This window comes from Ischnura elegans, unplaced genomic scaffold, assembly GCF_921293095.1.
Source record: "Ischnura elegans unplaced genomic scaffold, ioIscEleg1.1, whole genome shotgun sequence".
NCBI lineage: Eukaryota > Metazoa > Arthropoda > Insecta > Odonata > Coenagrionidae > Ischnura > Ischnura elegans.
Genome location: NW_025791691.1, coordinates 50,864 through 118,543, shown reverse-complemented (window position 1 = coordinate 118,543; position 67,680 = coordinate 50,864). Strand labels below are relative to the sequence as shown.

The 67,680-nt window shown below is 39.2% G+C and overlaps 1 protein-coding gene across 1 annotated transcript; it reads left to right on the top strand.

The window, feature by feature from the left end:
* Nucleotides 1-8,017: 8,017 nt before the first annotated feature.
* On the top strand, nucleotides 8,018-47,673 carry LOC124173511 (transmembrane protease serine 9-like). Its single transcript, XM_046552959.1, has 14 exons — nucleotides 8,018-8,185; nucleotides 8,876-8,966; nucleotides 11,246-11,402; nucleotides 14,149-14,315; nucleotides 15,596-15,685; nucleotides 17,550-17,686; nucleotides 18,058-18,210; nucleotides 34,965-35,072; nucleotides 38,463-38,553; nucleotides 39,735-39,891; nucleotides 42,062-42,228; nucleotides 43,795-43,884; nucleotides 46,954-47,090; nucleotides 47,433-47,673. Exons 1-14 carry the CDS (start codon nucleotides 8,135-8,137, stop codon nucleotides 47,592-47,594), a joined length of 1,758 nt encoding a protein of 585 aa, XP_046408915.1. The 5' UTR covers nucleotides 8,018-8,134; the 3' UTR covers nucleotides 47,595-47,673.
* The last annotated feature ends 20,007 nt before the right edge of the window (nucleotides 47,674-67,680 follow it).

Genomic DNA, 67,680 nt, shown 5'->3' with positions numbered 1-67,680 from the left:
TAACACCACCAGCATTTGAACCCGAGCCCACATGTTGGGAAGCCAACACTTTAGCCTCCACACGAACACGATCCCCCTTCGCCACAGCTATGTCTGTATTTTCGTTTTTTGTAGTTTGCGAAAACTTGGAAGGTTGGCACATAAAGCGACTTGCACCCTTTGCCCTCACGGCACCAAGAGCCGACGAAGACTATCGTGGACGCGACTGATCAACCGCAGTTGTAGTCAAACTTTTGGAGCATTGGAAGCCCAATTGGAATTAAGATTTGCGAATAGAATGAACTGAGGTGACTCACGTCCACGCACACGTTGGGCATTCGGAGTGTTTTCTTTCGGGCTCCATGACGAGGTTTTTCTCGTCTGTAGATTCTTATTTGGACACACCGATTATATTTGAAAAATACGTGGCTCCTTCGCCGAGCATGTCTATGCGCGGTATTTCCTGTGAACATCTAGGATGCTTCGAGTCGGAAGTAATCTCAATATCTTTCATTTTTAAAAGAGACATTCTTGCTCTCAATATTATCTTTGCATATAAATCAAGAAAAAGTTAATATTGAATTTTTTTTAAAGACTAAAGTCATTAAAATGATGTCTCTATCTACACATTTATTTCTGAACAGATCCATTCACGGAAAAAAATAAGCAGGGAAGGTGGCAGTAGTTGTACTTAGGCACAGCAAAATCTCCGAATTCAAGACACATCGCACCAACTGGAGTAAGAAATTGACATCGTAGACTAATTAAACATCGGAAATATCTCACAAAGCAGTGATCAACTCTTTTTATCTTATTCGCGGGCTGCCGAGTATCATATAGCGTTTTCGGAGCCTCATTTGTTTAATGCAAAGAAACCAGGAATATAATTGGTCGAGGCGCCTAGCCTCGCGTGCAGGTGCCACTTTCGTACCGACAAAAGCATTACGTCACGAAGTTGTCGGTTGCACCGACGATTGTCGGTAGAGGCGTTTTGTGAATTGCATTTCTATCGGTACAACCAACGATCGTCGGTATCCGTGTACAGAATTCCGCCCCAGGACAAGGTAGGTTGGCAAGATGAACAGTTTAACTAGAATATTTTATCAGATTAGAGCCCTCAGGTCAATGTGTTTTAATTAATTTTAACCTAACAAATACAGCGCATAATTATTTTCTAACGGATTATCCATTACGAAACATTAAATAGCCCTTCATGATTCCGTTGCTTTAGCTCTTTATTAGTCTTGTCGATTAAAGATAATAGAAATTTAAAAAAATACTTCTCATTTTACAGTCAATTAAATGATTTATGTTTAAAAAATGAAGTGAACGGAAGTAAATAGAGCAATCATGAAAATAATAACTATCCTACTTGATTTTAAGTGCTTGTATCATTTAAAGATCGTCCTTTCTTTCCAACCAAGTAGGCTCTGGCATTTAGTTTTCAACAGATTAGAAAACTTTTCTTGCTGCTTGAAATTATAAAAATCGTTATCGCTCTCGGGCATGAAAGACAATTTTTGAGACAACCCCTTGGTGGTTGCACTTAAAATTTAAATCAATTGCAAAATTCTTTCTAACAAAACTAAAAGGTCTAAAATAATATTTTATTGAAGTATAAAAATTAAATTTAAATAACATATAAATAAATATATTTAAGTATAAAAATAATATTTTATAAAATCCCACGTTTTAACAAAAAGAAGAAAATAACTGCCATCGGCCCCTTAAATTATTGAAAATTTCAAATACGATTGGTGAGGAAGAAAAATAAGTTTTAGAAGACCTTTCCAGGTATCAGCAACGAAAAACGTGGTGCGCATGTAAGATTACATTCGCTTTCACTTGGAGACAAATCTGGTACATATTGACTAGTAATTATTAATTTTATAATCTCAAATGCGCACCACGTTTTTCGCTTTTGATACTTGAAAAGTTCTTCTATGCCTTATTTTTCTTTCTCATCAATAGGGTGGTTTCCTATTATTCTTTTTATTGCCTAAATCGAAAGATTATTATTCCTGGAGTACATATTTCACGCTTTTAGATTTTTAAATGACGATATCTATTTTTCGCGATTAAATGAAAAGTGAAAAATTTCAAGCGCGCGAAAACGCGACGCGTAAGTAGGAATGATGGGAAAAAATCCGTGCGACGCATTTCTGGTTCCCCCTCCCGCCTCGTGAGGTGACCTTGATCGAGGTTCTGAGCGCTGATAGGACGCAGGATGCTAGCGGGTAGCTGAGTACCTTGCTGGCTGGTAGCGTTTGGCTTAAAAAAGGTTTATTAATACCTTATCAAACGAAGAAAACTTTCCGACCTTAGTCAGTTTTAATAGGTGATTATTAAGACATGTTTCCCTGAGCTCTGTGCCTCATGCATGCATTGGTTACCTCAGACGATGAATAACTCCTATCCTCTCGTGTAGAAACTAGGTCCCTGTGACGTCACGTGGAGTAGAATCGCATGGGCGCCAATTTGGCCTTTTTCAAATGAGGATAAAATTTGACCCTTGCCATTCGTCTCAACCGGTATTTCAAAAACCAAATAATTTGTGTATTATGAATAGTTATTCCGATTAGTTCGATGGCAGTTATTTTCTTCTTTTTGACAAAACGTGGGATTTTATAAAATTTTAATTTTACACTTTAATGTTATTTTATAATTTTTATTTGTACTGCTGTTGCTTGTTATTGTTCCTTATTACGACACTGTTGTTACTGTTGTATTGCTATTGTTACTAATCCATTTCATAGATATATTTTAGGTTGCAAGCCGTTTTGAAATCGAAAATGTATTCTGGATGGTTCTTGATTGGTACTCCCACGGTTTAACGTTGCTTGTAAATTAAATAAAATTACTATTAGCACCATGCCGGCTATACGAGCGGAGGAAGAAACACAGCTGTTCATATCTTAGAATTACTTCCTGCCAACGTGATCGTAATGAAAGGATTTGCAGCGATGTTTACCAAGTGGTTCCTCTTCATTCCGCTGAGCTGCCTTCCGATCGCGAGTTTTTGAGTCACTGGCAGTGATGGGCAAAGTGATGTGTGAAAGTATCAGTGATGGTGATCGCCGGTCACCATTCACTTGAGTGAGTCAATAGCGAATAGCTGACCGTTGGTGACTTTATTGATCGCCGTACGTCATGACTAGAGATACGTGAAAACATAGACCTTGAATATAGCAGGCAGAGAGTCCATCAATGAAATAGTACGAAACTGGTACCTTCCAGCTTCCATTCAAGCATGTGGCCATGAAGACCAGAGCTTCCTTTGCCACAGGTAATTCGTCATCATCTAAATTGGTACCATAATCAATGTAGCGACTGAAATTCGAGCCATCCCACTCCTTGTGCTTCCGTATCGCCATTTCGTCAAACATTAAGCCACAGTATATCTTCTTACCTTCAGACCTTGCCTCATCTGCTTTCATTTTCAGCATACTTAATGCCTCTGAGGTCATGCCAGGTGCACCATCTACCACACTGTACCATTTCCTCAGAGTAGCTGGATGAGGGAGACCAAGGCTGAAAGTACTCGTAACATAATTTATTTTAATTAAATTTAATTTAATTTAAATAATAATCATTTAGGCACAGAAAAGTATATAGTATATGGACCTTGAAACGATATTATCTCACCTGTGAAAAGATATTCCATTTCCTTTTAAAAATCTTTCTTTGCAACCGTAGGCACAACATGAGTGAACCATGTTTCAACGTGCGGAGTTAAGGAAAATCCGCCACATAGCACGTGACCAAGCTCCGCCTCATCCCTCCCCCATGTTCGTGACGTCATGCTCCATCTAGCTATATTCGAGGTCTATGCGTGAAAATCGCACTTTCATTTTTATTTTATCGCACTCTCATTTGGCATTTAACAGCATTTAGTTGCGTCTATTTTTTATTTTCATAATGAGGTAGATGACGATAAAATGTAGTGAAACACAGTTATATGACAAAGTACAGAATATTTTAAATAATTACATTGTAGACCAATAATAAATTAAGGAATAAGACATGTAGTGGCTGAGGTGTAGCTTGCCCGCGCCCACTTGTAGTCCGCGGCCACGTAGAGTCCCAGCCAGCTAGCAGCTGACCGGTAGCTCACATGCTAAGCGGTGAGTGTCGGCGGAGCATTTAAACTGCGCTCGGCACAAATGTACGAATTATGCCGTGGAAAAGGCAAATTTGGGCAAAAATATCATAAAAACCCAGTCATCGCATCTATGTCGCATTTATTTGCGCACATCACATCTATATCGCTTTTATCGCGTTTGCGATTTTCGCGCATCTCTAGTCATGACCGATATCGATCACAACTCAATCATGACCAAAGTCATTCGCAACGAATATAACTTCATTGCGCCAACTTACGCAGAATAATAAAGCTGCTGAAGAATAAACATGAAAAAAAAGTTATAACATTCTTCGATCATCTTATGGTGTTAATAATGTTAGCTGGAAGGGTTATAAATTGGAAAATCACCAGCTTAACCCATTATTTTTAATATTTAACGAAATTAATAAATGGTGGCAAAAGTTCAGATGGTTGATATATGAATAATGATGTGTTAATGAATTGATAAATTAATCCTCTAACTGTACGTTGTTTCGTTTTCCTTTGGTGGAATCATTCCAGATCCCTCGGAAGTGTATTGACGGCTCAGCGGATGAGAAGATTTTTAATATTAAAATTCATATTAAGCAGAGTTTAAGCTAATCATATTATTGTAAACGTTTTTGCCAAGTGGATTTCTTGAATGTGCGTTGCCTACGCAAATATCTAATAGACTCGGAATTAATGATTAATAAGATATCATAATTGCTATAAAATCTAAACCTTTCTTCTTATATATAATTATATGATTGCTGTGGAATCGCACCTCATCAACACCGAAATATCCACAATAGAAATAAATTAGCCCCCATTGCAGAAATTAATCCCTATTGCAGAAATTCAAGGTTTGAGGCAGCGCGCTTTCGCAGAGAAAATATAGGTAATCCGAAATAATAAGGTGTTGCTTCCGGCACAATGACAATAACAGTTTTCATCTCATTGCGCCATGACGCGTAATTTTCGAGAATGAGTAGTTTTACAAACTATTTACGAGCCTTCGGAGTAGCCAATGAATGCGAAGAATGAAAATAAGATGATAGATAAAATTTAGAAACTTATTTAACTTTAAGAAAAAATCTTTGGGCCACATTGTGCTAAGTTTCATTTTTGTCAAACTCTTCGCTTTGACGTTACTCTCAACGCCAAAACTAGTGCTGTATTAAATAAATTGTCAATAGAAAAAATATCTAAATGATGATATGCTTAACGTTAAATTGCAATGCACAGTCTCAGAGTTATACAAGATTCACGGCTACAAGAGTTTGCCGTGGAACACACCAATTCAAGAAATCCACCTGGTAAAGTGGATCTCTATATAATTAATATAAAACTTGCATACTAGGAACTTTAGTAATCTACTCAACTAAGTGCTTATGAAGCAAGTAAAATAAGGTCAGCGGTTGATACCCTTGCGAGGGATCTGGAAGGATTCCTCAAAAGGCTACCGGAAGGTGAAGAAATGCCTTTCTTTTACCGTTTTATGCCAAGAAATTACTAGGTGTCTTCTGGTATTTATTTATCGGAATGAAAGCTGCTTCGTAGCTCACGAAAAGTAATTTCGCTATGTCTCACTTTTAAAGGAGTAGTTAGGAAAGTTATTAACACATCCACTGATATGAATATTCTGGCCTGCATAAGTTTTGGCTGGCACTATAGACAGAGAAGAAAACAGGCACGAAAGAAGACAGTCGATAGCTGCTTTCCAATAGTGAATTAGTAGCAGGAGAATGTGATTAAATATTAAGTTTACCTTAAAACCTTTTTTTTTCATTCCTACTCTCTACAGTGAAGAAGCGTAATTTTTTATGTGAGTCGATGGTATGTAATTTAACGATTATAGACTTCGTATTTGTATTATCCATTTCTAATTTTTTTAGATTAACGTTCTTCTAGTCCATTGGTTAAAACAAATCTCTTCCGTAAACCTGGGGCGATGGATAAAAAACTCCGTATACATGATGTCCGCATGCAATTGTTTTAATGGTAATTCTTATTCTTATTTCAATTCAAACTGAGACGAGCTCATATACACATTAAACCGTTAATTTTTACCGATTAATATCATTATTTGACTGCTTCACAACTAATTTATAATGGAGAAAATTATTTAAGGATTTCATTAGAATGACAAACTAGTTTTTGATACATATGACCATAAGGAGTGCAGAAAAGACTGCCTAAGGCATGCCAACAGGCGGCATCAAACGCAACAGCAGAAGGGTTCTGCAATGAGATAGATTTGTACACCAGGGAAAATAAGAGTATTTCCTTATGTAAAAGCACAACTTGAGTATTATTCATTAAAGGTTACATTACTGAAGATGTTGTAATGCAAGTTACATCAACATTTTCATTATGTTGCGCGAACGTTGAAGTGTGGATCGCTATAACACCGCTGTGCAGGTTTTAGCGAAGTTATCATTGCGTTGCAAGAACGCTTAAGGAGGACCTTTGGAAGCTCTCACGACGTTGCCATGGTGTTGCAGCTGCTCCATTAAGGTTGCCGTAAAGCGTTTCAATGACGTATTGGCAAAATATATGGTTTACAGGGAAGTAAGAATTCAATTTAGCATTACAACCGGTTAAGGAGCCCCAACAGTTGGGCCAACACCCTACCACTATGCGAAGTAAGTGAGAAGCGATAAGATAATGAAAGGAAAGAAAGGGCATAGCCGGATAAAGAGGGTGAAAAGTCCCCCCTCCGGGATTTTTCCCGTACTTGGGGTATGCGATTTGGGATCAAATTGGACATACCTCCCAAAATTTCCAGACCGCTAGAGGCCCACCAGGGACCTAGATCGAAAATACGATTTTCACTCTTTTTTTATTTTACCGTAATAAACGCACCATGAGAATTTATTGAACTTCCTCCATGTCCTCCTTATCAGATATAAATTCATTGAAATTGATTGCAAGATACGGACAAAATGATGGACGCCGAGGACACAAGCCACTCACCAAATACCCTTTTTTTCTCTTTTGGCTTCTGCTTGGAAAGAAGGAAATAAGGTTCAGTGAGCTAGAGACAGTGTTCGGTACTGGGCAATTTACGACTGCCCGATACTGGGTAGACGAGGTGGGGTGATGTTTTAACTTTGCCCTCGCAAACTAATGTTTATAATGAAATATCAATTACTTCAATGCATTTTCTATGTAAGTAGCATTAGCACAAACTATAAGAAAATAAAATCCACTGACCAGGCATCACAGTTTTGAAGCTTAAAAATAAGGTCGGGAAAAGCACATACCTGCTGACTGGCAAGAAATGGCTACCTCCTGCGAAGTGACTTTGGGTGGCATAGTGCTAGATAATTTTGCAATTCTTACATTCATAATTTATAACAATGAAAATTCCTTAATCCATTGCGAGTGCGTTCATACTTTTACCAAATGATAAATTGGATTAATATTATTATCTTAAAGGAAGCTGATTGATCAGCTATAACCTCAAATACAATGGCAATCGATGGTATCAGATAGACATTTTAATTCCAGAGAAGTAATCCCCTAAATAAGTTTAGCAAAATGTAATCTTCGAACTCCTGATTACAGACTCTCAAGATACGGTTTGGCGTTTCGCAATTTTTTATAGCTAAAATTTGCAAATACGAAGCACTCAAGAAAAACTGAATTGATTAATTCTGAACAAAAAAATTCATACGGCTACCCAAAGTCTTTTCCAGTACGACCATATTTTTTACCAAATGTGACAATGTATTAATCTTATTATCATGATGAAGATGGATTTGGTTAATTAGTTATATCTCAATGACAATGGGAGCCATGAAAATCAGATAAACAATTTACTTAAAGAGAATTAATTCGTGAAACGTCTCCACCGAAATGCAACCTTCGGTCGATAGATTACTGAATTTCAAGATACCGTTCGATGGAGGTGATGAGAAGGAGTTATGCAATTTCTCTGGATGGTTATCTCGGAAAATTTTCGTACACATATATTTAAATACTTTTTCTTACTCCTCATTCCTTATTCTCATTTCGTGAACTCACAGCGATAGTTCTACTTCAGACATGAAAACCTTTTTAGTAGCTCTTGTCTTGATCATCTGTGCCCATGTACAGGTATGTACCTCATTTTCTTACTCCTTATAATAGCCTTTATTGAATTTTATGTCAAAATATTTTGACAGAAACGGACGATTTTAATTTCGACCTATTAAATCAATCTAAATAATTAATTAATTTTAATTTAACTGGAATTAAAACCGAATTTTAATCCCAGGTAAATCCTTAGCTGATACTAACAAGGAAAATAAATTTTCATAATCGAATTTGCAAGCAACGATAATTCTACCATCTATTTTCTCCAATTACTGATAGATCGAGTCAACTTTCAGTCTTTGTCAGCAAATGGTCAATGCTAAGCATCTGCAGCTAGTCACAAGTTCCCCTTTGTGTTTGGTGGACCAACAAATGGAGAAAAATTTGCACACAGCAGAAGATTCGATATAAACTGAAAAGAAAATCCATCATATAAATTTTTTATGTGAAAAACTAACATTCTTTTACAATTAATTTAATTTATTAACGACGCTATTTGTTTTCTAACTTAACATAGTCAATACTTGAATAATGCAACAATATGTGTGAAACGTTAAATAAAAGCGGAGGAAAATTTTGTCGACGCCTTATCATAACAACTATAAGAATATTCATCATATTGTGCCTCCAAGCTAACATTATTTGCAACTCCAAAAATTTCCATGCAACATATATCAGCGTCTAAAAAATTATGTGGTATTCTCTTCACAGGCATTTGACGTACGACGACTTCATTCCATCGACAGCCAATCGCAAGCAGTTCCCGCAAAGAAAAGCATCCGGTTGAGGGCATTACAGGATGGTAAAACCTACATTATAATTTTATATTTCATCCCCCAATACTACCTCAAAAACATTTCATTGATCACGCTGAAATGTACATGTTAATTCTGATAAAAACCTTCATTACTAAATTGGAGAGTGAATAACTTTTAAAGCTATTTATTTATTAAAACGATAGGTAACATAGGGCACGAATTTTTATGAAGCAAGGCTGGATTCATACCTAGTATCGCATTCCAAATATTGGTGAACACCAAACCTTACTATCCCAAGTTAGTTATCATATCTCCCTGAGGTAATCGTATCCTTCTTGATCTGTCCTATATACTTGTCCCTTGATCTTCCTTTGCGGACTTGGACATGAACGTCTTCTTCCCTTACGTTTCCCACGTAACTGCTGCGTCTCATTACGTGGCCAATACGCCATGTTCTTCTTTGGCGTACAGTGATCGATAATAACCTCTATGAAATCCCTCGTTTCTCTCTACCTGTCCGTCCATTCTATCTTCAACATCCTCCTCCAGTACTATATATATAGGCCTCTATTCTTTCCTGAACACCTTTTCCAATGGCCCAATCTCATGAACCAAAGAGTGCCACTGCCCACACCAACGAAACGCCTTCACTTACTCTTTCCTGGTCTCCAGTCTTATGCAAATCGAGCATACTTGTGGCTTATTTGTCATGAACGGGCTCCTCGATGACTGTCGTGATTATGCCTTCGTAATAAAGGGCGTATCCATGAATTACGTGAGGTGTTTATGGGGGTAGTGGGGTCAAGCCGATTCTCCCCCGATCTCACGTGGTGGAGAAGGGGGGTCCTGGCAAGTATCATGCAATTTTTTTCCGCTATAAACAATGTAAAATTGCGATCTTAGTATGCTTAAATACTAGTTTTAACTAATCTTAAATTAAAATAATTAAAGAAATTGTTATTTTTTAAATAAATACTACGCAATGAAGCGTACGTTAACGTATATACACTGAAAATAAGCACTTTGAACAATCTTTTGGGATATCCATAATAAAAACTTCAAATGGTACTTTCCGCACTTTAATACAGCACTCAACTACCAACAATTGTTTCGACATATTACGTCATTTTCAAGTCAAATATGTCATTTTAGACCTTGAAAATGACATAATATGTTGAAACCATGGTCAGTTATTGGGTGTTGCATTCAAGTGTGGAAATTACCATTTGAAGTTTTGATCATGGATATATCGAACATCCACCAAATCAAGCCTGTTACGATTTCGTATAATCTCTCGTAAGATTAAGGGCCAAATTTTTCTAAATCTCAGTAAGGGGGAAGGAGGGGAGGAATCGCCTTGCGTAATTAATGGACGTCCCCTAAAGGTGCTCCCAAGGTAGGTGAATGAATTGCAAGTGAATAAATTATAGTGGAACTAGCTAATTTTTACTCTTTTCTGACAGCCTTGTTCTTATGATGTCGCTCATCGCTTCCTCCACGTGCTTATTTTGATAAGTGCTCGTGATAGGCAAGACTACAGCTAAGTTGCTTGGGGCTGGTTTCGTCTAAGGAGAGAGTTCATCCGAAAGGCCATCATTTCCGATAAAAATTTGGTGAGGATAAATAATTTTGATGAAATAGATATCTCGGAATTTCTCTCGACATTTGTTGCACTTCATACGGGGTGAGAGTGCCCATTTGTATACTTTTATCGTATCGTTGTTGGGTCTTCATATTGGTTTGCGCCGATTTTCGGCCTCGAATGACTTCATAGTTTTCAGCATTGGCCCCCCGTGTCAGTCAGCGCGAACCCGGTATTTCTATTGCAATACTGTCATTTCAACTGTAGATACAAATATTTTTGAAATAGACTACATTCATAAATTCTATTTGCAGATATTCTCCAACTCGGACCGCCAGTTTAAATTTTTTAATTTTTTTAAAAATATTCTAGACGGATGTTATAAATAATTTTGGGAAAGAAACCACGCATATAATATTGTTATGGATTGGCTACTTTTAGCCGGGTATCATAATTCGCTCTGAGAATAAGAATGAAAACACAGGGTACCGCATTCATTTGTTATTAATGTATGTTTGCCTTGCTTGTAACTCCCTCATCCAGTTAATTTGCTCGGCAGAATATTTAAGCACTTGCAGGCCTATTTTAGCACTTCCGTCAGGTCTTGACGTTTCGTCAGGTCGTCAGCACGCCTGGCTAAAATCAACGTGGGGTACCAACCATTAGTATATGTAAATACACATTGATTATAAAATGTCCCTTGGTTGCCAGCATTCTAATATGAGTATTATCATATTTCAGGGTACGAATCAGCCCAGCCGAAGATTTCTGGTGGTTTTACAGCTAACCTGGGACAAATTCCATTCCAGGTTTCTATAGACTCCGATACATCTAAATTCTGTGGAGGCGTAATCATTAATCCTTCATATGTGCTAACAGCGGCTCATTGTGTATCAGGGTGAGTCAAATTCTATGAGATATAGATCCAGCGATAGCTTTTCGTGGTGCGAAGAAATGATTGCTCGACCTATCAAATTTCTGAATCACACGCTCCCAACCACCGTCCGTCGCTTTTGGCACCATTTCCGATCTCACGGCTCGTTGTGGCACGACCTTCATCTCGAAATGTCTATTTGCGCGGTTGATTTGATGTAATTCAAATTTGGGGGCGTCACTATGGGTGATGGGTGATTTTGGTTCCATCAGCAGATATATTGGACAACAATCATCGGCAACGAAATGAAAACCAGCGTCGTAGACAATGGTCGAGAGAATAGCTACAAAGAAGAGATACTGGCCAAGGACTCATTTATTTAGTGCACAGGGAAGTAAGATATTTTCCTATACAACAAATATAAATATTCAAACTGAGGAGCTAAGTGGATAGCAGAAAATGAGAGATTATAACTCTCCACGTAAGTGGGCCACGGAAATTTCAATTTTCACTTTTGCCAAAGAGGCTGTGTACTTGAGAGGCTGAAAGAGATTTGTTTTTAAACCTTGAGTTTCTATAAATACAGTTATGATGTCCCATACGTAATTCTCGTAGAATGGGAGACGCTAGGTCATATAGGAACTTCCTGAGAATGGACGAAGGCACCGAGGTTCTGGCCAAAGTGTCACCGATAACAGAGTAGAAAAATACAGTGATGCGACAATGAATTTCTATGAAGGCTAAAAATTAAATGCCAATGCCATCTCAAAGCATATGCTTCCATATTCCCGTTACCGAAAATAAGTCCGCAAGGCTTCGAATGCTCTCAAAATATGGATATCTTATGGAAAATTACACGTAATTACAGTTAAAGGATTGTAAGAACCAAAATTAGTCACCACAAACAGTTCTGCAGTGTTCTTAAACATAAATGCAGGGTAAGAAAATGAATAGTGACATCCATAGGCTAGGTTAAGGAGTTTGCCCCCTGACTTATGGAAGTTACGCGATATTGTGGTGATTGATACGGGCCAACATGATGCAACGGCTCGTTTTCGTTAAAATGTGTTCTCCGCTCAAACTGAGATTTTGCTATTTATTGGGACTTTCACCCCAAACTTTGCGTTCAAACAATATTATGACGTTAAATAATAGAAATTAAACAAAATATCGTTGCACTTTTGAATACAAACTACGTTTTCACTCAATGAAAATCCCCTATGGTTTTTCCAAATGACCCACTCAAGAGATTTAATGTGTGTGAATTTACGTTCTGTCAAAGAACGTATTTTAATCATTTGAGCCATAATCTGTGTTATGTGCTTCCAAAGTCGTCATGTATGATCTTATAATTCCAAGGTGGCGGCAATTGACAAGAGGGACGCCGCGTTTTGGTTTCAGCTGCAGAAAAATAGTCATGTCGAATAATGGAAAAAATGATGGATAGCCCATCCCTCGATCAATCGCGTGAAATTATCGCGAGAAACGGCCATTTATTTCGCCATCGCTGAAGCGGTCGCTGGAGTTGTAGCTCCAAAGGGAGGGAAAACATGATCGCGTCATTCAGGCTTACAAGGGGGGTGTACGAAAATCGGGTCTCGGATTTCAATCGAACTTTGCAGTGTTGTTGTTCATCAGGAGATGTCCACGAATAACCCCCCATATGGGGTTATATAACCAATAGTTTAAACAAAAAATGTAATTAAACATTTACACGTGTAGTATATTTCCTTATAAATGGGCGAGAGAAGAGCCTTGGAACGGTGGTCACGAAGTTCGACCCCAGTCTGGAGGTCCTGGAATCCATTCCCGTATTCCCGCGGTTTCTTTCATATTTTCTTTCTGCTTTTCATTTTACAAAAGCCAGCTAGTCATCATTATTTCCATGATTTTCACTAAAAATTTCATTTTTCTACGTGAAAATCTTTTTCTGCAATCTAGGAGCGTCATGTGTTTTCCCATTTTCTTCACACGAAAGCCTACTTTCAATTTATGTGCTTTCGGTGTCGAAAAATAAGCGTCTTCGCGATAGTCTAAATTTTAATCATTCGACTGTAACCGAAACATAATTACTCGAGGAATCGTAAATATTTTCCAATACTAGACTTTTAAAAAGTTGAAAGCCAATATAGGCTCGTGTAGCAATGACCAACACTCATAGATAGCAATTCCAAGACAGAGGACATACGAAATAAAAATGAATCTTAACAACAGATTGTGTCTAACCCAACACGAGTTTCAGAGAAGCACATGATTTTGAAGGAAATTCGATTTTATTACTTCCTTCAATGAGGGGGGTAACAAAGTATAGCCGTGCAGCAACTCAAGGCACTTGGGAGGAAGCTTTTGCTAAAAACGATACAAAAAGTGAATAGCAGTAACTTCACCCTTTTTTATCGTTTCAACAGAAGCTTGCGATACATATCAAAGGTGGAAGGAGGAAGAATTTAATATAAATCATCTATTTCGAGAAAAGAGAGTATAGATATAAAGTTACATTATTGCTTGCTTGCTTAGTAATATTTTTGGGGAAGTAGCTTGCGTTGGTGGAGTACCAAGTAATATCCTTTGTCCATGAGACGCTAGCCGATATTTGGGCACATTTGTGAGCTTAAATAAGCGCGCCTTATGGGGCGGGAAATACGGTATTTATTTATTACTAGTTGGCCACCCGGCGTTTCTTGGGAAGGATAGTACGCAGTTTCTATAAATTATGAATTCATGACAGCTATTTCATTTTAAAATTTTACTTCATTTGTGGATTTTTCAGGGGGAAGCTGTTCACCATCTACGCGGGAGTTATAAAGATTCACGGGGATGAGGACTCGCGAGTTATTGTACAATCTGTAGAGCCCATTATTCACCATGGATACGATCATAACGAATTTATGAATGACATTGCCTTGCTGAAGCTGTCAGATCAACTCCTCTTTAATGGTATGTATGAGTAGTAGATGACTACGAATACTGAAAAACTAATATACCCACACGACGTGATCCGAAAGAAATGCAATTTAATTTTCTGCGCCACTCCTATCTGTCCGAATGGGATCAAAACACTTGGAGTAGGTGGGGTCAACTCTAAGCTTTACCACGATACCAGTCTAAGCTATGGAAGTGGCAGGACGTCAGTTATTGTAAACCTCTGCGCGCCGACCGTGTCACGAAAAAAATGGAATCGATTATCAAGCAAAGTTTAAGTTTTGTGCTTAAATGTGAAAACCTCTCGAGGAGAGAAACAAAATTATTCGCGAGGTTTACGGGTACTCTGCTCTGTCCTACCCTCAAGTTTTGAAGAAGTTAAAGGCCTTTAAGAAGGGCCGGGAAGAGGTGAATACCGAAATTTGCAAAAATGAGCTAACAAAATGTGAAATCAGTGTTCTTTGTCTTTTTAGACAAAAAAGGAGTGGTCTATGAGGATTTTTTCTCAAAAATAGGCAGTCGATGCTCCATATTACATCTACGTGCTGAAAATACTCCGAAAGAGGGTCATCACGACGAGAAAATACACTCCATTACCAGGAAAATCCATCTCGACAACGCGCCTTTCAACAGCGCGCTACGAGTCCTCGAGTTCCCGGCAAAAGACGAGAATCAAACGCTGCCCCAAGCCCCTTCGTCAAGACATCGTCTCTGTAGACTTCTTTTCATGGCCTCAGATTAAGGCAGCCCTGAAATGAACCCATTTTTCGTCCTCAGAAGAGAAACAATCAGTCGTGACGTGGGCTTTGCGAGATGTTCCCGGAAAGCCTTCCTGGGCACGTACCGGAAAAAAATATGTAGAACCCTAAGGAAAGGACTTCGAAGAATTTAAAATGTTTTCGCCAATATTTTCGATGAATTTCCTTTTAAAAAATAATTGCATTACTTTCGGAGCGCACCCTGTATATCAAAGGTATGATTTCCGAAGTACGGGCTTTGCTGTGGCTAATCAAATTAACACTTACCATATGCAATTACCTATCACAAAGGTACCTCCAGTTTAAAGACAATCAATTTAAAGTTGTGAGCCATTTAAATAGGTATTATGCTCTCTTTAATGCTGACACGTATTTACTGTTGACGCATAAATGCGTCCAAACTAGTTTACCTGTGTTTTTCGTCGCAAAATTCGTTATATGCTAAAAACACATGGTAAAGAACGTTGTCGCAAAATAGTTTTCAACCGATACTTGAGAAAGGACCTTTACCATTCTACAACTTTCATCTCTTTCCAGATTACATTTCACCGGCCTTTCTTCCATCAAATGACGATACATATGTCAACGATCCAGCGTGGGTTAGTGGATGGGGGTCTTCTTATATCGGTAAGTCTACTCCGCGTTCTATATAAGGTTAATTACGTTAGATGGGAGAATTATTCAGGAATTAGAGCCAGCTTTCATAACTAAGAATGCATTAAATTTTGAACATAAAAACTGTTACTAAATCTCAGCTTTCATGGGAAATATCCACAAAAATAAAGTAACTCTATTTCTCAAGGGAGTAGATATAACATGGCGGAGTAACGGACATATTACGCGACAAATAGTTTCGGCAGCAGTGAGACTAACAATAAGTTAAAAATTGCCAGTCAGCCACGCTAATCAGTAATAAATAATGCGGCATTAGGGGATACTGGGGTAATGGCGGTCACATAAGGAAAAATGAGTATAAGTTTGCCGGTCCCGGGGGCGGCGGGGTAAAGTCCTCGCCAGCCAAACAGGAGGTGGCGGGTTGGAATCCCGCCTGGGTAAGTCACCCCTATCCAAGGGATGGTTGTTTATATACGTTAAAATTGTTAATATGTTAATAACCCAATGTAAAAGGCCGTGTAGAGCTGTTTTCAGTAGTATGAAAAAAAATAAAACTTCATTTTATTTAAAATGTAGAACGCAATCATGTGCAGTCGCTTACATAAAGTATGTTTTTCGTATCTCAGATCTTAATTGAGCCCTAATTAAGCTTACCTATTGATATTATAAAAAATATTGCAAAATCAGCTTTGACCGGTACGACCCCGACCCTGGGATATTGACAGTCGGTAATGTCATGTTCTACTAAATGGTTGTAAAATAAGAAATATAGGAAGTTTCAATGACATAAACACGCTTAACTGAAATATTTATGTTCATTTCATTAAATTATTCCGCATTTAAGAAATTACAAAAAATTGATTGAAAGTAATGACAAAATATGAAGTCAATTATTTAAAAAAACATCTTTCCATGGGAAAAAGGGGCTGGAAACATAAAGGGTACCCCCAATATTTTTTTTGCCATTTTTGTTTCTTTATCAAACATATGGCTTAATTTGTTTTTTTTTCCTGCATATTCAAAAGCACTTTTTCTTAATATCAGTGCAGTGATACCGTGGAAAACCTTCGATGAAGTTTTACAAGGTCTCCTAGAGCTGCTACGGGTGCTGGAGGGAAGACACACTTCCTATGCTTGGATCAGAATCAGTTCCACTCTTCAATTTGTCTGTAAATGTATTGAATGGTATTTGAAATTGATCTGCAGCCATTCTAAACGATAATCCCCCAGTAATTGCTGCTTTCCTTTTTTTCAAGTCTTCTGCACTCAATTTAGCTTTACCTGTTTTCCTTATGTATTTTCTGGGCATCTGAAGCCTAGAATTAAAATTTTTGAGTACTAATGGGGTAATGTCGGTTAGTTGCCAAAGCAAATGTCATTCTCCCAACCGTATGTTTTCATTCAACAGCTGAAAAAATAAATATCAGTGCTTAAAACCTTACTTAAACGCTATGTGATAGAACAATATGGTTTAACTTGTTATTGTGAGATCAGTCTAGTCCCATGAAAAATAAACAGTAAGAGCTGATAGTGGATTAAACTATTGTCTTTTTTGTAAGGCGAAGCGTCAAAACAGTATTTCTTATACACCAGGCAATTTACGACTGGCAAGATTGCGAGCACTGCAGTAGTTTATCCGTAAACTGTCATCAGTTGGCAGGGCAAATCAGTTTTACTTAGCGTTATCCTCTTTGAAAGAAGTCATAGCGACCGCCATTACCTCAGTATCCCTTACAACCATCGAAGTAGTCCTTCATTTTTAAGCAAAGCGAATTCATCTAAAATGCCCCCTGATTTCCTCCAAGGTTAACGAATGAGAAGAAACGGCATCAAAACATTCAGATTTAACGCAGAGTCATTGAATTATATATTTCAGGTGGGCCATTATCTGATGTACTTCAATATGCTCCTGTAACTGTGATATCCAATGAAGAGTGCAGGGATGTCTACGGAAGCGGAATTACAGACGGCAAGATTTGCACACGCAGTGCACCGGGTGTAGGAGGATGCCATGTAAGAACCTCAATTTTACTACCTTCGAAATTTTCCAATAGAAAAGAAATAATAATTGTACTGGAGCCTAAGTTATTTGAAAAATAAAAATTTTTAACTTAACATGGTACGAAAGTCTTAGAAAGCTCTCCTTCGAAACTATTTTTTCGTTTTTATATCATTTAAAAATTTTCAAACGAGAACATTATTTCACTTTGGCTTTTACAAATAAATATATGAGAAAATTTAATTTTTTATGTGAGCGTAATATGGGCATACAAATGAAGAATAATGAAAAAGTTTTTTATTTAATTTTTGGGCTTTATCTCCAACTTAGCACTTTGGCAATATTTTTCCATCTCAGTCAGAAACTATTTTCCTTTGTACTTCAGGACGATAGCGGTGGACCACTTTTTAAGGATTTCAACAGAGGGAGTTCAAATCTCCTGATTGGAATATACTCATTTCATAACGGGGGAGGTTGCGGAGTTGGACCAGATGGGTTCGCGAGAGTAAGTTACTACAGAGATTGGATACTTAGCTACGTGAACTGAATAACTGAAAGGTTTCAGGCACCGTATGCAAAAAACTGTATGATTAAGTGAAATAAACAAGCTTTGTAAATTCCACAGACTTATCACTCTTGGTATTTTTCAACCCTTACGCGTGATTTCACATATATTGCCTTGGAAGATTTCCAATGACCAAGAGTCGAACCACAGGCTTTCGATTTACCGGGCCACAACGCAAACCACTACGCAACCCATAAGTTCCTTAATTCCCACAGCAATTTTAGCGAGATACACGATTCTAAATGTCAGGCCTTTACGGTCCGTCAAGAATGGTGACGGGAAGGGTAACGAATGTAACGAAAATGGGCCTCCAAGAAGCCATAATCCAAAAATCAAAAGTCAATGGTTCGATTCCCGGTACAGGGAAATTTTCGTCCATGACAATCAATGTCAACCTAATCAGTATTTAGAATCTGAGTTTTTCCCGGCGTATGCTCCTTTTTTCTATACAGGCTATATCTACTACAGGCCGCACCATAGAAAAAAGGCTGACGGAACACGAACGATGCATACGCTTGTTCTACCCACTGAAATCAGCGGTGGCAGAGCGTTGCCTGGACCTCGGTCACCGAGTAGATTTTAAAAGTACCAAAGTGCTATGCCGCACAGACTACTACTGGGATCGAATTGTCAAAGAAGCCATACAAATCAACATACACCAAAACAACCTAAACAGAGACAAAGGCTTCCAGTTAAGTAATACGTGGAAGTCAGTGATCAATCACTATAAATCACCCCAATTCAGAAAGGACCAATCAGGGCCCACTTGAACGGCCCTCATGAGTATAAATACCGCAGAAAAACTTGGCTCAACATTAACCCCTGATGACGATGACGGACTTAAGTCATGGAAACGTTGGGAACTACAACCCGATACGACACCCGGTGGGAAACCCGAGAAATATTCCTGCTAATCAGTATTTATTTATGAGTTCGTGAAAATAGAAACTATGCATATCTAGTCGTCAAATGTGTACGCGAATACGATAGCCTTCATGCCTTTCGAATGGCGGCCTCGGTAACGGCGGGGTGAAGTCCTCGCCTGACAGGCCAAAGGTCAAGGGTTCGAGTCCAGGGTAAGTTACCCTTATCCTGGGTATTTATTTATTTATTTATTTATCACAACCCCCGTAAACAGCACATAACGGCCTTTTACAACGAGGGATTTCAATATTAACAGAGTACAACACAAACATCCATGCCCTGGAGAGGGATCACCTACCCAGGCGGGATTCGAACCCGCGACCTACGGTTTGGCAGGCGAGGACTTTACCCCGCCGCCACCGAGGCCGGCAGGGATGGATGCCGAGGCCGGTATGGATGTTTGTGTGCGTTTGATTGTCGTACATTATCTAAAACCCCGATGTGAAGGCCGAATAGTGCTGCTTTCGGTGGTGTGGAAATAAATAAACTCTATTACTACAGCTCGCGATGTTATGTCTTTATAAAAACAATGAACATACTATCGGCACTTATCTCACTCACCAATACCAAGAACTCCCACTTCATATCTGCGGTTGTCACTCAGGTTATGAGGATATTTTACCGAATCCTCGGCGGGGAAATGAACACTGAGAGGCGACCAAATCATTCTCGAAATTCACTCAAATACCAACTCAAATAACTCTCCCATTTCAAAGCGCTGGTCATTTTTTCCGGCGGTCCGCAGACACAATTTTAGCAAAGTTTACAAAATCGTTAATGCTTAACGAAAAAGCACGGTTCGAAGACGTATTCTATCGTAAAAGAAGCGGAAATACGATGCAAGCGTTCATTATTTGTGGCGTTCCCTAATTTCAGAATTAAAAACTGCTGTCAGAGCAGTCATTTTTTGGGAGGGAGCGCCCTGCTCTGAATGCCGAGGGCACAGGTCAGCGAGGGTAGGCTATTCGAGGTAAGGTTGCTAATTACAGTCCGCCCACTGAGAGTTGTCCGTTGATAGCTAGATAGGGTAGGGGGCAAGGTTTCCTGGTAAGAAAGTGAAACGCCCCCATCACATATAAACAAAAGGGTTCCGTGAAGAAAGGAGCCAGAAGGGGCGACGAGCATGAAGAATCCAAAGGAAGAATTCTTTGTTTTGGCGATTCGCAGAAAGGGCTTGTTTTGGTGGTTCAGGCTTGTTTCAGTGCTTTATATGCATGTGACAACGTTGCATGACTAGGCGAGGGTGTGAGGTGCGTTTGGGGGACAGCGATTGGCTGCAAACCGTTTTGGCGAAGGGTTCCCCACCCCTCCTTTTAAAGTGCCATCGGACAACTCTCGCCGGTTGGACTGTAGCAACCCTTCCGAAGGTGGGCCATACACAACTCGGAACTACCTGAGAAACGGCATATGGCCCCAATTATAGCACTTCAAGTCACTCAAAACGTTAATCTGGAGAAGAGAGTGAGCAAAATACGTTGTATACTCAATTACTCAAGTCTTAACCCTCTATAACCCAATGTTGCTCCTAATCAACATCAAAAATGCTTAAACTTTCAGCTCTACCCAGGATATATCTTAACTACCTATTATTTTGTAGAGTAAATTTCAATGACGAAATATTTAGCAGTCAGGATAATTATCATTGAGTGTAAAATTTTCAAGATTTCAAAATGAAAAATCTTGAAATTTGATTTTTCCCAGAATCAGCTCTGGGTTAGAAAGGGTTAAATCAATGATGTCTGTGTCGTATCGCAAAGCGTTCCTTCTCATAGCAGCAAAAAAAGTCAAATACCCATCCTGATGGATGCTTTGCTACGAATTGGTGATATCCGTCAAAAAAAATATCAATGACAACATCTAGTTTTACCCAGGTAAACATGAGAGGTCACACGGACAGTCACAGTCGGAAATATAGAAAAAGTAGCTTCAAGCGTCACCCAATAAAGCTCCGAAATTGACAACACGATAAACATTTTTTTTATTTACATGGATATGATGGACGGAGCAAGAAAGAAATACACAGTAGAATAGCGCAGGCGAAGAGGGCTTTCTACAAAAAAAAAGAATCTTCTTACAGCTGAAAATACCAGCATAGAAGTAAGGAAACAATTCATCAGATGCTACATATGGAGTATGTTTCTCTATGGAAGCGAGGCTTGGACGTTGACAGCAGCAGAGAAGTCAAGAGTGGAAGCATTCGAAATGTGGTGCTACCGAAGAATGATGAAGATAAAATGGATTGACCGTGTGAGTAACCAGGAAGTGCTAAGGAGAGTGGGAGAAAAGAGAAGCCTCCTAAAAACATTAAGCAGAAGAAGGGACAACTTAGTTGGCTACATTTTGAGGCACGATGGTCTGATGAAGACAATCGTTGAAGGACAAGTGGAAGGGAAAAAGGGCAAGGAACGGCCCCGAATGAGTTATATAGGACAGGTTATAAAGGATGTAAAAGAATAAATATGTAGCTATGAAGAGATTAGCGGATAGGAGAGAGAAATGGAGAGCTGCGTCAAACCAATCTTAGGATTGTTGACTAATGATGATTTTATCTCTATCTAAATATTGTTGATACTGTTCACTATGTGATCTTTTACTATTTTGCAAGTATAAACTAAATGTTACTGTCGTATCAGTTGTACCAGTTACCTACAGTATTATCTGTTGGTATGCCAATTTGCCTCTTTTATTATTTTATTGTCTATTAAGGTGGTTGTTGATCCTAATTAAGACATTTGTCACTATCGAGTGTTCTTGTTACAGTCCATTCTACTGATATCTCTAACACGCCGTTTTGAAATCGAAAATGTGTCATGGATGATTCTGAAACTTTACTTCATTGGTTGTTAAAAAATAAAATGTTCAATCGCACCATGTCGGCCGAGCATCGCTGTGCGCAGGGAGAAGAAAACATGGTTGTGGAAATCTTTGAATTATTTCCTCCGTATGTGATCATAATAAATGCATTTTCAGTTATTTTAACCAAGTAGTTCCTCTTCATCCCACTGAGCTACGTTCCGATCGTTTTTTTTTACTCACTGGCATTGATGAGCGAAGTCGATCACCGTTCACCATTCACTTAAATGAATCGATCGCTATCTGTCTATCGACGGTCAGCACAGTGATTGACAAAGGACGGACTGACAACGACCGTGATTAATCTAAAGCTTCGTGTACACTGGAGACTGAAAGTCTCCTGTGTGAGGCTCGAGAATCAAGTCTTTAAGTGTGAGTGGGAGTAAGACAACGTGCGATAAGTCTCGGAAACTTCCATTGTTGCCAGTGATGTCGATCACCATTCACCCTTTCAATATCCTTAATAGTTGGAGGTAGGAATGAATTTTTAAATCTCTCTGTTTTGTTGGCTCTTTCCTTCTCGTGATCCCGCCTAACATAGTAAAACGGTAATCGAGGGATATTTTTCCAGTCATCTGAGAAAAAATATTCTACTCAATAAATGTAACCTATACGCTCATGTACAGATCTTTACTGTTACAAGGGTGCCGTTCGGTGCGGTGAGAAGAGGAGATATTCTTCGCACATTGCGTGCCGTGTTAGTTCCTGAAGTTCGTATATCAATTGTTCCGAGTCCTAGCACCTTCTCATCACCGCAAACTGATCATTTCAAGCTATGGGTTACCACTGTTGGTGCTTTTCTCAAACACCCTCGAAAACGGAAAACGGATAGATTTTTCGTTGGAACCGTGATGTATAATTATTCAAATACGAGAATTCACTTCATAGTCTAAAATTCAGTTTGAAATACCGCCGCATTGAACGGTAACAATTATTGCGCATTAATTTTTAAAAGTCCATTTCCTCTCCATAACTATTCGTATCCAAAATTGATTGTTCGCAATGTCTACACCGATAGTTGTCTCAAGCATGTACTAATGAATCATCAGTTACTCTGCCGAGTAGGCGAACAAGTCGATACCTCCACTGCACAAACGCTCAGCAATGAATCAAATCCGCTCATCTAGTAGCCCAACAATACGAATGCGCTCAGATGGCAGTGTCCTGAGCACAAACGCTCACCTCCAAAGCTTGGAGAAGCATATCCAAGCTTTAATCCATGCATGTTTTTCCTGAATATAATTGAAAATTTCATTTAATGAATTCACTAAACTCCTAGTAATGTTTTTATTTTATTTATCAACATTTTAATTTACTAGCTGACCCAGCGAACTACATACCGCCTAATAATCAATGAGTAGTTTAGTTACACCATTTAAAAATTAAGTGCGGCTGTAGTGATTTTAATAAGTTTTGACTTATTATGATGAAATAAGAAAAAAAATCAGTAAAACTACAAAATAAGTATAACAATGTCTTGTTAGAAAGACATTTTCTTTATTCAATCTACATAGGGTAGAGCGGGGCACGTATGCGTAAATTTTTTCAATGAATTTTCTAATTTTTAGATTTTAACTTAGGAAATTTGAGACACTATCTGTTTAGAGTTAGGTAAACTAAGTGTTTATATCTTTATACATGGATAAAAAGACTTGCCTCTTCGTGGGTCAAGTTTTATTCCAGACCGATGCTTGACTGACACTTAAAATCTCATGGCAATAGCCCTTAGGAGCAGCATTTATATGTCATGACGTGTGGGGCGCTAGATATAACTCGGTTCGGAAAAGTGCATTTCGTAAACGCCTTTATTCTCTTGAGCTAAGTACCTTCCGATATTTACAGTTTTTGTATTGTTATTAGGCGCAATAACGAATAAAGCGTATGGTATACCAACACGTGAACATGCCACACACATTTGACCATAAGAAAATCATGGGTTTTCTAGATTAAGATCACATACACTCACCTTGTCGCTCATTAAAGTTTAGGGCCTAAATCGTTTTCGGCCATTATTAATACTATAATACTCAGTGTGTGCAAAATATTTGGGGAACGTTGTCAATTAAAACTGAAATATATGCGTATTTCATTATTGTGAAGGTACCAACGAAGCTATAAATTGTCCAGTAGAGTTTTTGAACTCTTTGGATTTGCCAGGCATGCCATCGCACCATTTACATATGAATGTTGGATCTCCAGTTATTTTACTTCGTAAATTTTACCCAGCAAGGCAGAAAAATGACACGCGATCATTCAATAAACAATTGATGAAAAAAGTTGCAATTTCGAATGGCAAGTTCCAAGTAGGAGATGTATTACTGCCACGATTGAACTAGGTAAAACGGGGGACCCGGGTTCGAGTCCCGTTCAAACTTTTACCTAGTTTTTAAGAGACAAAGTACCGACATTATCCATTTCCTAAAATTTTCCGATGAGGGTCACCGCAACCCCCAGGAAAGGGGCCACATTATAAGCCCCAGCCGAGGGCCCCCAATCACCCCAGACCGCCCCTGAGCGTGCAGCAGGCGAGAGGATCCTGAACATGAACGCCACGCAGTCTTAAAAATATTACGCATGATAGCAATAAATACGTAAACATGCGAAGACAAAACTTGCCGACGCGACGGTTAGTAATTCCAATAGCAAATCCATGCAAGTTTAAAACAATGGAAAAATATAAAAATGTTGGAAACGTTGCACTTTTTATCGTAACAACTCATCACGAATCTGGCCGTTCTGCATTGTGCTCTATTCATTTCTTACTTGATATTCATACTTTATTAAGGTGAGATAAATCGAGGTAAACCCAATTTATTACAAAATACTATAAATGCGATCATGGTGCATAACATGCCCTCCGTTTTTTTCGCACAGTATTTCAATTTATTTTGACGGGAATGGTATCGCACCACTTCAAACTATTCAACCTATTAAGGTAGGTTTTAATGGAGCATTTACGAGCCATTCCGGCCCCGTCCCCTCATGGACTTCCCTCCTCAAATCACACTAGGGCCTACTCCCTTTCATTCTATTTAAGAATCCTATTATTTTCCTTCCTCTCCCTCGTTTACTCAATATTTTGCCCTACAACACTGTTTTCAACATCCCCAACACGCTAAGTAAAATCTCCATCCATAACTTCTGTCTTCTCCGTATATCATCAAAAAGCTGCCTCTCCCCACCCATCATGTCAGAGAGTTAGAACGAGTGTCAAGAAGAGCTGCCACGTACGTTAAAAGTCGCTACGATAGTCTTGTTAGTGTAACTGACCTGTTAGATAAACTCAGGGGGGAATCTCTGCCAGACCGTAGATTGAAAAATAGACTAAACCTTTTCGATAAATTCAAGAGCAGTGTCTTTTCTAATGAAGTTAACCACGAACGCCAACATACTACGGTAGATCAAATCATATAAATAAAATAAGAGAGATAGACTGTAGAGCAGACGGATTCAGAATGTCTTTTTTTCACGATCAACAAGAGATCATAACGGCAACGTTAGAATTCACAAATAGATCAAACGACTTTGTGGCGTAGCCTACTAACTTATGTATAGTTTAATGCATATTTCTCAATTGTATTATTATTTCTAACAGCATGTGGTAGTATGATTTGTCAGTATGCGTAACATTTTATGTCCGTGATGTGTGCACGTGGGAATCCAATTGCATGCTGCATGCAGGGGATTGATCACCCCCTGCCAAACACCTTAGAGATGGGTCGTGTAGATGTCTCCTCACCCAGCGCTTCGTCGTTCCTCATTAACGTCCGTCCACTTCACCTTCTCCGTTCTTCGCCGCTTCCACATCTCGAATGCCTCGAGTCTTCTCTCGTTCTCCTTAATGTTTCCGCACCGAAAAGCGCTACACTCCAGATCAAGTTCTTCACTAACCTTATCTTTAAACTCTTGTATGATGATCCTTTGATAAGCTCCTGCCTGTTTATGAACGCCTCCTTTGCTAACGCAATTCTATTCCTGACGTCTTTAGTGCTGTATCCGTTTTCCTCTAATGGCCTGCCCTAATAGTTAAATTGCTCTACCTGCTCAAGGTTTTCCCCTCTTACTTCTTCCGTGAGTCTCGAATTCCTAGATCACTTATTTAAACATCATTCCCCCAACTTTTATTCCAGCATCCAATTCATCACACGTCTCTCTTACTATCTCCTCCGCGTATACTTTAGGAAGCAATTATATGGACAGCCTTACCTCACTACTAGGCCTATGTTTGCCCACCCACATTCTCCACCCACTTGAAAAGTCTGGTCCATATACAGATTACGAGTGAGCTCTAAGATATATGTACAAATATAATAGACAAACATACCTATTCATTAATAAAAAATGATGAAATGAGATTTCACATCCATATATGAAACAACGTAAGTAGAAATTATGGTTATCTTTACGAACAAATTGTCAAAGTCAATGCACGAGCACCGAGCACGGACTGTTTTCTATCTAAATTGTCTTTCTTTATATTGGCTAGGTCAATGCAACTATATTTATAGTTAATGTTCCGCATAGGTCGGCATAGGGGTGAGCAGAGCCGTCTACAGACTTCTTGTGGCCCGGGGTAGAGTTTGGGTGTGAGGACCCCTACCTTGAAAAAAAATGGCATTTGAACTTTTACTAATCTAAATAATCGGCCCCTTATCTTTGTGGGCCGTGGCAGCCTCCCCTCCCCCTCCGTGGGTGCCCTGGGGGTGAGGGAAGAATGTAATTTCTATTAGAATGAGGGAGTGAAAACATGAATGTGTGTCTGGTGTTCACATCGGGGACATTGAGAGGAATCAGACCAACCAGCTGGCTGAAGTATATGTCTCCATGCAATAGACTGTGAAAAAAGTTATGTCCAGGTGTAATCGGCAGGTAGTCAAGGGTAACACATTAAGATGGAATAATGTTAAGTCATAGAAAATAGGATGAATGTTAAATCCATAAGAAAATATAGCCTAATGAAACTACGTTGGACAGCTTGTGTGCGAAAACTACAGAATGGGGACCATACAATTAAATTATACATGATAAAAAGTCGGATTAAAGAATAATACAATATAAGATTATCTAAATATAATAAAAATCCCCGGATAGCCTGAAAATGAAACCCATTGTTTTTGTGGCATATACGATAGTTGATTGAATATGGCACTGAAATGTCAGGGAGGAGTTAAATGCTACATCCAAGTCGCTAAAATATGGTGTAAACAATTTTTAACGCGAATAAATTAATAATAATAATAGCCCTAGATATTGTAGCAATTAAGAAATAATTATATATAATAAGACTAGGATTAAGACTAGACAAGATTTAAGACTCCATTTATTAAAATCAATGACATTACATTTTATTGTGTTTAATACCAATCTTCAAATTTGTAGAGCCAATTTTGCAATCTTTTACAATCCTCAAGAGATGAAGTGAAATAATAATTTTTAAATCATCAGCATATGGGTAGTGAGAATTTAAATGGACGTAAAAAAATCTGATGTCATTAATATATCTTAGGAACAGAAGTGGTTCCAAATGAGACCCTTGTGGTGAACCAGAATTGCCGGTGAAGGCAGAGGACAGACCTTCTTTCACTTTAACATACATGTTCCTATCGCGTAAGTAACTTTCACTCCAGGCCAGACGTTGACCATTTATAGCAATGCTTTTAGTTTAGCAATTAAATTTTATGATTAATTTTATCAAATGCTTTTGAAAAATCCATGTAAATAGAATCAACCTGGTAATGCTGAGGTGTGGAATGATTTATGTATTATTGGTATGATAGGAGGTTAGTTAAATTGGAATGACCTGTCCGAAACCCTTGCTGCTCATCCTAAACAGTGGATTTAAGTCAGGAGATATTTTTTCTAACATTATGCTCTCAAGAACTTTGGCTATTACAGAATACATTAAAATTGGTCTGTAGTGGGTCACATTAGTTATTTTGGAAGATGGGTACAACATAATCAGTCTTAAGTCCACTTGGGACCGTACCACTTTCTAAGGATTTGTAAAACAATATGGAAAAAAGGATTTGCTAAGGAATGACAAAGACTTGTTAGACAGTCGCTGGAATATTGTCTGGACTAGTGCCCTTTGCTCTATCTAGAGAAGATAGTTAAGCAATGATATATTTACAAGAAATGTAAAGCTTGCTAAGGTTGAACATAACTTGAAAGTTAGCTATAACTAAGTCATCAGGCTGTAGATAACTTTAACCTTTGACAAAAAAGAAGCAAATAGGTCAGCTATTTCTTAGTCATTTCAAAATAAATTTTCAGCAATCAAATTGTCATAAGTAGGGTGGTGCGGTAATTTGTCCATCTGTTTCGAAATTACCACAAAAGTCCAGAAAATGTTACCTTGTGTAAGTGATTGCCGATATTTTTAATATTTCACGTTGCAGCTTTTTATGAAAAATTAAATATCTTAGTTCAGCTGAGGGCCGTTTTGGAAACATTACTTTTGATATCAATAATTGGAGTGTATTGTTGGATAGTATTATGAAGGACGCTGTGAAAAAGTTGGTCACGCCATCAATGTGTTAATTATTGAGTATTTGGGGCCAATCAATATTAACCAAGTAATTATCAAAGCTTACAAAATCACACGCTTTGAAATCAAATCATTAAAATCAATACTCAATCACCTCAAGAAGGTTGTTCAAGCACACATAAAAGTGAATCAAGCACAAATCTCAAAGCTGAAGTCTGGAATCCATTAAAACTTTGCAACGGAAAGCAGGCAGGGTTGCACGTTATATGCAACATTTTTCCGATCAGTGCCTGGAGTGCTGAGAAGATCCCCACGGAGTCGGAGTAAAAGAGACCGAGCCGACTACTCATCAAGTTGGATTTATGAGTGTGGTAGTTCTTTCTATAGTTTTTAAATATCCTTAAACAGGAGGATAATTATTAAGAACATTCGGGTTCCTACTCAAAGGATAGTTGTAGTCTTTCAAAACGTAGCGGGACGCAGTTGAAATTTTTCTTTGGTTGCAGTGTTTGTAGTAATATTTAATACAGATTGGTAAATATCACTCTCGAGTTGAATACAATACCGAAAATGGTCGGTTCAGAGGATAGACCAATTTGCACCATACGGTCTGACCCGATAATGTGTGAGAGAAATAAACGTCGGACGATGATCATGAGTGTGATTTTTTTTCAAATGTTATGTTAATATCATTCTGGAGTTGCAGAATAATTATTATGAACGCTCCAAATTGATGCTCATTAAAGGTCTTCTGGTAGTGGATGATGTATATTCAATTTAAGTCCAAACTAGAACGGCTGATACCAAAAGTTCCACCACCATGCGCTTCCTATGAATAAACTGTGAACCTTCTTAGAGCACGATTCGGCCAAGGGTAGAGCAAGATGAATATCCTACGAAGCAACTTTGAACTTTCTAACAGCACGATCTGGCAAAGGGCAGTGCAAGATGAATACCCAATGAACATCCTTTGCACTACTACAGGAGAATGTACTTTGAACTCGGATAGTGCGCCATTAGTTGATACTTTGGACGTTCATAAAGGACATTCTTTGCACTAAAGATGCTGCGCTAGGGAATATTCTTTACATATCTTTTGAACAAACTTTTCCCCACTGGACGTCAACTCTAACTCTACTAACTGTTCTAATTCCTTCCTACGACCGTAAGAGCACAACGGAGTTCTTTGACCATCCTAAGCTACAAGGGCGTACCCACGATCAAAACTAAGGGTGCTAGCCGTGATCGTTCAAGTTGTAACAGAGAAAAGGTTAAGAAAACCAAAATTATAACAGGGCTTTATTGGTTTTTAAAATTATTTGTCTCGTAAAATATTTTTATTTTTATTACATGTTTATGCTAACATCACTTTTCTTGGATATAAAAATATATATTTTTCTTTTGAACTAAATTTACTTTTGCTGCTAGGGGGGCAAGTGCACCCAGCTGCCCTTAGTGGGTACGCCCATGCTAAGGTAACGCCAAAAGACTCCGTCGCAATTTTAAAGTTAGCGCCCGTTCTCGCTTTCGCATCAACTGAACCAAGAGCTTCTGATACGAGCCGATGCTAATCGAGAATCCAGACAGGCCATACGCCACTATCAGCCGAATTCGGAAGTATATCTCCTAGGATACCGAGCAGTTACCCAGGGAAATCACGTTGACAAATCATTGGGATTGTTAGGTATTTTCTGACTTTTTTTGTTACACTTGTGGTAATAAGCTATCACAACGTCGTAATTAATATATTTTATGCATTTACATACATCTAAAATGCCTTTCAGTTGCCATTCATTGCAACAATTCATCATTTACTGTACGGTGGTTTGTTGTTTTAAGGCGCTTAAGGTCACCAACGTATTAGAATTTTCTTTTCTACCCTACTAAGGATACTGTTTTTTATCGGAGTCACGCATTTATGGTCATTAGGAAGTCTTTAAGTAAATGCCGTAAGTCAGTAGACGATATTTCAGCTATAATTTTTGGATTCCTAATTCTTTAAAGCTGTTTTTCGTTGCCCCTATATATCGAAATGCCTCCCCAAAACCAATAAAAAATATTCCTTTATATTTTTTACTTTGATTTTCGCAGTGGCTGGACGATTCATCCTATTACACCTATTTTATTATCACAACAATATCATCGATGAGTCGGCCATATTGGCTAATGACGTCATTTAGCGCCGCCATCGGTGATTTGAGTCTCGAAATGCTTCCCGAACCTCGAAATATGAATGCTCGATGCGGGGCCGCATCAATGCTCTGCTACGCTTGATAAGGAACAGTGATGTGCATCGATGGACATGATACGTGATTCGGAACACACCACTATCGAGGGGAAATACTGAATCTTTTTTTTTCTTTTCGTGCATTTACATTTTAACCAAATAATATAATGGATTATTATAATTCATTTTCGGGAATACGTCTGCGTGCTTAATATTGAACTCAACGTTTCGTTCCACTTACTGGGAACGTCGTCAGGAGAATGAAAATATAAACACCTATCATACCGTTGGAAAAACTAGTCCATTGTTGTTAAGGTATTTAAAAAAGTAAATAAAAATAAAATAAAAGCCAACTTCTTTAAAACATCTAATATAAAAAAGGAAGATGAAAGGTGGAATATTGTAATTAAATTTTCGAAATGTATCTCTTCCACACATGGCTTAAATTATTTAACCTTAACCTTAACAACAATGGACCAGTTTTTCCAACGGTATGATAGGTGTTTATATTTTCATTCTCCTGACGACGTTCCCAGTAAGTGGAACGAAACGTTGAGTTCAATATTAAGCACGCAGACGTATTCCCGAAAATGAATTATAATAGTGCATCTAATCGCTGCGAAAACCTTAAAACTAAAATTTGGAACCTCTACGGGGAGGATATTTTCAAGAAAATAAGAAAGTTGGAAAACCTTAGGAAGAAGAAAGCCACCCTTCTGACTTCTCTCGCCTTCCTACAACGATGCCGAGACTCGGATACTCTTCCTGGTTGTGTGAAGATAAAGCATCATATTCAAACAAGTAAAGCCAAGAATATATTGAAGAATGCTGGCCGAGCTCTGCTAAGAGAACGGGTTCGTTTCACGCGTTTTTCTCTCTTGAATAACTCACAGGAATTGTATGAGCTTCATTTGGAATTATCAAGTGTTCTTTCTTTAGATGATTGGAATTTAATAGATCGTATCACTACTTTTTCGGCTTCAAATGTTTTCTATAATACGCAAGTCAAACAGAAGAAAAAATTTGAATTTCTTCAAAAGAAGAAGCCGGTGCAGAAGTGTTCCCTTCCTTTGGCGGTACACAACCTTACTGCTGAAGTGTTTAGCAATGATACCATCTCAGTGTTATCCAGAGGACTTAACTTTGCTGTTACACCAAAAACATTGCCGGTAGAAGAAATAATAACTGGAGTAGAATCTGCTATTCGCGTACTTCCATTTGGACTAGCTGAGGATATTCGCCATGAAGTTGTGCAAACCCTAAGAAAAAGTAAGCTGCCTTTTCCTAACCTGTCTATTTCTGAGAGAAAAGCCATCAAAGAACTCAACGTACAAACGAATTGTCTCATATTACCAGCCGACAAAGGAAATTCAACAGTTATAATGTATAAGCATGATTATGATCTTAAAATCCGTTCTCTCTTGGATGATAAGACGTATGTTAAACTTAACAAGGACCCGACAGCTGCCTTAGAAAATCGAGTGAAGAAAGAAATCAAGCTATCCTCCATTCCAAAAGAAGATCATTGGAAAGTTATTCCTCATGCCTCTAAAACTCCACGACTGTATGGACTTCCCAAAATACATAAAGCAGGAATACCTCTGCGACCGATTGTGAACACTATCGACTCACCGACGTATAATTTGGCCCGCTATATATCTAGAGACATTCAGTCCTTTATTGGGAGTACCGAATCCTACGTTAAAAACTAAAGCCATTTCATCGAGCTACTAAAGGATTTAAGAACATCAGAGAATGATATTCTGGTCAGTTTTGACGTTGTGAGTCTTTTTACTAAAGTTCCGGTTAATGATTCAGTTCTGATTTTAAGGGAACTAACTCAGAAAGGGCTCCCTAATTATGTACCCGATCTCGCAGAATTATGCCTCAAAAACAGCTATCTTCGCTACGACGGAGAAATATATTCCCAAGTAGAGGGAGCTGCTATGGGATCCCCTCTCTCTCCGGTCATAGCTAACCTCTTCATGGAGAAGTTTGAAGCCGATGCTCTTTCATCAAGTGAATAACAACCGGTATGCTGGCTCCGATACGTTGATGACACTTTTGTTATTTGGCCACACGGGAAAGAGGCTCTTGAATATTTCCATGAACACCTGAATAATATTCATGATAACATCAAGTTCACCAAAGAAATCGAAGAAGATGGCTCCTTACCGTTTCTTGATGTTCTAGTAAGGAAAAGGCAAGACGGAAGCTTGGGACATTCGGTCTTTAGGAAGAAGACCCACACAGATAGGTACTTAAACGCGGCATCACACCATCACCCGCGTCAGAAGTCCTGCGTTATCAAGACCTTAAGACATAGAGCCCTTGCCGTTTCTGATGAAGATAGCGTAGAAAGTGAAATGGAACATCTTATTTCTATTTTAAAAGGAAACGGATATGCTAATTCATTCATTAGGAGAGCTTTAAGGGAAGTCAAGGCCCCGATGGAGAAAACAAAACCAAGTGCTTTTGCAGTTCTGCCTTACATATCAGGAACAACGGACCGGATTGCTCGCATCCTTGGAAAAGCCAACGTTGAAACCAGGTTTGGCACGTTGAGGAAGATCAGAGACCTACTTCCATCCGTCATTGATGCTGTTCCCCCATTACAAATGGAAGGCATATATGAGATTCCGTGTTCATGTGGGTCTAGTTACATCGGACAGACCAAACGGAAGATAGTGACAAGGCTGAAAGAGCATGAAAGGGCGCTGAAGGCAAGGCAATGGGAAACTTCAGCTGTCGCCGATCATTTTATGTCGGGGCCAGGACACAAGATCCTCCTAGATGAGGCCAAAGCCATTGCAAGAAAATCTGCATATTATCCACGGCTTATTAGAGAGGCGATAGAAATTTCTAAACGACCAATGAATTTTAACAGGGATGATGGATATAATTTAAGCCATGTGTGGAAGAGATACATTTCGAAAATTTAATTACAATATTCCACCTTTCATCTTCCTTTTTTATATTAGATGTTTTAAAGAAGTTGGCTTTTATTTTATTTTTATTTACTTTTTTAAATACCTTAACAACAATGGACCAGTTTTTCCAACGGTATGATAGGTGTTTATATTTTCATTCTCCTGACGACGTTCCCAGTAAGTGGAACGAAACGTTGAGTTCAATATTAAGCACGCAGACGTATTCCCGAAAATGAATTATAATAGTGCATCTAATCGCTGCGAAAACCTTAAAACTAAAATATAATGGATTAATATTAATATCTTTACGAAAATTGATTGAAGAGTCACAATCTCTAAAGGCAGTTTTACACGGTACACGGAATTGAGCAATCTGACGTACGTGCGAAGGCGCAATCAAAATTGCGTCGTGTAAAGCGGTGAATTGCTAGAACACATGCGAGAATGCGTGGATGCGAGATGGCAAAATAGCCCCTGTTCTAATTTCATTCATGCATTCGCGCAATTCCACGCCATTTTAGAAATTAATGCAGCTCTAACTTGCGCAATTCCGTGCCCCGTGTAAAGCGGCCTTAATACAATGCCAACAACTGATAACAGATAGGCAATTTAACTGAAGAAAATCTATAGCCGAGACGCTTTTATCAAAATTTTCTAAATACCGTTCGGAGTTTTTCAATTTTTATTTACAGTTTAATTCATTTTGAATGGTGAATCTTTTCCAATATTTTTTTTCAATTTTCATTTTCATTTTTTTATTCACAGTTTACGAATGGGAAACCCTCAAGAAAAAAATTAATAAAAAAACATTAAATAAACTAATTAAAGAGAACGAATTCCAGAAATGTTTTTCTAAAATAAAATCTTAGACCTCCTGATTACAGAGTTCAAGATGCCTTTCGGAGTTTTTCAATTTTTGTATTTGCAATTTTTATAATAGGAAACTCTCAAGAAAAACTGAATTTATTAATATCAGACAAAAACTATCATCATCAAAATAAGGGGTTATTGGTAGGACCACCAAAAGCAATAGCGAGTATCACTATATTTTTTACCAAATGTGGCATTGGATTGATATTATCATCTTGACGAACGTTGATTGATGAGCTATAAACTTTATAACAATGGGAACCATGAAAAGTAGATATACCGTTTGCTAAAAAAAAGGATGAGTGCGTGAAACTGTTCTAGGAAAATATAATCTTCGATCGCCAGATTACTGAGTTTTAAGATACCGGTCGGCATTTTGCGATTTCTGTGAATGCTTATCTCTGTATATTTTCGTATAAATATATATGTTTTCTCTCACACCCCATTCCTTTCTCGCAATTCTTGGACTCATATTGATACTTCAGCTTCGGATATGAATACCTTTTTAGTAGCTGTTGTCTTGATCATCTGTGCCCATGTACAGGTACGAACCACATTTCCAACTTCTTATAATAGCGTTCATTTAATTGTCAAAATTATATTTATAGAAACGGATGATCTTTTTTTTGCATTTTAGTCCTAGATAAACCCTTTCTTGACACTCCGACATAAAGAAAATATTGTGATGGTCCGAGGCCATCACGTGTTTACCTAAGCTCACATTCTAGAGAACCGATTGTTGGAAGTTTCGTGATTTTGGCAAGAAGAGTTTATTTTTTGTTCTTTGTCTACATTAAAAAATATATTTTCTTATGTAATACCACGGAATGTATTTTTATGTGTGTTACTTGTTTTGCCAATTGTTATGACAGTGCCTAGTGACACCCCAGTGAAGTGTGTTGTCTGTATTTAAACTCCCGGATAAAAAAGAACATCGAAAAAAGCAGACGACAGAAAAAAGTGGGGAACCATGGGAGACCCTCGTAGGGATCACGAATATTACAGTGGAGGATCCTCAAGTTGGCCTCATAATGTGTTGTCAACCACCGCGCATTTAAATGGGTTTACAGGAGTCACCACTCGCGTCGCCGAACGACAAATTGATCCTAGTTTCACCGAGAAATAAGGCATAATTAGGGGTGTCAACCAAAATTTATATTCTTAATGATGTGATCTATGAAATTCATAACTCTTCAATGCTATTACTCGCAATTTCAAACGTTATACTGCAAAATATTGGAAAAAAGTGGAACGCATTGCACTCATCACCGCGCTGCGGATATTTTTGAAAACGGATTAAAATGCGACCGAAATGGCAACAGAAATCAATCTTCTGTGGGATGAAATTGGGCCTCCTCTATGCAGTTCCCATGGTAGGAATATAAGGAAGTGAGATGAGAGAGACAAGGGAGACCTGATTGCATGGCATATTGCCGAGTGGTTCTACACTCGCAGTGGGAGACCGTCTTCATAGTGAGACCGAGGACATCCAGTCGAGGCACGGGAAAGCGACTTATACCAGAGCGAGCCAAACCCAGTAGAATAGTGGTGTTCCGGGCCATATAAAGACCAGATTTGATTGCCTCTCCGGCCCTTCATCCGACACCCAGGATTCCTGGAGGATTCGTTCTCGCTCAACAGAACTTCGTTAGAATTTCCGTTTTCTTATAGTTCCCACATTTTAAAAGCCATTGACTCCCTACGATTTTTTTTTGTTTTTGTGTATTCTAAAAATCCGAGACCATTCTTCAGTGTCTTGCTACCCCGGTCATTAAATCCTCAAGAAAGAAGGACCGAATTTAGTGGCCTATTAGTGCAACTATCTATCTCAAAAGTGTATCATTCACGGGCAGTACTTGAAGGCGACGTTCTGCGCCTTGTCCCAATTTGTTATTTTGTTTAAATTATTTTGTTGGAGATGACGCCGTTGTGCGGGTTCTTTTTTGTTGTATAATAGGTGACGAGGCTTTTTATGGGTTAATTTTGTCTGTTGAAGGTGACTCCGAGTGCAGAAAAGGGTTTTTTTTCTTTCTTCTTTATCATTTTTATTAAATTGTGTTGTGAAACAAGACGTATTTCTTTTTATCTTGCCGAAATCGCCAAACTTCCTTAGTGCGATCGCCTCTCTCATAACAGTGACGTGGTCGACACCCGGGGAACTATACCTGTGCCCTTATTCATTATCGCAACATAAGTCTGGTTGCGGTGGGACATAACTCGCTCATCGACCGTACGGTTCTTAACCGTCCGTCACGGCCGAACAGCAACGCATTTATCTAGCGGGACTCCGACTCATGATCCCTGGTCAAATTTCATGGGGAAAGCCAAGGCCTGAACCCAAAGGGAAGGGAGGGAATTGGGACCACTGCGATATAATTTCATAATTATATTTGCTTGCAACGGTAATTAATGCATCCTTTATCTCCAATTGTGATGTACCTAGTAAGCTTGCAGTCTTTGAAAACAAATAGTCACTTTCAATAATTTTCAGGGAGACATATGAAAATAGATAGATATTCCATTTATTTACCTTTTCTATGGTAGATGGAGAAAAATTCGCGCATAGCAAAAGACTCGATAAAAACTGAAAAAATCCAACATAATTTTTTTATATTTATATCAATAGCATTCTTTTCCATTTATTTAGTCAAGACCGTTTTTGATGCATTATTTATCATGATCAAATACTGGAATGATAAAATTTATCGTGAATAGCGTTAAATAAATGCAGTGCAAAAAATCGTCTTCGTCTAATTTTAACAATCGTGTAATATTCATCAGATCGAGCCTCAAACCATACATCATTTACAAAGTAAGATCCAAAAGCTCCATTCAACTTTTATTATTATTAAAGTATTCTACCGATTAAGATAGGTTTCCATGGAGTGCTTAAGAAGGAATCCTGGAGCCTCCCCTTACAATATACACATCCCTCTTCAGTGCACAATAAGACCTACTCTCTTTCAATCTATCTAAGAATCCTATTCTTTTCCTTCCCCTCCCTCGTTTCCCTAACATTCTACCCTCTAACACCATTTTCAACATACCCTCCCCGCTAAGCACTAACTCCATTCACACCTTCTGTCTCCTCCGTTTCTCATCTAAAAGCTGCCTCTCCTCACCCACCATGTCCAGTACTTCGTCGTTCCTTTTCCTCTCCGTCCATTTCACCCTCTCCATCCTTCTCAATACCCACATCTCGAATGCCTCCATTCTTCTCTCGTCTTCTTTCCTCAGTGTCCACGTTTCCGCACCGTAGAGAGCTACACTCCAAATCAAACTCTTCACTAACCTTTTCTTTAAACTCTTACATAACGATCCTCTCAGAAGCTCCTTCCTGTTCATGAACACCTCCTTTGCTAGTGCAATTCGCTTCCTGAAGTCCTTGCTACTGTGTCCGTTTCCTCTAATGTGCTGCCCAAATAGTTAAACTGTTCTACCTGTTCAAGTTTTTCCCACCTACTTTTATCTTGAGTCTCACATAGAAAAGGGTAAGGACTAATAAAATATCTCTCAAAAAGCCGTAAAACTCGCCATTTTGAACCATTTATCTTGAAATTCTGCAATTTATTAATCTCGCAGGTACCACTAATCCTGATGGGTATTCCATACCCCCACACACCCCGGTGTTAGCTGCACCTAAATCCCCCCCCAGCCTTAATTCCTAGCTGCGCCCCTGCTATCGACCAATCGTTCTCCGCCTCTTGTCTCCATAGATTACTTAGTCGTAAGTTATCATCTTGAAATGTTCATAGTACATACGCTACAGATTTGATTACACTAAACTGAAAATTTTAAATTTAAGAAATCAGGAAGAGAACTGCGCTAGCAAAGGAGTCGTTCACTAACACGAAGGGATTAATGAGAGGATTGCCTTGTAAAGGCCTGTCAACTTTTATAAGTGACTAAAAATCATTTTATATTGTATTAACAGGCATTTGACGTTGGAAGACTTCGCCCTATGGGCAGCCAATCGCAGGCAGTTTCCGCGAAGAAAAACATCCGGTTGCGGGCACTGGAGGATGGTAAGATCTACTTCATGATTTTATAATTCATCCCCCATAATACCTCGAACATAGCATACGTGCTTCTATGGTAAATTCGGCATTTCTACAACGGAGCTAAAGTCGCTGAAATGAACTGCTCTTAATCGCCATTCGCGGAAATTCGCTGCCTCGGACCTTCCGTGTTATTTTTTAAGGTAAATATTCAAGACGCATTATTATGAAAAACTAGGCAACCCCTGCGAAAACTTCGTACTTTCACGCTATCAGAAAATAAGTGAAGAAATGGTGTAATTTAGTTTTAAATAGAGAATGGTGTACCACAAAGTACTTTCTTTATACTTGTTTCCTTGCTAAAATACACAAAACATATGAATACAATACAGACTAGAGAGTTTGGTACCAGGAGAAACAATCATCACGTCATTGGATTCTAAAATAGATATTTTCAGCACCATAGTTTTTTTTATTTATACGTGATACAAGTCATGTTTTAAGTTCCTCACACACGATGTCTCTTTTAGAGAAAGTTTAACACTCTTCATTACTCTTAGATTTTACTTTTAACATATTTGCCTGATTACGTTACGTTTTCTGGGTTTATTTATCGATTTAACGGATTATTAAACCTTTTTTGAAGTTCAGAATAAAAACAAGTGTGGTGTTCATATACCTCGAGCGAGTAATCGATATGGAATTATCGAAACTTTTAAGCCAAATTAATGGGTAAATAGTGAAATTTGAGACTGAGATTGTATTTTTTTCGGCCGAAGCCAGTGATTCAATGTTTAAATTGATACCTCATTTATCACTGTAGGTACAGTATTAGCGGAGCATATACGAGATTACAGAAAAAGATCTTTCTGTATTTACGTATATGATTATAAGAGCTATTCATGATTTTGTAAAAGAAATCACGCGGGTAATATTGATACGGGTTGGCTACTTTTAGCCGAGTATGATAATTCGCTCCGAGAATAAACGTGACTAAACAAGGTAACCATTCATTTGCTATTATTATAGATTTTCCTTGACTGCAACTTTTTTATTCAGTTTATTTATTTTGCATTAGATTTAACAGTTGTAAGTTTTAATTCGTGGCCAAAATCACCGAAGCTTACAGTATTATAAACATATATACGCACTGATTATAATTTATCCTTTGCTGTCAGCATTCTAATACGTGGATTATCATATTTCAGGGTACGAATCAGCCCAGCCAAAGATTTCTAATGGTTACTCAGCTAAACTAGGAGACATTCCATTCCAGGTCTCAATGGACTCTGATACATCTGAATTCTGTGGAGGCGTAATCATTCATTCTTCATATGTGCTAACAGCTGCTCAATGTGCAGTAGGGTGAGTCGAATTTCGTGGAAATTTCAAGAAAGATAAAGGTAGATTGCCGTAGTAGTATCAACGAATTCATAGAGGTAATCATAACCTAAAGAATAAGTGAGGAGGCTGAGTTGTTAAAGCTCCTTATGAAGCTTACAGTATTGTGTGAGAGACTTATGACGGATTTATAAGTTTGACCATATCCGATTGTTCGCCGATAAGTGAGGCAATCATTAACACAGAAGAAACTGAGGCTCTCATCCAATAAAAAAAGGCTGTATGGCCAAATGGTCATATTTTTTTATTCGACATGGATGACACATTAAATTTCGGAGTTGTAAATCAAGATAAGATAAGAAACTTTTTAAAATACTATAAAAAACTAAAATCTATTTGTTTACTTTCGCACATGCTGTAAAAAAATAGGTATACAAAGGCGGTCGAAGGACTAAGCTGAAAGCCGATAGAGGCTCGAGTATCAATGACCAACACTCATAGATGAATAACACTGGGGAACAGATAATTTGTTGTCTTGCAACCGAGACTTATTTTATACTAACTTTGGCATCTGGATAAGAAAATAACCTCAGTTTTTATCTATCACGTCAACTTTTTAAGCTACAAGATACCTTTTGTATCGTATTTCATACAAAATTTGCATATGAATGAATTCAAAGAGAAATATTCCCTTTTATGCTGCATCCACACAATTATCAGAGATGAATGAATGATTTACCGATCCGTGTTAATAGACAGCAAAATATCAGCATATGCAACCCACTAAACACTGAAGCTGCCCATGATGCAAATTTGGGTCTACCAGTCTGCGCCTAATTATGGTATCTCCTGGTTAACTAGACAACTATGTGCCAGTCACTGGCCTCCTGCGTCGTCAGTCACTCGGAAACATTCGCATAAGGCTAATGTCAGCCAATTGGAGAGCATTCATGCCTCTTGTGCTAGCCGCTCAATATAGAAGAGTCGTCGCAATCACACAAGATTTAGTGAAAAAACTCGACGGGGTAGAAGAAATACAAACCACAGTTTGGAAATCAGCATGACTATATTCCCCTACCCAAAAATTGAATTAAACAGAAAATGCGTTAAAATTGTTCCCCTAAGTAATTCCAAGCTGGAGGCCATACGAGAGAACCTTAAAGAAACCTATTTCCGCCCATCGCAGTCTTATGGCTTTATCCTACCATTATGAGTACCTGAGTGTCTTGGGAAAAAAGCGCACTCATTTTTTATGTCAAATTGTCACAAATATATTGTTGAAACTTGCAATAACGTAATCCAATTCTTATGTTCTTTCTGAAGCCAATCGAAACAAACCCACTGTGACGTCGAGATCGATCAAATAAAACGTAATTCCTTGAAATCTCAATTTGGCGTTGTCCCTCTTAATGAAACGTTTTCTCTCTTACACTTTCTTTCTCAACAACTCCTTTCTTTTTACTCGTGTCAAAAACACATAGCAACGTTCTTTTAAACAAAAAATAAGCGATTTAAAACATCAACCTAGCAGAGCACACATTAAAATATATAAATTAATACAATCAAAAACCCAAATGACGAACGAAAATAAATAAATAAAGTTAAATGAAATGAATAAATATGTAGTTACATATGTTTCTCCCAATTATAGAAAGAGACGGTATCGAAACGGAAATTCAATATAGAAGCTGTATGTGAATTGCATGCAGGGATCATAAAAGTAAACTGGAAATGGCATTGTATAGATTATTTTGACTTTCCTTCATCCAAAAATATTCTTTTTTTGAACATTCATCCTTTCTACCAACGTCACTCGTAGATATCAAACAACATTAAACATAACATTACCATCCACTGAAGGTAAATCACTGAAGGTCATTCCTAAGACACAAGTTGATGTATCTCCAATATATTTCGCTAGATAACTGAAGATGACCTAAAGAGGAGAAACTAACCTAAATATATTCGCAAAAAAATCAGAAAGTTTTCCGGGCGGAAATTGGTTAGTACCGATGTATATGTTATCCAATATGAGTAGTGTAATATGAGTTGTGCAAGATTGTCGAGAAAATTCGATTTTTTACTTCCTTCAAGGAGGAGATTTTTCTTGCCTTAAATTTAGAATTCATGGCAATGATTTAATTTTAAAATTTTATTTACTTTTAAAATTTTATTTCATATGTGAATTTTTCAGGGGGAAGCTGTTCACCATCTACGCGGGAGTGGTAAAGCTTCACGGGGATGAGAGCTCGCGAGTTGTTGTACAATCTCTAGAGGCCATTATCCACGATGGATACGATCCAAACACACTATCCAATGATATTGCCTTGCTGAAGCTGTCACAGCAACTCCACTTTAATGGTATGTATAAGTAGTAACTTTATAAAGTAGATAACTACGAAAGCTGAGAAACTTATGTATGTAAACCAGGTTCCTGAGTTCCTATTGCAATTGTACCAAGGCTCATGGTAAAACAAGTTCAGGAACATGGCAGAATGTTCGTGTCCTTAGCAATCTCCTACTTTCTGGTTTGTATTTGCAGGCATCGTCAAAATAATAAAGGTATCCTCAGCTAAAAGACATACAATGTCATAATGTAAGCTATTTAAGCAGGTATCATATATCTTACAATGGAATCTTGAACACGATGAGCAATGGCCGTAACACTGGAGCTGAAACCCGCTCTTAAGCACTACACACTCCATGAATGGTGACCGTGAGCTCTTGGATCCAACAAACAAATGTAGTGAGAAAATTTTGAATACTTCTGTGCAAAGAACTGGCTATGTGACATGGACCTTCGGGCATACATCCTTTGAAGAAAAGACCCTGAGAGTCTTTCGGATTAGTTCCTTTTCAGCACTGTCATTTCATTATTTCCTTTTTCTTAATCTGCTTTTTTCTCCATTAAAGTTAATTTTAAGGGGTGGTTTTTAAGTTTCGGGTAAGCGAGATAGTAAAGAAATGTGTTAGACATCCTTTTCGGTCATAGATGCTGGTAAGGGAAGGGTTTGATCTCTAAGTTGCTGCATAGCTCCACTTCCATCTTAGGATAGATGATGGGTGAACTGCGCAAGGAATCTGCCGGTTATCAAGGATGGTCCAGTGAGGTGGGGCACGTAAGGTTGCCACTATGTATAAAAGTATATTCTCCGATATATTTACCAACTTTGAGGAATTAAAATACAAATTTGCTCTAAATTTAAGGCCTCTTTTATACGCTTTTGGTAGGTACGTTACAATCCTGTGGCAGATCCAGAGAGGGGTTAGAGAACATACATCCAAATGTTAATAGCCGGTTGATGAGAACATTTTACATATCAAAGGTTAAAACAAATTATTTTTCCAATACGCCAATACGAAGGATTTGTGTAGTATATAACAAAAGTTTCAACGATCTAGACTTGTATAAAAAGAAAGACTGCTTTGTAAAAGATATTAAGAATATGTTTCGCGACTGTGATAGTATTTAGTTAATATTTTTCAGCGTTTGTTATCATGATAGTTACTATTTTTGTGGCTGTGACCAATCTATTTTCAATTTTTTTTTAATTTATATTCTTGGATTGTTCACCCTATAATTATGTATATGTTGGGTGAACATAAAATATGATTAATAAATAAATAGCCTCCCCCCTTGGGTATCCAATTTTCCAATTTACCCTGGATAGAATGGTAATTTTGTTCGGACCCCCACTACTGGTAAGCCCCCCCTACCTTTATCTCTATCCTGGATCCACCAACTGGTCTCCCAAATAATTGGCCGATTATATTACTTTTACCCGGGGTCTCCATTGACTTCGAGCCGACAATTTTAGGGAAACATCCTATTTGTCCACTACCAAGTTAATAATACCACGAAACAAGGATAATTTTTAGCCAATGCTTGACAACTTTTCAATTCAATGCCTTTTCATCTCTTTCCAGACTACATTTCACCGGCTCTGCTTCCAACAAATGACGATACGTATGTCAACGAACCAGCCTGGATTAGTGGATGGGGTTCTTCTTATGAGGGTAAGTCTATTCTGCGTTCTGCGTAACGTTAATTTCGTTTGATGAATGAATTTTTCAGGGACTTCATACTACCCAACAGTAAGAATGCATTATATATATAAAATATGAAAACCGTCCTAAAAAAAAGCTCAGTTGTTTGGGGAAGAAATCTAAAAAAATCATTAAATCTATTTTCCAAGGTAGGTAGGTATACAATAGCATAGAAAAGGAAATATTGCGCTACGATATTTTGGCAGCAGTGAAACTAATTTAATAATCGCCAGTTAGTTAACATAATCCCATTGAACTAGCGACCAATTTTATTTACATCCATTACAGGCAAGATACTCGAACATATCGAAGTTAGCAATACCATGACTTTCATGTACAGTCGTAACTTCCACCATGGCAGTCATCACGACTTCCGTGACGGTAGAACATGTGAAACAGAGCTCCCGCTCTTTTTTCGTGAGTCCTCAAGTCTGGTGAATTGAAAAGACTAACTGACCCCTTGATTGTAGATTTTAAGATAGTTTTACAACGCAGTTCTTCATAACAAAGTTTTATACAAAACACTAATGCGGGATAAACTAAACAGTGGTAAACTGGATACACGACTTTCTGAGTGATCATAAGCAAATAAAAGTTCCAGAAGGAATTAGATGTGAGGGTGGTGTCTCACAAGAAAGAGTAATCGGCCCCCGTATGCTCATTATATACATCAATGACCTAAGCAGTAAAAACACTTTTATTTGTTGATGTCGCTGTCGTCTTTTGCGAAATTAGTGACTGCTATGAACTTGAAATTCTATCATCGGAATTAAACGACGTTCACGGGATAAGCAAAGAGTAGGGACTGACGTAATTTTAACAAATGCACGGCGTTATATTTATTGCGTAGATCGTCCAATAATCCCCATTTATGTGCTGCGAATGGTGAATACAGAATGGCGGAGGGTGATGAATTTTGGAGTTACGATAACTTCGAACCTTGCGTGGGGAGGACGTATTCATAGCATAACCCTGAAAAAGCTAGGACTCGTCAAGGGTGTTGCGGGAAAATTTTCGGTTATAACGGTAAAAGAGAGACGTGCTATTTCACCCTCGCCCGTCCACTCCGTGAATACGCAGCGAGCATAAGTGATCCGATGGAGATAGACTTAATCCGCGAACTTAACTAAAATACAAAGGGAAGATACACGATTCTTCAAAAGCTGATACGGTGCATATAGAGCGTTACAAAATTGTTAAACGAATTAGTCTTAGAGCTGCTAGAGACTCGGAGGCTGCGCGATACAGATTGCCAGAGCAATCAAGAATGAATACCGTTCAGAGTGACACTGAGAACATTATATTAGAACTCCACTACATTCCCAGGAATGACAGAATCGAAAAATTAAGAAAGATATTTAGCCCAAAGGGAAATTATATAAAAATGTATGGGAATTAACTAGGGAATGAAACAACTCCAATGGCCGTTACGAGAGGACCTCGTCGCAGGTACAAACAAAATGCTGTGTTGGTTTGATCTCTGCATTCTCTTCGGGTTTTCACCGTGTGTCCGTTGGGTTTTGGCGACAACAGTTTCGCTGACATTGCAGTCAGCGTCTTCAGGTCACATTCATTTGATTGAACTTTTTAACCAATAAAGATCGTAGAATTTTGAAATTATTTTTCTTTTTTAATTTTATTGATGTGGTCGTAAAGTGAGATGTAGCATTGTGACCCTCCGGACGACGTGAAATCGATTTTTGGCCCTTGCATTGAAAAAGGTTGAAGACCCCCGATCTACATAATACCGTGCGAGCCACCTCTAGGGTGTTTGGCTGGGGGACGTAGGATGACTCGCAGGATATTATTTAGGTGCTCAGGGGATCCGCGTTCAAATTCCGGTAAAGGCAGAATTTTTCAAAAACCGCGCGATCCCTGCTTGAGTGCAGAACAGTTTAAAAGTCTATTAATGAGGGAATTGAAGGCAGCAAATTTGTGACTTGGGTGAACAAATGAGTTGTTGTGCATATTATTAATTGTGCTGGTGGGTTTTCGGTAAATGACAAATGCGATTTTGTTTTCGGATCGTGTTAAGGAGATATCGAGGAAAGGAATTGAGTTATTATTTTCAGTTTCTACGGTGAATTAAATGTAAGGGAAAAGGCTATTTAGGTTGTCTAAGAAAGTATTCAGTGAGCAATTGTTTGTGTCTAATACGGCAAAAATGTCATCTACATAACGTAAATAAATGGAGGGGAAATAGGAAAATTTCTTCTTGAAGGTTATTCCGAAATGCGCCATGATGACGTTGGCTAGGAATGGTAAAAGTGAATTTCCCGTAGTGGTACCGAATTTTTTTTATATTTCCCTTTAAAGGTAAAATAATTTTGGTTCATGACTAAATTTGCGAGGCGCATATGTTTCTATGGGTCTAAGGTGTTCTGATCAAAAGATAGAGATTGAAGTCATGTTTTAATGGACACTTGAAAATAAATTCTTTACATCAAAAGAAACCATGATCTCGCCTTAAGAAAACCCGTATTCTTTAGTTTTGAGTCGACGACGTCTACGTTGTTTTTGATGGAAAGCGGACTCTGGAAATTAAACTGTGCAAACTGGGCGACTAGCCATTTTGACTAAAAGTAGGTGGGGGAGTCGATCCCTGATACAATGGGTCTCATTGGGCGATTGCCCTAGTAGACTTAGGATAGGCAATATAATCTATGGAGAGTAGGGATTGAAACATTAAGTGCGAAATAAATATTTTTATCAAAAAAAACTGGGAAATCTTTGATAGTGGGAATTTCCTTTTTTCCCGAACAATAGAGGACTAAAAGCTAGAATTTATCTCGTCATTAAATGTAAACGACTGGTATCATGACACGACGCGCCACACGCATTATTAAGAATGCCTTCAGGGTAGTATGTAGATCAATAATTAAAGAGAATGTGACATCACTACCATCCAAGATGTCCTTCATTTTTCAGTCTAGCAAATTCATATTAATTGGCCTATGATTCCCTCCAGTGGTATCAAAGAGAAGAAATGGAGTTAATATATTCAGTTTTAATGTAATGTCACTAAACTATATATTTTAGGTGGATCACACGCTGGTGTACTGCAATATGCTCCTGTGACTGTCATATCCAATGATGAGTGCAGACAAACCTACGGAAGCTCAGTGACTGACGGCACGATTTGCACACTCGGTAATTCGGGTGTGGGAGAATGCGAAGTAAGAACCTCAATTTTCCCTTTAAAATTTTCCGTTAGGATAAAAATTATAATTATAATTATGCTAGAGGCTAAATTATTTGGAAAATAAAACTTTTAAATAAACAAGGCACAAAAAGCTATCCTTCGAAAAATATTTGTTTTAACATGATTTTAAATTGTCAAACGAAAACACTATTTCGCATTAGATTTTACACATAAGTAAAGTCGGAAATTTTATTTTTTAATTATAATCTTTAAAGGGCATAAAATGAAACATAAAAATTTTTGCCTTATTCTTTAGTGATGCACTTTTAAAATATTTTTAATTCTCAGACAGACATTTTTTTCCTTTCTACTTCAGGGTGATGGTGGTGGACCACTTTTTACAGATTTCCACAGAAGGGGTCCAAATCTCTTGATTGGAATATTCTCTTTTTTTAGCGGGCATGGGTGCACCGTTGGACCAGATGGTTTCACGAGAGTAAGTTACTACAGAGATTGGATTCTAAGCAATGTGAACTGAATAATCTGAAAAGTCGCAGGCACTATATGCTGAAACTGTATGATAAAGTGAAATAAACGAGATTTACAAATTCCACTGACTTATCGCACTTGGTTTTTTCAATCCTGTCGCGTGATTTCATATATATTGCCACGGGAGAAATTTCACCTGAACCGAGAATCAATCCACAGACCTTTGGCTCTCCCGGAAACTGCAAAGACCACTACGCAATACTTAGGTTCCTTAACTACCCCAGTAATTTTACCGAGGTACACGATGCTGGATGTCAGGCCTTTGAGGTCCTCCAAGGATGGTAACGCAAAAGGTACCGAATGTAACGATGGAAACAAATATGGGCTTCCAAGAAGATATTATCCAAAATGAAAGATGCAAGGATCGATTCCCGGTGCAGGTGAATTTTCGTCCATGGCAATTAATGTGACCCTAATCAGTCTTTATTTATGAGTTCAAGAAAATAGATACTATTCATATCTAGACGTCAAATGTGTAAGCAAATACAACAGTCTTCTTGTATTGCTAACACCGAACGCGATGTTATGTCCTCTACAAAGCAGTGAACATTTTATGAGCACTATTCCATCACTCAGCGAAGTTAAGAGCGTTCATTTCAAATCTACGCTTGCCACTCAGCTTGTCAGGGTAAATTACTAAATCCTCGACTGGGAAATGAACACTTCGAGACGACCGAATCATACTTGAAACTCACTCAAATACCCTGATGACTCTATCGACCTTAAATAGCTACATTCAAGGTCTATGGTTAACTCTCCCACTTCAAAGCACTGTTGACATTTTTCCGGCGTTCCACAGCCACAATTTTAGCCAATGTTACAAATTCGTTAAGATTTTAACGAAGAAACACGGTTTGAATACGTAAATATGGCGTAAATACGATGCAAGCAATCATTTTTTTTTCATTACATAGTTGCAAATTTTAAAATCGCCGTCAGAGCGGTTAGTATTCGGAAAGAAGCCCCCAACTATGAAGAATATGGAGAGAAGCCAGCTAGGGTAGGCGAGTCAAGGATTAGCAATTTGGCCACTTTAACGGTCACTCAAAACGTTAATCTGGAGAAAAAAGAATGCAAGGTAAGTTACATACTCAAACAATATATCCATAATGACCGAGTCGTACGGCAAAGACTTCCTTCTCAACGCAGCAGCAAAACGTCATATACTAATCCTGATGGATACAACACCACGAATTGGCAACATCAAGTTCGACGTAGGTGTATGCAAAATCCTAGGTACCTTAATACCAAATATTTCGTAAATAATGCTTGAATATGGACGGTTATCGCGTGAAATGTGGAAGAAGTAGCTTCAAATGTGGTCAAATTAAGTCAAATGTTACTGCATGATAAAATTTTAATTTATTTATATTGATGTTTTGTCTTTCTCTAAATACTGTTCATACTGTTATGTTATTTATAATTATGGATCTAGTGTTCACTAAATGTTACTGCCATATCAGGAACGGGGGGACACAAAGGTCTACAAGAACAATTACTGCAGAAAATATTCTCTTTATTTTGATATTAAAGTTATTAATATTAAATTAAATGGTTGAGGCTCCGTAATACACAAAATAAAACGAACTTAATGATAACCGTATTAAAAATCTAGTCCATTGTGTAGGTAAGTATCGGAGTGAGGGCCACGTGCCCCCCTCCTATATCCGCCTAAGCTGTCACCCAATTCAGTGTATTTTAATAACTTACTCGCCGTTTTGAAATCAAAAACGTGTTCTGGATGATTCTGGAACTGTGCTTGAATGGTTTTTCAAAAAATAAAATGATCAATCGCACCATGTCGGCCGTGCACCTCCGTGCGAAAGAGGAAGGAAATATGGATGCGAAAGAGGAAGGAAATATGGATGCGCAAATCTTTGAATTACTTCCTCCCTGTGTGATCATAACGACACCATTTGCAGCGACGCGACGTTTACCAAGTAGTTCCTCTTCATTCCGCTGAGCCGCGTTCCGATCGCTATTTTTTGGCTCACAGCCCAAATCAAATCGGTCGAAGCGCCAAATCGGTCGTTTCAGTAATTTCAATCACTGTTCGCGCACCCCCTCCTCTTCCCCTCCCCCCCCCCCCTCCGCCCTTGCGGTACAGTTCACAGTGCCGAACATTCCAGAACCACAACTGTAACTTGTTATAACATGAGATGGCATTGTCTTGTATGTGAGTACAATCATTTCAAATAAAACTATCTTAAACTTTGTGACTATCTGACTTGATTATTTTTTCTTAACGATAAAAGTTAAGGTAGCTCATGATATATTTAGCGTCCCCTCCCCCCTTTCAGATTTGTCTGTATCCGCTACTGGAGCACGTTAGTAAATTGACACAGGTCAATCAAGATCGATGAAAAAATGCGTGTAATGTATTTCAGGAAAAAAATAACTCCCCAGAACAGAGCTATTTAATTCAGGGTACCCCTATGAGAGCTCGTAGAAACCGTAAAATATGTTGGAGTCAGACTCACTAATGATCTGTCGTGGAATGAACATATGCGGAAAATAACAGGCCAATCTAATCGTAAATTGGGGTTTGTTAAAAGAATACTAGGAAAGTGCGACGGCGAAGCGAGAGAAATAGTCTTGTTAGCCTAACTGAGCTCTAAATCTGCATAATACTCTAAGGTATTAAATGCCTTAAAATATAAAATAAAATAATATCTTAATATCAAATATTGGCCGGGGGTAATGAGATATGATGAGATATGTGATGAGAAAAAATATCGAAAATTCCAAGTATGTAACTGTTCCCCGTAGGTTCCCTCCTTTTTATTTTTTATTCCTTTTTTCTGTATAATTAAGTGTTTCTGTGTGTCCATCGTAGGGTAAGAAGAAGTTTAATTTGATTTACTTACTATGCTCGTGTGAGTATATTTCAAACGCGTGAATATATATAACATCCTTTGGGTATCCCAGGGGCTAATCCCGGGCGGCCCCCACAAATATATAAGGCCCAGAGAAAGAAACACCAAATTTGGAAAAACATTAGATTCACGAAATATTGTGCGATGAATGTTTTCATCTGAAATCTACTTCGCGAATAACAAAACGCGTACTCTGTATAATTGGGCAATGCTCGATTGATCTGGAATGGCTCGAGCGAAGACAAATAAAGGGAAAAACTCAAAAACCATTGAAAATATCCATGCATGGTCATCAGCTGAAATTAATTGCAGCAGGATGAAGAGAATGTTTGGAGCTTATATGGATAGATGGCGAGCAAACACGTCGACCGCCGCTGTTTCGCATTGTTTCCGTTTGCAGCGCTGCACGCGCAAGAAAGACTCAAAAATATGATCGGCATCCGTGACTAAGCGAAGCTCGCCAGAGCACCTAAGCGGCTTAACCAGCTATAGCACCATATCGAAGTACACATTTTAAGTCATGTTAATTAATTCCTCAGGGAAACTCCCTCAAAGGATTTGAGCAAATACGACCGATGTGAGAGATAAATAGTGAGTCAACGCATGCCGCGGGAACCCCTTACTTAGTATGTTGCAAAAACGCGGAGTGAAAAAAAACGAAGATAGGACACTGGGGGATCATGGGAATTTTATCGAAAGTCCACACGTCTGCTAGACAATTCTTCTAAACGAAAAATTTGAGTCATGCTGCATGCTTTACCAAACATAGATCTATACATTTAATGGAATTACATTTCTTTTACAAAAATTAAGAAGTGGTAGACTGTAGTGAAGCACGCCCCCACCGAAGAAACATGGCAAGAGAACCCGCATGGGCTTCTGTGCAATGAGCTAAAATTGAAATGACATACTTCCAGAGGATGCGATGGACCTAATTGACCGACTACGAGGGTAACTATTTTAAAAAATAACACGAAGATGGCAATATTCCACACGTTTATTAAAATACTTAGAATTTCGTTCCACTACATAACACCTGCTTCTGTTACTTTTATACGAGGGTAACGTTTGTTTATTATTGTAGCAGAGCGCTATCTGCTGCTCAGGACATGGACTCTTGGGGGAAACCCAGGAGGTGGGGGCGTGAAACCCTCAACGGGAGAAGGGCATTTGGGCCCGTTGTAAAAGAGAGAGAATAAAGAGTTGTGTTTTGAACCTCGAAGTGAGCGAACGTTATTTTGAATATCCTTCTCCAGCGAACCGGCGCTACATTGGTGCAGTCGGTAGGATTGTGTTCTCGATCCTGAGATTTTGCGTGCGGTTCAGCGGCGGCAGCCATGGTGGGTATGGTGATGCCGGAGAAGTTTAGTGGTGTGGAGGAGTGGGAAGACTGGGTCTTCCAATTTGAGACAGTGGTGGAAATAAATAAATGGCCTGAGGAGCAGAAGACGCTCTATCTGAGACTCTGCCTCACAGGAAACGCTCTCTCGGCGTTTCGTGATCTGCCGGAGGAAAACCGAGGGAGCTATGCAAAAGCGCGGGAGGCGTTGGGGCGGCGCTTCAACCCAAGGGAAGCGAGCGAGAAGGAAAAGGCGCGATTCGTCCAAAGGGCGCGCAACCCCGGAGAAGACATCGCCGCCTTTGCCACGGACCTCGGGCGCCTTGCTCGGCGCGCATACCCTTCCTGGCCCGAGGATGCGAGAAAGGCCGTAGTGCGCGACCGCTTCCTCGATGGGCTCGACGGGAACATTCGGGTGTGGGTGAAGCAGGCGAGACCTGCTAGCCTCGAAGAAGCAATCGGCGTTGCAATCGAGATGGAGGCAATCCATTTCGCCGAGTCATCCACCAGGGGAGTGAATGCGTTGGCGCCGGCGACGCTCGTCAGGTCACAGGATATCGGTGTGGAGAGTCGAGGGTGCGGTCGAGAGGACAGAGTGGAGGCCGCGTTGACACAGAAGTCAGAGACAATGAGAGAGGTGTTGCAATTGTTACGAGGGATGGCTATGTCGAGTGGTGAAGACCACGGCCCCGCTCCCGCTCCGGAGAGGCGGCGCCCTAATTCCAGTGTGAGGCGAAGAGATCGGCCGCGCTGTTGGATTTGCGACGAAGAGGGCCATCTGAGAGCCGAATGCCCACGGCTTTCCTTCTCGGGAAACGACGGAAGGCCGAGGAGGTGGTAACCTTCTCGGCCGCAGACGAAAAAGGAACCCGAGACACTACTTCACCGCTCGAGGGCGTCGGAGGACGCGGAGTAAAGGAAATTTGGACAATTTTGTCCGAGTCAGTGCCCCTGGTGCACGGATCCGTTTCGGGGATCCCCGTCGAGATACTAATAGACACGGGAGCGGCAGTGTCATTGATATCGGAAGAAATATGGAGCCGCACCGAAAATTCGGGGAAAATCATAACAGACAATGGGACACTAATAACGGCGAATGGGGAGCCATTACGGGTGCTTGGGAAGGGTGAAGTGATACTTCAGATCGGAGGGGAAGAGTTCTCTCATGATGTGCTCATCGCCCCGCGCCTATCGAAGGGATGCCTCCTGGGTGCCGATTTTCTGCGAGCACATCAGTGTGACGTGGCTTTTTCCAGGAATTGCATTCTTCTCCGCGGAAAAGCGGTGCCTTTTCTTACAAGTGAGGGAAAGTGCGAGTGGGGCTGCGCAGTGACGTTGAAGGAGAACGTTGTTCTTCCTCCTCACCACGAAGTGGTAGTGGAGTGTTGGGTGAGCTCGGACCCGGGGTTCAATGAAAAAGTGGGGATAATCGAGCCAAACCCAAAACTTTTAGAGCGTTATGGCGTTTTCGGTGCGCGGATTTTGCATAACGTGAAGGATACCGTGAATATGCTATTCCTGAATCCCTTGGGAGAGACAGTGACTCTATACAAAGACACGAAAGTGGGCGTATTGCACGAGTGTTGTGGAGAACAAGTGGAAACATGTCAAAAGCCCTTTTTTAGTTTGGAGAACGCGCATCTTCCCCCAGCATCTTCCCTCTTTGACTTAAACTGTGCCGATATTAGTGAAGCGGAAATAGAGGAACTCAAAACAGTGTTGAATGAGTTTTCAGATGTGTGCTCTCGAGGACCCTACGACTTAGGGCGTACAAACATTCTTAAGCACACAATAGAGACTAGTGATGTGTCCCCGATTCGGCAACCTCCCAGGCGATTGCCAATCCACAGACGCGGAGAAGTGCGACGAATCGTAGAGGAAATGATGAGAGACGATATAATCGAAGAATCGTCATCACCTTGGAGTTCACCGATCGTTCTTGTGAAAAAGAAAGACGGATCGACGCGATTTTGCGTTGATTATAGGCGTCTGAATTCCGTGACTCACAAAGATGCTTATCCCCTCCCCCGCATGGACGACATTCTCGATTCGCTCGCCGGCGCAACAGCTTTCTCCACAATAGATACGGCGTCAGGATACTGGCTGTGCGAGGTCGCGGAAGTTGATCGAGAAAAGACAGCCTTTACCACTGGTGACGGTCTATATCAGTTTAAAGTGCTGCCCTTCGGATTGTGCAACGGACCCAGTACATTCCAAAGACTAATGGACCTAGTGCTCGCGGGTGCACAGTGGAGGTCTTGTTTGGTGTACTTGGATGACATCATAATTTTCGGAAGGGATTTTAGGGAGCACGTAGAAAGGCTAACAGATGTGTTGATACGCCTAAGGAAGGCGGGACTGAAAATTAAGCCTGAGAAGTGCCAAATCATGAAACCATCTGTGAAATTTTTAGGCCATATCGTCTCCAAAAATGGTGTTGCGACGGATCCTGATAAAATTGCCGCGATCACACAATGGCGATCTCCAGCATCCCTTGAGGAGCTTAGGGCGTTCCTAGGAACTGTGTCTTACTACAGGCGGTTTATTAGAGACTTTTCACAGATAGCCTGCCCCCTTCACAGGTTGACCGAAAAGCATGCCTTATTTAAATGGAGTGCAGAATGTGAAGACGCCTTTCAGACTCTTAAGCGAAAGCTAACGTGTTCACCGATTTTGGCCTTCCCGCGGATGGACTGCGAATTTACGCTCGACTGTGACGCTAGCGGGATGGTTATCAGGGCCGTACTCAGCCAGAGACAGGAAGGTGAGGAAAGGGTTGTGGCCTATTATAGTCGGACGCTCTCACGTGCCGAAAAACAATATTGTGTGACGAGGCGTGAACTTTTGGCGGTAGTAAATTCTACCCACCATTTTCGCCAATATTTATTAGGCAAACGGTTTGTGGTGCGCACCGATCATAATTCCCTACAGTGGTTGAGATCGTTTCGAGAACCGGAAGGACAAGTTGCTCGCTGGCTTTGTCGGAGTATGACTTTTTAGTGGTGCATCGGCCGGGAAACAAACATGGAAATGCCGACGGTTTATCCCGGTCTGTTTGTAAACAGTGCGCTCGGGGAGAGGGGGAGCTGATTTCAGCGGAAATCGACGCCGTCTTAGAGGCCCCCAGTGAAAGCGTGAGAGACAGGCAAAGCAAAGACCCCGTGCTGAGAAGGGTAATGGAAGCACTCGAAGCAGGAATTCGGCCGTCCGAGGGAGAAAGGAGGCGTGACTGCCCGAAGGCGAAGGCTTTGTGGACACAATGGGATAGGCTAGTGTTTAAGGATGGGGCTCTCTTCCGAAGGTGGGAAGAAGAAGGAAGAGACGCCGAACGTTTACAGATAATTGTGCCTGCTGAGGCGAGGGACGGAATTCTTCGGGCTTTGCACGATTCGCCCGTCGGAGGCCATTTAGGGTATGAGAAAACTCTAGGTAAAGTGAGAGAGCGCTACTATTGGCCCGGATACACAAAAGACGTGGATATTTGGTGCCGCACGTGTGAAGATTGTTCGCGTCGGAAATCCCCGCCTCACCCGCTAAGAGCACCACTGGGTCATTGCCCGACGGGAGGACCGATGGAAATAATTTCCATGGACATTTTAGGACCACTTCCTCAAACAAAGACAGGAAATAAATATATATTGGAGGTCGCTGACGAGTTCACCAAGTGGACCGAAGCGTACGCCATGCATAATCAAGAGGCGGAAACTGTGGCGCATCATGTTAAGGGCTTCGTGTGCAGGTGGGGAGTGCCTCGGGAAATCCACACTGATCAAGGACGCCAATTCGAATCCCGCCTATTCCAAAAGATGTGTAAAGTGATTGGGGCGGTTAAAACAAGAACATCACCCTACCACCCGCAGTCGGACGGCCAAGTCGAGCGGTTCAATAGAACATTATTAGCTATGTTGAGTCAGTGGACGGAGAAGGAAGCCGAATGGGATGAGCATTTGGATTCCGTCATGCTAGCCTATCGGTCGGCCAAACACAGCAGCACAGGATTTACACCGTATTTTCTTATGTTTGGGAGGGAAGTGCGCCTCCCCATTGAGTTGGAGTGGGGGATCCCTGACGTGCAGAGGGGGGTGGCGCATCAGAAAGAAGGCGACTTTGTGAGACGCTTGCGAGAGAGCCTCGAGAAAGCCCATGATCTCGCACGGCAGAGGCTTGGGTCGGCCCACCTCCGGCAAAAAGAACAATACGACCGCCGGTGTCACGGTGCACCCTTTGAAGAAGGGGAAATGGTATGGCTCCACGATCCCGCTACGGCAAGAGGGAAGTGTCGCAAATTCCATCGCCCCTGGACGGTTCCTTTCCAAATCATACGGAAATTGTCCGAGGTCACGTACCGAGTGAAGAAGGTAGATAATCCTCGCCGCCGCCTAGTGGTACACTTCAACCGACTCAAAAGGTGGGAGGAAAGACCGGGAGGAGACACGGAAAAGGAATGTGAGAATACGGACGGAGTTGAAGAGACAAAAGATGGGCCAAGAGAGGCCGAGACAGCGAGGGAAAAACCTGTCGTCCGCGGAGGGGGTGGATGGAAGTTTTTCTCCATTCCACCAACACATGAGGGCCAAGCGACTCCGGCAGCGAGAGAGGAGCCACCAGCTGAAGCGGTTATTGAGCCGACCATGCGATATCCCAGACGGGTGACAAGGGAACCACAAAGGTTTCAAGCTGGGCTCTGAGGAAGGAGTAATGCCGGGGGTGGGGGGTGGTCTCCTTTCTTTTCCTTTCGTTTCAGAGGTAAGGAGATAAAGGCGCCAGCTTTCCCAGGTCCGAAGACAGCGAAGGTTCCCGCTATGCTGACCGTCGCGAGGGCGCGACGCCTTTGAAAGGAGGGGGCAGTGTAGGAGAGCGCGGTCGACTGCTCAGGGCATGGACTCTTGGAGGAAACCCAAGAGGTGGGGGCGTGAAGCCCTCAACGGAAGAAAGGCTTTCGGGCCCGTTGTTAAAGAGAGAGAATAAAGGAGTTGTGTTTTGAGCCTCGAAGTGAGCGAACGTTATTTTGAATATCCTTCTCCAGCGAACCGGCGCTACACTAGGAAAGTGCGACGGCGAAGCGAGAGAAACAGTCTTGTTAGCCTAACTGAGCTCTAAATCTGCATAATACTCTAAGGCATTAAATGCCTTAAAATATAAAATAAAAAAATATCTTAATATCAAATATTGGCCCGGGGTGATCAACCGTTAATGTAGAGCACGCAAGAGGATCCTCAAATGCACACCACATGGTCATAAATATATTACGCATGTCATCAAAAATGCGTAAACATGCAAAGGCACAACTTCGCAAGGGATTGGTAATTACTATTGCAACTCTATCGCAAGGTTAGCATAACGGAAAAATACTTTTTTAAACATGCATTGAGTCTCCCATTGGAGTGATGCCATTAAATTTATCAATCGCGTCCCCATTACTATTCTTAAGGATTCGAGGAAAGAATGACATTTTAAATCTCTGTTTTGTAGTCAATTTCTTTTATGTTCTTCTCGACATACTTCTACCGTTAGTGCAACAGTAAAGAAAGCGTATTTTAATATAATCACCATCCAAATCATCTCCCAATTTACCAAGTAAATTTTGTCTAGTTAGCTCTTCAATCCTGAAAACAATCGCAATTTAAAAAGATCTGAGGTTTTCCCGGCGTATGATGATGAAGCTGTTTCGTGTTTTTCACCGGGTGAGGTTCTCCATCTCTGACGACGTTTCGATGGCCGTGTCGTTCATCATCATCAGGGCTTGATGGCGGTGCCCTGATGACATCAAAGCCCTGATGACGATGGACGACACGGCTATCGAAACGTCGGCAGAGATGGAGAACTTCACCCGCTCGGAAACACGAAACAACTTCAAAATCAATCCCATTTTAACTCGCCCAATATATTGGAAACGCTACACTTTTTAACGAAACAACTCATCACGAATCTGGCCGACCAGCGCTGTACTCCATTGATTTCAGCTATCAGCCTTATTGCATAATGGGTAAGATAAATATTGATAAACCCCAATAATTATTAAATACAATGAACGTGATCAGGGAGCGCAACATACCTTTCGACCGCGTCGCACAGCATTTAAACCGATGCATACCGGAATAGGATGGAAGCAGAGGATCACCATATTCAAGCTAATCCTCTTCAGCAAGTCTGAGAACATCAATAAGACGCACAAAAACCACACAATCAAACCACATCACATCGGCCACGCGTACACAACCACACGCACGGTAAAAATTATGTTTTGCCCCGGCAATATCCGAATGAAGATTAGCCAGAGAGGCATGTAGCGTAAAGCAAGACTTTCGCTTAGCGGAGGGAGAAATAATGCCTCCATTCCAGCGAATTCGCGCAGCTAAAACGGGTCACATCGAAGGCCAAGTGCGAAGCTTCCTCCATAGTTACTTGGATTATATCATATTTTTGTTGCATTTCCTAGCTACAAAATTTAAAATTGCTGTCAGAGTGGTCAGTTTAGGAGGGGAGACCCCCGCTTTGAGGGTCAGGAGGAGAGGCCATAAGCAATTCGAGGAGAGGATCTCTGAATAGCAACCCTTGCGAGGGTGGGTCACACCCATAGAGTTATCAAAGAAAATTGAACTATATACCCTAAGGTCACACCCAACTCGGGATTGCCCGCAGCTGTGGTCTGGCCAGGTAGGCTGGTCGGCAATCGCCGGGCTCTCTCTCCTGTCCCACGCTTTGGCCAAATACGACGATGAGATCGTGTGAATCTCCCTTGTTAGATGAGACCACGGCGGCAACCTCATATACGACGTATGTATATATCAGCATATTTTGGGGACTTATTCGGATCATGTGACATACCATTTTTCCCTCGTTCACTCATTCCAAAGTCTCCAGTTCCGTGGCGAAACCCGATATCCCCGCAGATATATCTGGGTAGTCGACATTCCAATTTATTCATCGAGAAAAAATGTCAGATTACAATGATATAAGGGCCATAGTTCGGGTATAGTTACGCATCTCACTTGTCTGAGTGTTTGACCAAGGGACTTTTATTTATTACGTTGGGACTAAGAGCCACGGCCGGTAAGTAGGGAAGGAATCGTATCGTTGTTGGAGGGGGAAGTTGCGTGCGCGCACCACAACTATTCTCTATTTTTCCTCAGAAAGATCGCGAAATCATAAGTAGTTCAGTGAATGCTGGTTTGGTAAATGAGAGAGTCTCCGATTTCAGAGAACTGTTATGAAACGTGCGTACAAAAGCGTTGCGCAGAAAAGAAATGAGAAGAAGAGAAAACTATCATATGTCAATAATATCTCAAAAGTGCTTGCCTGAAAAATAACATTGGTCCCTGTACCGATTTTCTACACAATGAGAGTTTAGACACAGGTACAGGTAAGTTGTAATATTCGTATTTTCATTTTAATAGTTTAAAAAATATCGTCTTGTGACGCGCTTCGAGTCAACTTGCCATGAGCTTCTTTCTTTTCTCCATAATCACGTTTATTTTTTAGTGCGTTTTGTGCATAGATTTTAATGTTTTGAGCGCTTAGATTCTAGTTTTAATATATAATGCCGAACGCAAGCAAAGGAAAGAAATGATCAACAGTTTCAAAACCTGCATGGATACGACTGATACCAGAGGTGGATCTAAGTTTGGACCAAAGAAAGGGGAACCGGGCGTCTGGGGAATTCCCCGCTGCCGAAGGGGGGTTCGGGGATATAGGACACCAACCGTATTCATATTAAAAGGAAAGGTTCTGTCGAAATTACACGTAGCATTTATAAACGTCCTTTGTCGTGCGGAGGAAATAGCCAATTCCCGCACTAATCCGTTCCCCTATATATCTCCCTTATTTTATCGTTTCTTTCGTACCAAAGAAATATATGTAGTGGGGTTCTATTATGATTATCTCCGTGTCGCTCTTACAGATAGGCAGGGGCGCAGCTAGGAATTAAGGCTAGGGGGGTTTCAGGTGCATTTAATACTGGGAGGCCTGGGAGTACCCCCAGATATACGTATGCCATATCTGACAGGGTAAGCGGGAGATGCGGGGGCCCTCCCACAGAATTTTTTTTAAGATAAATGGTTCGAAATGGCTAGTTTTGCGGCTTTCTGAGGGATATTTTATTAATCCTTACATTAGTCTATAAGTATTATTAATGAAATTATTAAAATAGATTTACATTGAAGTATTTTATAATAACAATAAACAGAAATTTTAAAGAGCTTTGAAATTATTGAATGCTATAAAATTACCTCAGGTAATATTTATTTATGATCACATAACTTTTCTTTTAGAAATTTTTCTGAACTCTGGGAGTGGGAGGAATTTATCCCCCAAAACTCACCCTCCGCTGAACCACTGAAGAAAAGCATCCATTCTCAATTTCTCAAGCAACCTAAGCCTAGCACGCAGCCTCCGAGTCTTTAGCGGCTGCCAACCCAATTCGTTTAACATCTGAGTAATGTTTTCTGTACGCCCTTAGCAGTTTTTGACGAAACGCGATTCTTGATAGGCTGGAGGGAATGAGGTCCTCAAGAGGAAGGGCACCAAAGAAACATCTGTTGTCTATCTTAAATCTATCTCTGAAATAAAATGATGCAAAAAAGGTAGGAAATTGATCTCATGAAATATTCTCCAGATTTTCTGCGCGCGCTTTTCTTCTGTTTCTTCGATGTATGTCTTCTGTGTTGATATTTCAAACCCCAGCTCATCTGCCACTTGAAGGGAGTTTTCGGAGAGTCTGTTCAATTCAAGTTCAGTTTCCTTCAAATATCAGCAATGTTTAAAGAACTTCAATAGGTTAGAGTTAACCTTAATTGCTTATTTTGCATTTTTTATCTTAAGCGCGTAGAAGTTGGTAATAAAATTGTAATTACTTATATTTCGGGTATTTTTATGAGTCCCCGAACACACAATCTCTTACAAGGAAAGCACTAAAATACGTGAAGTACTTATTCAGTCCATCAAAATTTTGCAGTTACTGATAAGACATACTTTTTTCACTTCAGCTTCTCTAATATGAAGATAAAAATCAAAACAAATAAAAATATGAAAAAAATAATCCTAATATTTTACCTGTTATTTCCTTTTCTACCCGACAGTTTTAATAGGTTAACTGATTTATATGGGTGAAACAAATTGTTTAACAGTATCCTTAAAAAATAGTTTGAGATATTTTTGTAAATTCAGACTCAAATTCCTCTATATAATATGGTATTTCCTGCAGTATAGGTCATTTATACAAAAGTTAGCAGCCAACGTTTCGATTAATTTTCTTAATACATCTTCAGGGCTAAGTTAGAAAAAGTGTGAAACAATATAAAATACAGAGAATAAGACGATGCACAATATTTATACATAAAAAAGGAACAATTGATTTTTTTAATACAATATAATTTAAAGAAATATGTATATATAAACATATATATAAGAACAGAATGGAATATTAAAAAAAATTTGACATACCCCTAAACTTTGAACATAATTATTGATGTTTTGTTTCTAAGGTATTGCCACAACCTAGGTTACCATTAATTTTGATGTAAAATTAACAATTAACATTAATTTTGACATCATCATCTTTGTTTAGCAACCTCACTTCGTGGAAGTTATATGCATAATTGTATATTCGTACTTTTCCAAAAAATTTTCAAAAAAATAAAAATAGTTGATCTGGTACAAATGGAAGCAATAAGATTCGTCTCATACTGTAATCAAAATCCCCCAAAAAATCTATTTTAGCATCCCGCCTCTCTCCTTTTGGAGTAACTTTTTAATAGCCTTCACATAACACCAAAAGTTAGAGTCAAACGTATCTACTACAACAGCTCTTCCCAACATATACTAACTTTAATCCAGACATGTGTCTGAAGAATATTTGTGAATTTTTTATGCATCTACTTTGCTAAATACCTGATTATGTTATGTTATTTTATTTATTAATATTTTAAATTATTTTGAATAATGACTTTATACACGTTATTTCCACTATTTTTATTGAATCAAAGACTTCATTTCTAAGTTCAAAAATAATGCTACATCCAGATAAATTGCAAAACACTGACCTGTATCTTGAAATTTAGTCATCTAGAGATCGAAGGTTATAATTTAGTGGAGGTATTTCACGAATTAAATCTCTTTAAGTAAACTGTTCATCTGTTTTGATGACTCCCATTGTAAGTGAGATATACCTAATCAACCAATTCGTTCTTCATCACGATAAGGATATTAATCCATTATCGCATTTGGTAAAAATATGGTCGTTGCCGCAGAGACTTTAGATAACCGAATGAATTTGATTGCTTAACATTTATCAATTGAGATTTTCTTGAGTAAACCTTTTATGTAGAAAGGCTATCATGAACGAATTAATTATATTCCTTAGTAGGGTATTAAACTATATTACCACAAATTCATTTACTGCCTTAGTCGTTAATCTAAACAAATCGACAGAAATGGTGAACTTTTTTGTTAGACCTAAGAATTAACCAAAGATTTAGTAAAATCCTCTACAGAAGATTCAAAACAAATTCACAGGAAGAGTAAAGCTTTTAGGTAGACTCAACTGTAAACAACGACTTTGGATGATTCCTCAGTAGGAGATTCATGAGAACAATAAGCACAACTTAAACATAATGTAAGGATCATTTCTTTTCAAATGTGCTGCTGCCAGTGAATTCATTTCGTTTTTTAAGAATAAATAATCTACCTCAAAAACAGAAGTAGGTCATGTGTGCCATGTAAGTTTCCCACATGTAACCACAAAGACAATTATGTTCGATGAAGGTTTCCTAATTAAACTTAAAACTTATTATTTTAATAGGCAATTCAACAGAATATTCCTCGGAAACGTATTGCCATGGCTCATCGAAGAGTGTCGTCACAGCATAAAATGCGAAGACAGGCAAGTTGAAACTCCGTACGAGTGACTGTTTCGCGCTTGTGGTATTGAAAGATTTTTGCGGCGGAGAAAGAGTTTTTATTTGAGATGAGTACAGTCATGCTGTGTCCACATTATTCATAAACAACTAGCTGACCTGGCGAATTTCGTGCTGCCTAACAATAAATGAACTTACAGTTTAGTTACACTATTTATAAATCAAGAGCGGCTGTATCGTTTATAATAATGTTTAATTTATCATAATAAAATAAGTACACAAATTCAATAAAATAGCCTAAATGAGTATCAAAATAGCTTAAGAAATTTTGAGCAGAGTGGTTTTACAAAGCAGTTAATGAAATAAAACTTATACGCATTAAGTTGTTGGCTATTTGTGCTATTAACCGTTAAAAAATGTTTTTAGGTCCAAGTCTGTTGCGTAAACTTGGCCCGTTCACGGGGCAGGTTAACACAACGCCAGAACGACGATTGACTGATGCTCAAAATCGTGTAAGAAAAGCCCCTATCAAGCAGCATTCGTATCAAATGAATTTACGCCTGCCAGTTATGGTATCTCTGTTTGGAAAAAATGCACTGCGTAAACGTGATGCATGCGTAAACGCACCACGGAGTGCCCTACTCATTCGGGTTTAATGTCTTGTGTCAAGCACCTTCTGGTAAACAACAGTTTTTGTTTTGTTATCAGGCGAAAGATTAAGCGGATGAAGCTAAATAAGTACAGCGAAGCGAAGAAATGACGCAGCGAGGGGGGTTTTTGGGAGTTAAACACCACCCCCCCAGAGCTAAGAGAATTTTTTATAAAAACTTTTGTTACTAATATTAGGAGAACAGATGTGTAACAAACAAAACATATTTAACTATTCACACAGCCACAAAACCCTCTATTTCGAACCATTTATCTTAAAAATATCTGGGGGGAGGGCCCCCACACCTCTCGCTTACCTGCGAGTTTTCTATATCCTACAGACCTGTTGTATTAGATGCGTCTAAAACCCCCTATCCTTAATTCCTAGCTGCGCCCTTGAAGCGAAGGAAGAAATACAGCGGATGGTACCGAATCGTAAACTTATCACGTTAAATTGACCATGAGAAAATCACGGGTTTTCATTAGCACATGAGCATAAACATCACAAAAACTGAAATACTGACCTTACGATTTGTTAATTGTTACCACGAATGCAACACGATTTGGAAATTGAATACGTTTAAGCTCAAAAGGGCATATAAGTAGAGATCATGGAATATTCGGAATGAGAACTTCCTCATCTTTGTATTTTCCCTTGAGTACAGTCGCGTGAATCACATTCATTATCAATTTTTTAAAATCACCAAATGCGTTCCGTTGGATAGTTTTGGTTGGTTTAGATTTCGAAAGATCATGAACACAGAGCCTATATTTAGCTGTAAATCGTGCCTTGGTGAGCCAGGCACGTCCAAGGACTTAAAATATTCAGATAGATAGTTGGTGATATCTTCTTCATTTGTTACACCGTTAAAAATTTGAAATCATGCAGAGCACCTACTATTTGATCCTGATGTACCTAGTTTGAGTCATCCACATCTTCGATCTAGGCCGTTGTAATTGTTCGCTCAATGAACCATTTTTGGTGTTTGTGGTGATAATCATATTCTGGAACACTTTTTTGATAAGCTCCCCTTCCGATGAAACTAATTTGCAAGTATTCGGAGTAAGAGAAATCAAACTCCTCGGCTCCTGAACAGGAACACGGACATTACCGTTTGTCAACAATTGCTTGGAGATTGGTTAACAAACACGGTAGTGAAGAGTCCACTCAAGCTGGGCTTACAATTAGCTAGAATTAAATTTTTAATGTACAATTTCAATATTTTTAATATGTTTAGTAATTAAAATATTATATTGTAACGAAGTTCAGTTATTAAATTGGTAAAAACAAAACAAATAATTTTTTTGTAGTTTTGACCGACTTATCAAATGTTGTATCATTACTTACTCCTAAAAACATTTCACTACGAAAGAGATGATTTTTTTCTGAATTTATCCTTTTTTAATGCCCTATATGTTATCCGGGGCTGATACGAATACAAAGAACCTAAAATTATAAAAATAAGTGCAGCCGTTCTCGAGTTATAAGTGTTTTAACAAACATGATTTTCAACTGAAGTTTTTGAGGTGTTTCAATCAGTGGCGATATTCTCCTACATTAGCAGTAACTACGTACCTACAAGCAAAAAATGAAAGAGTGAAGGTGGCTAGGAAATAATGTCTCCGTGTTTTGAGACGACCCTTTATGTATTCCCTTCAATTGTGGTTCAATAGTGCCTACTCATGCTATTTTTTTAGGGTAGGGCGAGAAAAATATGTCATTAGCGCCATTTTTGGTGCGTAAGTCAAGTGAAATAACATAAGGGTGTTGTTCACGCTTGTATGTTCTCTCAGCATAAAGTTAGAAAAAAAAGGATATGCTAAGGGAGCAAATAAATTGAAGGAAAGGGGATAAAAATGTTACATTTTAAGGAATCGTTTAAGAAACAATATCGCCTTCGTACCCAAGTGTTTTCCACTTTTCGAGAAAATAAAATAATGCGTGATTATTTGGGAAAAAAAATTATTTCCATTTTGGAAAAAAATCAATGGCTTTAAGAAAGAGCTGTATTATCATTCACATCCAGAAAATATGTAAACAAAAGCTAACTATTGTCTCCAAAATCTATGCCAAGTTATAGCAGCGTTGCAGTTTTATAGTAAAAGGGAATAACTAAAAAAGTAAACTCTAGTAACTAGCATTAAGCAATGGGAATTTTTGCATTGAAGTGGTACTTACAACACGGTTGATTTAGGAGATACAATCTTCTTTAGAGGAGTCCTCTAGATCCATAATTTCCCATGTAACATTCGTGGAATCAAAAAGCAGTATTTATTTTACGTAATCTCTGATGATTTATAATATTTTGGAACTCATCTCTCTTATCCGCTAGCCTCCTCAGAGCGAGATATTTCATTTCTTTTACATTCTATATAACCTGTCCTATGTAACTATTTCAGTGCCATCCCTCTCCCTTATTCCCTTCCACTTGTCCTTCTGCAATCGTTTTCATCTGGCCAATATGTCCCATAATGAGGCCAATTCAATTATCCCGTCTTCTGATTCTGCTTCTGGTTTTTAGAAGACTTCTCTTTTCTCGCACTTTTCTTAGCACTTTCTCATTACTTACTTGGTGGATCAATTCTATGTTTATCATTCTTCAGCAGCACCACATTTCGAATGCTTCCACTCTTGACTTCTCTGCTGATGTCAACGTCCAAGCCTCGCTTCCACAGATAAAAATGCTCGATATGTAGCATCTGATGAACTGTTTCCTTACTTCTATAGGCTTGTCCTCTTAGCTGTAAGGAGATTCTTCTTTTCCTAGACAGCCCTCTTAGCTTTCGCTATTCTACTGACTATATTTCTTTCTTGCTTCGTCCATCGTTGGTAATTTGGCATACCAGGTAAGAAAACTCTTACATCTCTTCAACCTTATGCTTTCATGGTCGATGTTCGTCGAAGCCTCATATCTTTTGCTGCATACTAATATCTTAGTCCTCTTTTAGCTGATTTTCAGCTGATAACTGGCCATTACTCTTTTTATATTTGTCAAAATCTTCTGAAAATCCTTCTCTGTCTCGGTTATGATGAGTAGTGAGGAATGGCAGTCCATAAAGTTACTTTATAAAGTATACGCGACGGAGGTATGGTAAGGGAGGCGTGGGATGAATTGGAAGCTGGGGCAAAAGTGGGGGTAATGATGCTTAAATTATAGAGCTAGGAATTCGAGAATCAAGGTAAACTTAGGTGGGGAAATCTTGAGCAGGTAGAGCAATTTAACTATTAAGGCAGACCATTACAGGAAAACGGATATAGGAGTAAGGACATCGGGAAGAGAATTGCGTTAGCAAAGAAGGCGTCCATGAACAGGGAGGAGCTTATCAGAGCATCGTCATGTAAGAGTTTTAAGGAAAGGTTAGTGAAGAATCAGATCTGAAGTGTAGCGCTTTACGGTACGGAAACATGAATACTTGGGAATGAGGAGGATAGGAGGCCTCCTGTCGTTCGAGATTGTGGGTGTGGAGAAGAATGGAGAAGGTGAAGTGGAGTCAGAGGAGAAGGGACGACGAAGTGCTGGACGTTGTGAGTGATGATAGGCAGCTTTTTGATCGGACACGGAGAAGACAAATGTTATGGATGGAGATTGTACTTCGCGGGCAGGGGATGTTAAAAGCTGAGTTAAAAGGGTAGAATGTTAGGTAAACGAGGGAAAGGAAGGATGAGAATAGGATTGTTAGATGAATTCTTTGAATTTTTTTTAGAATGAAAGGGAGTAGGCCCTAGTATGAATTGAGGAGGGAAGTTCGTGAAGGGACGGGGCCGGAATGCTTCGTGAATGCTTCATGAAAACCTACCTTAATAGGTTGAATACTTTAGTAATGCCATAGAAGTTATTTTTTATATGTTGCATATGCTGTGTTGCGTATTTGGCCATCATTTTTCTGTTTATCAAATGTTTGTTTTTACAGAAATTTATGTGTGGCTCTATATTGTAAGAGCTATTTAAACAACTGCGTCACTAATATTTCTTTAAATAACTGTAAAAAATATTTAAATGGGTAACTCACCAGTCAATAAACTCTATTACAGTTATTTATTAGTTCTTGGCATATTATAAGTCATAAATTAATCAGCTTTAACGTTAAATTTTCATTTTCTATCACTAACTAGTTGCTTTATTTTCATGGTAATACATTCATGTGAAGAGGTGTAAGGAGGTGTTGAAAGGTGTTAAGGATTTATATTGGAAAATTATTATCATTGTATTTTAAATATTCACTGTCTGGTTTCATTTTGGTGATGTATTTATCATTTACTATGTATTATATTTTATATAAACTGTTGCCACCTGGCAAATAGCCAACTTGTAGCTTGTACATTATGAATAAATATACTCCGTGTACTTAAGCCGGCCG

Excerpts from the sequence above, each read along its gene's own strand:
- LOC124173511 (XM_046552959.1), top strand. The coding sequence starts at position 8,135 with ATGAAAACCTTTTTAGTAGCTCTTGTCTTGATCATCTGTGCCCATGTA. Across the intron at positions 8,186-8,875 it reads TCATCTGTGCCCATGTACAG|GCATTTGACGTACGACGACT; the intron begins GTATGTACCTCA and ends TTCTCTTCACAG. Across the intron at positions 8,967-11,245 it reads GTTGAGGGCATTACAGGATG|GGTACGAATCAGCCCAGCCG; the intron begins GTAAAACCTACA and ends ATCATATTTCAG.